Source organism: Balaenoptera musculus, chromosome X, assembly GCF_009873245.2.
Source record: "Balaenoptera musculus isolate JJ_BM4_2016_0621 chromosome X, mBalMus1.pri.v3, whole genome shotgun sequence".
Classification (NCBI taxonomy): domain Eukaryota; kingdom Metazoa; phylum Chordata; class Mammalia; order Artiodactyla; family Balaenopteridae; genus Balaenoptera; species Balaenoptera musculus.
Genome location: NC_045806.1, coordinates 45,172,759 through 45,242,000, shown reverse-complemented (window position 1 = coordinate 45,242,000; position 69,242 = coordinate 45,172,759). Strand labels below are relative to the sequence as shown.

General features: G+C 50.1%; 2 protein-coding genes across 18 annotated transcripts in view; both read left to right on the top strand.

Annotated features, from left to right (window-relative positions):
* Nucleotides 1-29,829, top strand: part of IQSEC2 (IQ motif and Sec7 domain ArfGEF 2) — a 76,174-nt gene extending 46,345 nt beyond the window's left edge. For 2 of the 3 annotated variants that reach the window (XM_036840481.1, XM_036840480.1), the window contains 13 exons: nucleotides 10,409-10,670; nucleotides 11,634-12,035; nucleotides 14,496-15,391; nucleotides 16,748-16,909; nucleotides 17,365-17,487; nucleotides 18,476-18,642; nucleotides 20,936-21,075; nucleotides 21,854-21,979; nucleotides 23,838-23,937; nucleotides 24,490-24,651; nucleotides 26,254-26,427; nucleotides 26,915-26,964; nucleotides 27,571-29,829. In XM_036840481.1, the coding sequence (XP_036696376.1) occupies nucleotides 10,409-10,670; nucleotides 11,634-12,035; nucleotides 14,496-15,391; nucleotides 16,748-16,909; nucleotides 17,365-17,487; nucleotides 18,476-18,642; nucleotides 20,936-21,075; nucleotides 21,854-21,979; nucleotides 23,838-23,937; nucleotides 24,490-24,651; nucleotides 26,254-26,427; nucleotides 26,915-26,964; nucleotides 27,571-28,536 (3,730 nt within the window). In that variant the 3' untranslated portion in view covers nucleotides 28,537-29,829. The remainder of the gene's footprint in view (nucleotides 1-10,408; nucleotides 10,671-11,633; nucleotides 12,036-14,495; nucleotides 15,392-16,747; nucleotides 16,910-17,364; nucleotides 17,488-18,475; nucleotides 18,643-20,935; nucleotides 21,076-21,853; nucleotides 21,980-23,837; nucleotides 23,938-24,489; nucleotides 24,652-26,253; nucleotides 26,428-26,914; nucleotides 26,965-27,570) is intronic. The other variant, XM_036840482.1, reaches the window with a different exon arrangement.
* A 6,959-nt stretch (nucleotides 29,830-36,788) lies between these two features.
* KDM5C (lysine demethylase 5C) lies at nucleotides 36,789-68,889 on the top strand. 15 transcript variants are annotated; one of them, XM_036839660.1, is made up of 26 exons: nucleotides 36,857-37,462; nucleotides 41,762-41,839; nucleotides 44,414-44,536; nucleotides 44,830-45,000; nucleotides 45,382-45,513; nucleotides 46,266-46,389; nucleotides 46,499-46,680; nucleotides 47,725-47,883; nucleotides 49,657-49,776; nucleotides 49,903-50,061; nucleotides 50,698-50,879; nucleotides 50,977-51,139; nucleotides 57,458-57,577; nucleotides 57,687-57,881; nucleotides 61,922-62,103; nucleotides 62,193-62,317; nucleotides 62,446-62,593; nucleotides 63,217-63,322; nucleotides 64,043-64,401; nucleotides 65,014-65,152; nucleotides 65,641-65,820; nucleotides 65,979-66,116; nucleotides 66,300-66,899; nucleotides 67,176-67,257; nucleotides 67,386-67,585; nucleotides 67,694-68,889. In XM_036839660.1, exons 1-26 carry the CDS (start codon nucleotides 37,313-37,315, stop codon nucleotides 68,051-68,053), a joined length of 4,677 nt encoding a protein of 1,558 aa, XP_036695555.1. In that variant the 5' UTR covers nucleotides 36,857-37,312; the 3' UTR covers nucleotides 68,054-68,889. The 15 variants fall into 15 exon arrangements, with proteins under 15 accessions (XP_036695565.1, XP_036695566.1, XP_036695555.1 ...); XM_036839662.1 differs by having other exon boundaries at nucleotides 36,858-37,462; nucleotides 67,179-67,257; XM_036839664.1 differs by having other exon boundaries at nucleotides 36,858-37,462; nucleotides 45,379-45,513; nucleotides 67,185-67,257.
* The last annotated feature ends 353 nt before the right edge of the window (nucleotides 68,890-69,242 follow it).

Sequence of the window (69,242 nt, the reverse complement as noted above, 5' to 3'; positions counted from 1 at the left end):
GCTTCTGTGTGGGTGCAAATGGCCACCTTGGTAATTAGGTTCAGTTCATGAGCAGTTAACAATAACCACCACCATGTTCCCATCACTCTTGTTTGCCAGGCACTTGACATGTATTTCAGTCCTTTCAACAATCCTGTGGGGTTGGCATCATAAGCCTCATTTTTACAGATGAGGAAACTGAAGCTCCAAGAGGGGCATTAACATGCCTGGGGCCGCAGCCTAGAAGCACTTGTAGAGCTGGCCTTGGAACCCAGGTCTGTTTGCTTCCAAAGCTGTGGACTTTCCACGCTCCATTTCTAAGCATCTCCTACATTCCCAACCCTGAAGCCTTCAGGAAATACAAATCTTTGTCCTTCAGGGGCACGGTGGATTTCTAGAGATAGTACCCAGTTCACCCAAAGGACCTGCTGGGAAGAGTCTGAGACTTGGAGCTCCAAGAACTTCCAGGTTTAAATCCTGACTACCGCTCACCCAGCTGTGTGACCTTGGGCAGACATCTAACCTCTCTGAGCTTCAATTCCCTCATCTTTAAAATGTTGCACAGTTGTTGCAGGGGTTAAATGAGATGACCCATGCAAAGTGCCAGCAGAGAGCTGGTTGCTACTATTTATGTTAAAATTAAGGTTGGGCACCTGTCAGGTCAGAAAGGGAGTTTACATACTCTGGGTGTAACCTTAAGCCTGAGCCCAGCCTGAGTGTGGGGGAGGGCCGTTTCAGGAGGGGGACCAGCAACAGGCTCCTTGGAGACTGAGATGGATGTGGCCCCATTGGTCACACTGGCCTCCCCATTCCAACCCCCATCCTAGCCCCACCTCCCTGGTTCCAGCCCTTCTTGTGTCTCCCCTGCTCTGCAAACTAATGCCTCTGCCTCTCTCTGTCACCCGCCGCCTGTGGCCTCTACCCTGCCCTTCCTGGCCCCAGGGAAGAGGAGGAGGAGGAGGAGACTGAGGAAGAGGAAGAGGAAGACGCTCATCAGTTCTGCTGTCCGGCCTCCGAGTGCAGTAGTCCCTCCTCTCGGTAACTGAGAGGACAAGGGTCATTTTCTATGCAGAAGCAAAAGCCTTAACCAGCCCCCTGCCCCCTGCCCCCTCGATCCCCCCTGGGACCCCATCCCTGCTTCAGGAACCAGATGGGCAGGCATCGTGCCCCGTCCTCACCCACCCCCTTCTTGGAATTCCCACCCTCACTGCTGTCTCCCCTGGACTCCAGCCCCCAAATTATAAAGGCTGGAGCCCTAGGTCTGACTAAAATGTGGGAGCAGCAGAGCTTGGAGCTTGAAGCTTGAAACCTGGACCCTCCCATACCCGCACCCCACTTCCCAGGCACCCTGGAGCCTGCCACTCCTGGAGAGGTCTCCAAATGACATCCCAAGGACCTACCTCTGTCCTCTGTGAGCACAAACAGAGATGCAGGGTGCCTAGGGCTTAGAGGACCAGACGGGGTCGGGACCCAGCCTGCTCATTCCCTCGCTGTGGCCATTGCTGCGATCTCTTCTACTGCTTGGAGGCCTTGTCCCGTGCCCCCCTGCCACTCCCATAGTGCTCTGTAAATATGATCAGGAGGAAAAGGCCTTTCAGAGTGCGTGTCGCTGTGTACAAAAGAATTTCCATCAATAAAAGCTGATCTCTTCTCTCTGTCTGATGTATGTTCCACCCCGCCCCACTTCCCTCTCCCCATCCCCACCAGGGTCTTACCTTCTTTCCTATCCAGGGCTGGGAACAGGGGCTGGGAGAGAGAGTAGGGTTTGATTTTATTGTCAACACCCAGAAGGCACTCAATAAATGAATGAACGATGTGGCGCTCTCACCATGGGCAAGCCTAGCGCCTTCTTCAGCCTGAGGTGGTGCGAGCTGGCCAACTTGGACACGTTGCTTGGCCTCCCTGCTACCCAGTTTCCCCGTATGTAAAAGGAGGAGGGAGGTTGGACCAGAGGATCTCCAAGGGCTCCTCCAGCTCTGACATTCTGTGAATCTGAGATGGTACAATTTTAAGAAACTATGATTACATGACTTTAAGAGAGGATAATTCAGTGACACATTCCATCCAATTCTCTGGTTTCTATTTCTATGATGCTGTGATTTGGGGATTCTACAATACTGTAGTTTTAAGATTTCATGATTCTACCATTTAGAAAAAATTCTGATGGTGTGATTTTAACATTCTGTGATGTTAATAGTCCTTGATTCTGTACTTTCAAGGTTCTGATTCTACAGCTTTAGGGATCTCTGAGTCTGAGGGGAAGCCACTGCCCCCAGATGCAATAACCCTAAATATTTCCTGCACCAAAAGCTAGTTCTAAGAATCCCCAGAGGCTGTTGGCAGGAAGGCAGAAGGCAGAAGGCGTCTTCTATGCGCTGTAGAACCCACACCTTCCATGATGAGTCTGTGTTAGGAGCAAAGCCAGGAGACTCCCAGGTGGGCTCATACCCCTGCTTTCCCTTTCTGAGCCTTTTTTTTTTTTTTTTTTGCATTAGACAAATCTGAATTTACCTTATGGTTCTGCCACTTACTCTCTGTATAACCTTGAACAAGTATTATCTTCTCCTTGAGCTTCATTTTCTTCCCGAGTACAGTGAGAATAGATCTACCTCTCTGCGTTGTCATGAAGATTAGCAAGAAAAAGCACAAGGAGCTCAGCATAGGGTCTAGTGCACAGTTGCCAAGTGTGCACTGATTGGCGGCTCTTGTTTTGATTAAGGCCCAGGTGAGAGTCCCTCCTCTCCTTTGTTTCCCCCCTCCCTTCAGCATCCCCATCACATGCCCTGGTAGTTTTCCAGAGGCTCACCTCACTCTTCACTCATTGCTTGACTCACTTAGGCACTCAACTCAGCTACTCACTCACTCATTCAAATTCTCATTTATTTCTCCCCTCCCTTCTTCCCTCCCTCTCTCTTCCTCTCTTCTTTATTTACTCTTCCAGAAGGCATTGCTCAAACACCTACTGTGTACAAGGTTTCAAGCTAAATACCATGAGGGACCGAAAGTAAGACAGTGGCTGTGTTCTCCATAAGTTCTCCATCTCCCAGGGGAGATGAGAATTCCTTTGGGAAAGTAGGCAGGGTGTGAAGGGCAGAAGTGATTGAGCAGATATGGCTTCATATGGCTTTCGTAATGAGCAAAATATGTTCCTGGCCCAAAGAGTAGGGAGACGTCAAGATGGGCTGGGGGTGGTGGTGTCCAAGGATTGCTGGAGGAAGAGGGGCAAGAGTAGACGGCTGGGAAGGGTTTGAATAGATGGTTTGAGAGGTGAGGCGTTAAGGAGTCAGAGACAGCATGGACCAAAACCTGGTGGAGAGCCCCAGGGGTTGTGTTGGGGAATGATACATAGATTGCTCTGTTCAAGCTGGGCGTGTGAGTCTAGGTGACCTGTGGCTGTGGAGGGGGAGACCATTCTACCCTTCATTTTATTGGAGATAGAAGGAAGTTAGGGGGCACAGGGGCTCAACTAAAGGTCAGATGGCCATTGTGGAAGCCATGGGGGTGTAGACTCCTGTGTAGGCAACTGAATTGGCTGAGGACCTGTGCTATGGGAAAGGGGAAGGTTTCTATCTGTTGTGAGGGAAACGTGTGTGCCTGTGCACAGGTGTGCGTGAGGCTGGCAGGTGAGAGAAGAGTGAGAGGCTGTGCACTGTTGTGTATCTGAGGGAATGTGATTGTGTGAGGCTGGGCGTGAGGGATTCTGAGTGTGTGAGGTTGATTGTGTGAGGCGGCAACTTTCTGTGCCTAGCAATCTCTCTGCATGTGCCTCGGTGGAGATAATCACAAGAATGTGTCAGTGGCTTTTGAGCATGTGGGGCTGTGGCTTTTAGGGTGACAGTTGTCAGACAGGATGGTCACACAGACACACATGACTGCCACCTGTGGTCTTAGGGGACCAAGGTGGCTGCTGGGCCCTGGCCTGGGCATAAGGATGGTCCACAGAGGTGAATTATACCAGGCCACTGCCCGTGGGAAACGGGAGTAGTGTAGGGAATGGACACTTCAAGAGAGAATGTCAAGTTAGCTGGTGATAAGGATGGCCTGTGACATGAGTGTGCACAAAACATAGAGGGGGGATAACTGACCCTGTCAGGTTCTGTGAGGGGTGGGAGTGAGTCAGAACCAACCTCCCAGGAGGCCTGGCTGGCTCAGGGTGCCCCAAGATTCAGAAAAGCTCAGCCAGACCGACAAAGGCTGCAGGTAGAGGGGAGAGGGAGGACATCCTGGGCAGAAGAAAGTAAGAGCCTGGGCACAGGCGTGGTGCTGTGGATCAGCTCGCCTTGCCTAGAAAGTACAAGGAGCCTGCTGCCACCAACATCTAGGAGCTTAAAGGTGCCGGGGGGTGGGGGTGGGGACTGGACGGATTCAGCTAAAAAGTTACGCTGGCCTGGAAGATAGGGGATTGGGGTTCTCGTCCTGTGTGACCCTGAGCAAGCACGTCACTTAGACGTTTTGAGTCTTAATTTGAATATGTGGAATTAGATGGTTCGAAAAGTCCATCCCGGTTCTGTGGATCTTCTACTCTTGGCCAGCCAAACCAATGAGTCATTGCTCTCAAAGTCAGGCACTTCTTCCATCTAACCTCAGTCTTTCCTGCTTCCTCCTGGATTGCTTCCTCACTCACACACTCCACAAATATTTACTCAGCATCTGGCCCTCTGTGTGCCACTGTGGGAAGGCACAGGGAGCTGGAGAATGCAAGGACTCGGGCTCAGAGGGGCTGCTCAGTGCTGGGCTGGTGGGTACAGGCATGAGCGATGATTCGACTCCTGGCTCCACCACTGCTGAGCATTGAGACTTTGGGCAAATTACTTCATCTCTCTGTACCTCAGTTTCTTCATCTGTGTTGTCCCCTTCAAGGGAAACAACCTAGACCTTGCAGAGTTGCTGGGCCTAGCTAAAAGTAGGTCCTCAGTAAATGACAACTATTATATTTAGGGCTGCAAAGGAAGCAGAGCCAGGATTCAAACCCTGATCTGTGTGCTCCCAAGCCTATGTTTGCCCGCTGGGTACCCAATCAGCCCCTCCGATGGCTTCCTCTTCCCCTGCCAGTCCCTGTGCCAAGCCGGGCTGGCCTCAGGATTGGAGTCTCTATGGCGCTGGGATTGGGCAGCAGAAACAGCTTGTTGAAAAGCTGTCGGGGGAGAGGGAGGTGACTGGAGTCCCTCTGCCCCTCTGCCCCCACCCCCCGCTGGGTCTGGTCTCCTTGCCCAGCCTTCCTCCAGAGCCCAATGCCCCTGGCCTCATCTACATGTGCTGACCTCCTTGTCTTGTTTTCTTGTCTCTCACTTCCGGTCCCCCCCGCACCCCCGCTTTCAGCCCAAGTTGTCATGGGGATAGTCCTCAGCATCCCTAGCTTCCTCTTGCCCTCATCTTATGGTATCCATAGCAACAGCCCCCATTCATTTCCATGGCAACTGCATCCTGATCCCATCCCCTGCTGGCTGCCTGGCTCTGGTCAGTGCCAATAAAGGGAAGGAGAGAGAGAGACCTCCCATTAATAGCAGCAGCCGGAGTGGGTCAGTGCCCCCGCCATGGGCAGGCCACCCCAAATCCCTACTGCCCGTTCTGCCCCGCTTCTCCCCATCATAATGCCTTGGCTCACAAGGTCCCTCACTCCTTCTCTCTACCAACTCCTCCTAGGCAAGGCCCTATTCAATAGCTCCCCCACCCCCCCACTGCCCCATGAAGCCTTCGAGGCAACAGGGGAACTAGCACAGGCTCTGGGCTTTGAATCCCTGTTCTGCCACTTGCTAGTCCTGAGACCTTTGGCATCACTTTCCCCCTCAGAGCCTTCTCCTCACCTGCAAAATCGGAATCCTAATTCTTCCTTCACATTTGCCATGCGGTTAAAATAATGTGCAGAAAATGCCTGACACAGGGAAGGTGCGCTGTAAGTGCGAGTTTATTTTTATTCCGCTCAGCACCCCTGCCCCCCCCAGCAGGAGAAATCTCTCCTGAGCTCTCCTAGCACTTCCTCCGTTCCCCAGCCCTGAGAACTTTCAGCTTTATACTGTGGTTAGTTGTGTAACGTGATTTATTCCCCCCGCTGCAGAGGATGCTCCCCAGTTTCCCTCACAGAATAGCCCAGCAGACAGCACACATGGGTGCACGTGTGCGCGCGTGTGTGTTTTCTTTGCTCCTGCTCCCGGCTGGGAGGAGTCCAGGAGAGGTAGGTCTCCCAGGCCCTTTCTGAAGTGCAGGAATCCAAAGAGGGAATTGCATTTTGAGCTCCACGCGGATGAGGAACTGAGGTGCATAGCGGTAAAGGGACACACCCAGGCTCACACAGTGGATAAATGGCTGTCAGGACCTGAACCTAGGTCTGCCCAGCTTCTTACTGCACAACCTGTTCTGTGTGTGTGTGTGTGTGTGTGTGTGTGTGTGTGTGAGAGAGAGAGAGAGAGAGAGAGAGAGAGAGAGAGAGAGAATGAATATGAGTCTACGTAAGATGTAAGAAAGAGAAGAGAGATTTTTCCGTGTGATCAGCATTTGCCACGCAGTTAAAATAATGTGCAGAAAATGCCTGACGCAGGGAAGGTGCGCTGTAAGTGCGCTGAGTGTTTGGGAGTTCTGAGTTAAGGGATCCCACGTCCCCAGGTCCCATTTCTTTAGCAGTGTGTATGATGCCCTCAAGCTCTATCCTTTTTGGGGGGCTGTGTTGACAGCCTGACCTCCCTGCCACTATTACCTTTGCAACCAAAACAGAAGGGAGAGGAGAACTGCCAAAGGGTAGAGAGCCAGGGGCAGCATGGGGCTAGAAGTGGGGATAGCCAACAAGATGTCATGAGAAGACGGGCATCATGGAGCTAGAAGTGGGGATAGGCAACAAGATGTCATGAGAAGACAGCCTAGGCCCTGGGTTTGCATCCTGACTTTCTCACTTAATAGCTGTGTGACCTTGAGCAAGTCTACATCACCTCTTGCCTCAGTGTCCTTCCTCATCTATAAAATGGGGCTAATGGTGCCTGCCTCAGTAAATTGTAAGGCTTCAATGAGCCAATTAATGCCCTTGCCCTAGGGATAGAGGTGACTCTAGGGCCCTATGGCAGCACAGAGGAGGGGCCTGTAAGCCATCCTGTGTGAAGGACTCAGGCAGGCATGGAAGGGAACACCCGAGCTAAATGTTGAAGGGTGAGCAGGAGGTAGCCAGGTTGGGGTAAAGGGGCAGAGGGTATATGAGGCAGAGGTCCGGTCAGGAGAACCATCCACAGCTATGGTAAGGAAGCTGGAGGTTATCCTATGGATGATGATTCCTGTAAAACCTAAGTAGATCACGCCCCTCCTCTGCTCATCTCAATCAGAGCAAAAGCCAAAGTCTTTATCGTGTGCTCAGTGCCCTTCACAATTTGGCCCCAATTACCTTTCTGATCTTATCTTCTATCACTCTCCCCTCGTTTACTCTGCTCCAGCTTCACTGACCTCCTGGCTGTTCCTCAAACATGCCAGGCACAGTTCTATCTCAGGGCCTTTGCACTGGCTCTACCCTCTGTCTGGACTGCTCTTGTGTCAGATAACCACACAGCTCACTCCCTCACTTCCATCAGGACTCTGATTATATGCCATTTATTCAAAAAGCCCTTCCCTGACCACCGCATCTAAAACAGCACCTTTAATCACCCTGCTGTATTTTCCTTCCTAGCACTTCTCGCTACCTGAAATGATAGTATATATTTATAGTCTTCTTCTCCCACTAGAATGTCACTTCCGTGAGGGAACAAATCTTACACGTCTTGCTCACGATTATATTTCCAGCACCTAGCACTGTGCCTGGCACGTAGAAAGGGCTCAGTTGTTGTTTGTTGAATGAGTTATGAGAAGCCATGGAAGGGTTTTAGTGGGGGAGCAAAACGGTCAGATTTCTACTTTGGAAAGCTCTCTCTGGCCACAGGATGGAGAACGGATTGGGAAGAGGAGACTGGAGGCTGAGGTCAAAGTTCCGGTGAGAGGATTTATTAGCGCAGCCACCAGAACTCATTCACTGACTTCCTCCCTCCAGAAGCTTTCATTGAGCACCTACTCTGTTCCAGGCCTTGTGCTCTGTGCTAGCAGAGAGATTACCAAATTCTCTTCCTGTGCTGGGATTCTGGGAGTCAGGAACACAAATAGCTGTCACGCTTTGCCAAAGCTAACCTGCTCCATAAAAAGAAGGACAGACATGTGCTGTGTGTGGGAGCCCTGAACAGGATCAGCAGTCATTTCTGGCTAGAGGCAGGCTTCGGGAGGGCTTCTTAGTGGTGGCATGTGACCTGAATCTTGATGGCGCTAGGGTGTGGGGGGATTCTCAGATTGCAGATGGCAGAAGATGATAGGGATGGCATTCCAGGTAGAAGGTACTGTATGAACAGTTTGGGAGGTGGAAAGGACAGGAGTATTGGGGAGAAACAGGATTTGGGCTGGCTGGAGAGAAGGGTGCATGGGGTGGGGGGCTGGCAGCCAACCCTGCAGTATGGCTTAATGTTTAAGACTGTGAGCTCTGGAGTCAGACTGCCTGGATTTGAATCCTGGCTCTATCATTAATAGCTGTGTGACCATAGATACGTTACAAACCTCTCTGGGCCTCAATTTCTTTATGTGTAAAATGAAGATGAATAACAATACCTACCTCGTAGGGTTGTTTTGAAGAGTAAACAAGTTATTAAATGTGAAGTGGTAAGAACAGTGCCTTACTAAACATTAGCTACTGTATCTTGGAGAAGCCTCAAATGCCAAAATAAGGAACTTGGGCTATCTCTTGTGGGCAGTGGGAACCATGGATGGTTCGTGAACAAAGGAGGCAGTTGATCAAAACTGGGAGCCATGTGCTGGGAGGGGAGAGGTTTGAGAGGTTGGTGGGCAGGATCCTGCAGTCCTGAAGGGGAGAAGAGGAGCATCTTAGATGCCTGGGGGGCGCTGGGCTCGGTCTGACCCCTGAAGGGGGACATCACAGGCCCCAGAGGACCAGAAGGAGAGAGCATTTGGGCAGGGCAGCCCCTCAGTCTGTTTCCGCCCTGCTCCTGACTGTGTAGCAGATTAACACTTGGGAGGGTAGAGGGTGAGCAGTGGGCGGGAGCCCCCACCAGGACAGAGCCAGCGCCAGTGCTGTAACCCACCGCACCCAGCCCCCAGACCAAAGTGCTCTTCTCTGCCAGGCTGGCAGGCCCGTTGTAGCTCAAGCTCCTGAAATGCTAGGGAGCCCCCCTCCACCCACCCCAGCTTGCCCCCGTTCTGGTTCTGCGCCCCGGGCCTCTGCAAGTAGGGGCTGGGGAATGGCCCCTTAACCCTTTCGCCAGCCAAGAGCCCCCTCACCCCCGTGCCTGCCCGAACCAGACCATTCTCTGGGCCTCAGCCACACCCATTCTCCCCACAACCCCCTCCACGCCTCCCCCCACCTGTCGCCCCCTCCCAACCCCCCTCCAGTGTTCCTGTCTCTGTGGCTCCTCACCGTGCCTGCCCGGCTCAGGGCGTCTGGGCTCTGTCGCCACCTGAGTTCCCTGGCAGCCTGGTTGCCATGGCACCGTGGGAGCAGGTCTGGCAGAACAACAGCTCCGGGTAACCAGGGCGGGCAAGACCCAGTGCCCAGCTCCTACCACTCTTCAGCCTTGAGACCCTTGTCCCCCTCCCCCAGCTGAACAGAGGAGGCCATGAGGAGAAAAAGGAAGTTGCCCCGCAGGGCAGCTCTTTACCTGTGAGGATGCTGGATGGGAGGTGCCTCCCACTGTCACTGAGCCCGTGTCCTGGCGGCCAGGGAACCCTGGGAACTGGCCAAGCCCGGAGTCCAGACCTCTGAGGGCAGAGGCAGGGCTGTAGGGGGCAGGGCTGGGCGAGCAGGGGAGAGCCTAGGTGTGCAGGATGTGGGAGTGGGCCTCAGGCCTGGGGACAGGGCTGATCTGGGATGGTGCTGGGGATAGGGCTGGGAGGGATGCATGTCTCGTCTCGTCTAGTCTTGGGGACAGAGCTGTGAGGGGAAGAGATCTGGGGGGGTAGAGATACAAGGGAATTGGTCCCTCAGGGGAGGAAGGGTTTGGGGATGGAGCTGTTAGGGGCTGAGATGATTAGAAAAAGGAACTTGAGGGGACAGGAGTGGGAGGAAACTGGTCTGAGGATAAGGCTGTGAGGGGACATGGCCACGAGGGGACCAGGCTGTGAGAGTAGAGTAGGACTGGGGACAAGACTGTGAGAAGACCTGGCTGGAGGGAAAGGAGTCTAAAAGGATGGAGCTGTGAGGGGACAGGGCTGAAGGGGCGAGGACAGGACTGTGAGGGCAGTGAGGAGACAACTTGGGGGGTAGGACTCCCCTCTGGCCTTTAGGTATTGGGGTCCCTGTATCTGTGAGGAGGCTGGGGAGGATGGGGTTGTGGGAAGGGATCTGGTCCACCCACTCTCAGTCTGGCCCAGCAGGCCTCTCTTCTGTTCCCACATCCTGGCTCATCTTATCTCATCCCCACAGTGTGGAGGGTGATGCCCCAGGCAGTGACCTGAGCACAGCGGTTGATAGTCCCGGGAGCCAACCCCCCTACCGGCTGAGCCAGCTGCCCCCCACCAGCAGCCACATGGGGGGCCCCCCTGCTGGGGTGGGCCTTCCCTGGGCTCAGCGGGCTCGCCTCCAGCCAGCCAGTGTTGCCCTGAGGAAGCAGGAAGAAGAGGAGATAAAGCGCTCCAAGGCCCTGTCGGACAGCTATGAACTCTCCACGGACCTGCAGGACAAGAAGGTGCCGACGAGATGGCTCTGGCCGGGAGTGGGAGTGGGAGTGGGGGTGGGGGTGTGAGAGGACCAAGGGAGGGATTGGAATGTGGCACTCGAAGGTGGTGTCCAGGGAGGGATAGTGAGACTAGAACAGGAGAAGACTTTCTCCAGAACCCTTCACCCTACTAGGGCCTCACTGACCCATTCACCATCCATCCACTGCGTCTTGTATTCACTCAGCAAACATTGCGTGAGCTCCATGCTGGGCACCGGAGATGTAAAGATGAAAGACCTGGACCTAGTCCTCAGAAATCTCAGTGTAAGGGGAGAAGCACACACATAAGCTGACAAGTTCAGAACAGTGTGTTACAAAATATCACATGTATCACACAAGGTATTGTTTGGCTAAAAAGGGGACACAAAATACTATGTACAAAAGAAAAAAAACTGGAAGGACATATCCCAAAATGTAATTGTGGTTATGCCCAGGTGTTGGGACTTTAGGTGAACCAAACTTCCTCCCTTCCTTCCTTCCTTCCTCCCTCCCTCCCTCCCTCCCTCCCGTCCCTCCCTTCCTCTCCCGCTGTCCTCCCCCCTTTCTTCCTCTCTCTTTCAATTTTCCTTCCTCCTTTCCTTTTTTCCTTCCTTTCTTCCCTCCCTCTCTTCCTCTCTCCTTCTCCTTCTTGCTTTCAATTTATGTCTTCCTTTCTTTCCTTTTTTGGCTTCTCTGTGTTTTTTTTTCTTTTCTTATTTTAAAATACTGAACATCTACTTCTTGTAAATAAAAAAAGAAAACCACAATTCAGTCCCGTGTGACATGTGCTATCTGAGATTAAAGTGAGAACACGACACTGAGAGCCCAGCCTGGCGCATCTAGGCAGCTGTAAGCAGTTAGCTGTGACTCGGGCGGTGGTGTGGTTGAGGCCCAGGGAGATGAGGAGGCTGTAGTGAGTTTCTGACCTTGTTCCCCTCCACCCTCCCCTGCCAGGTGGAAATGCTGGAGAGGAAGTATGGGGGCTCCTTCCTGAGCCGCAGGGCTGCCAGGACCATCCAGACGGCCTTCCGCCAGTACCGCATGAACAAGAACTTTGAGCGGCTCCGCAGCTCAGCTTCAGAGAGCCGCATGTCCCGCCGCATCATCCTTTCCAACATGCGGATGCAGTTCTCCTTTGAGGAATATGAGAAGGCACAGAACCCCGCGTACTTCGAGGGCAAGCCTGCCTCGCTGGACGAGGGTGCCATGGCTGGTGCCCGGAGCCACCGGCTTGAACGGGGGCTCCCATATGGAGGCTCCTGTGGAGGAGGCATCGATGGTGGGGGAAGCTCCGTCACCACATCTGGAGAGTTTTCTAATGACATCACAGAGCTTGAGGACTCCTTCTCCAAACAGGTCAGCATCCCTGAAAAGGGCCTTTCCTCCCCATCCCTGTGCTCTGGCTACTCCTACGACTTTTTACCTATACTTCAAACTGAAAGAAGTTGCCCAACAAGCTTTTGATAACAACAAATAGCTACCATCTGAGTAGGGACTGTGAGAATAACGAGAAAGGATTGGCAAGAGAAAAATTATATCGTTTAAACAAGCAAGTTAAAAATCTGGGTGTCTAGAACACATAAGAAAATTAAACTTCTCACTCTTTGGAACGTGAGCCACTATCAGATAAAGGCCTAACAGGTGATGAGCTCCTACTCTGTACCAGGTGCTGTATATGCCTCATAATGACCTTCCAGACCGGTGTTGTTATCCTGGTTTTACAGGGGAGGAGACTGAGGCTCTGAGGCCCTGAGAGGTGAAGTGACTTCCAAACTGGATTGGAACTCAGCTCTGACTGGTTCCAAAGGTTTCCCTTATACCATACGACCACGGACCAGGCTCTGTGCTGGGCGCCATGTGGGAGACAGATGAACCGGCCAGGGTTCTTTTTCTCAAGGATCTCCCCAAGCCAGTAGGAAATAGCAGACACATGTGCACAGGACTGTCTCCTGAAAGAATGTGCTCAGAGCCATGAGAAGGGATCACATATAGTACCATGGGAACCCAGAGGAGGGAGAGGAAACTTTCTTCTGGGAGGACCAGGCAGGCTTCTTTGAGGAAACAGCACTGGACCTGGGCCTTAGCAGACAGTTAAGAGTTAGCAAGTTAGAGATAGTCGGGAGGGTGTTGCTTGCATAGGCATTGCATCAGCAAAAGCAGGAAAGGGTGGGAATGTAACCGGCAGTGATAGTGGTAGGAGATCACTCTAGGCTTGTGGTGTGTCAGCATAGCTGATCAGCTGCAAATCCCAGTTTTGCTATTTCCGAGCTATGTGACCTTGGGCAAACTGTTTAACCCCACTGAAACATGATCAATAAAATGGAGATAAGACCTTCTTTTTAGAGCTGTTTGGAAGGTTCAGTTCAGCTAGGTAGTATATCTGAAAGCACGTAGTACATGGTAGCTGCTAAGTACGTTCGTTTCCTTCCTAAAACCAAAGAGGTATTTGGCAGAAATTGTTGAATGAATGAATGAAAGAAAGTTTATAAGAGAAGAAATCATTCTGCTCTAACCTCTGTGATCTGGCCCTGCCATAAACCTGGGCATGCTTCCCTGGAGGTGTGTTGGGGGCGGGGGGGGGGGGGGCAGGGGCGGGTAGAGGGAAGGAAAGAAGTATTAAAGGGAAGATCTAAATCAGTCATTTATTCATTCATACAGCACATTTAATTGAACATCTCTTCTGTGTCAAGCAATGTGTCGAGCTGAGCTAAAAAGAGAGAAACCTGGCCTGGACCCATCCCTCAAGGGGGTAATGGAGCATTGGGCTCACAGTCTGGCCTGGGCCCAACTCTCAGTGCTATTCAAGTCTGATGGGGAAGTGTATTCATTATCTATTGCTGCGTAACAAATGACCCCAAAATTTAGTAGCTTAAAACTGAATGTAAAGACTGAGCTTAAACAACAAATAGTTTTTGAGGGCCAGGAATCTCAGAGTGGCTTGACTGGTGGTTCTGGTTCAGGGTCTCTCATGAAGCTGTGATCAAGCTGTAGGGCAGGACTGTAGTCTCTGAAGACTTGACTGGGGCTGATGGGTCTGCTTCCAAGCTCACTTTCTTGGCTGTTGGCAGGAGGATTCAGGGCCTTACCACGTGGGCCCTGTCTCTATAGGACTGCTCACGGTGTGGCTTTCCCCAGAGTGAGGGGTCTAACAGAGGGAGCACAAGTGAGCAAGAGTGCTCAGGATGGAAGCTGCAGTCTTTCATAACCTAATCTCAGAAGTGACATCCCATCACTTCTGCCGGATGCTGTCAGTCCCATAGACCAACCCTGGGACACTATGGTACACGAGGGTGTGAATACCAGGAGGCAGGGATCATTAGGGGCCAGTTTGGAGACTGAAAACCATAGTGAGGCAGAGTTACTAGCAATGGTCCAGATTCTCGAGGCTAAATATTATGTATTTCCTAAGAGAGAACCAGACAGAGGGCTCTGGGAGCCCAGAGGCAGCTGGGATTTTGGTTTACCCTAAGGGAAGGCAGAGGCAGGAATGTGGCTTGGATCAGGGAAGAGGTGGCATTTGGCTTGGGTCTACATGGACATGAAGGAGGTATTGGGATATCTGAGAAGGGAACTTGTGGGCATTAGTTCCAGCTCCTGTGAGCTCACAGTGGCTCCCTGGGAGTTATTTTATATGCTGCAGAGAATCTGTGGAGGTCAGGGAGGGGAAGCCCTCTTTTTGGCTGCCCCACCAGGAAGATTCCCCCCTTTTTCTTTCCCTCCCTCCCTCATTCCCACCCTTCCACCATCCCACCATCCCACCATCCCACCATCCTTCATCTTTCCTCCCTTTCCCTCCTCCCCTTTTCTCCCATACAGGTAAAGTCTCTGGCTGAATCCATTGACGAGGCCTTGAACTGCCACCCATCGGGGCCCATGTCTGAGGAGCCAGGGTCAGCCCAGCTGGAGAAGCGAGAGTCGAAGGAACAGCAAGAGGACAGCTCGGCCACATCCTTCAGTGACCTTCCCCTCTACTTGGATGACCCAGTTCCCCCACCATCCCCTGAGCGACTGCCCAGCACAGAGCCCCCACCCCAGGGCCGGCCTGAGTTCTGGGCACCCGCCCCTCTCCCACCAGTTCCTCCACCAGTGCCACCAGGGACCCGGGAAGATGGTAGCCGTGAGGAAGGCACTCGCAGGGGTCCTGGGTGCTTGGAATGTCGGGATTTCCGGCTGCGAGCTGCCCACCTTCCCCTGCTTACTATTGAGCCTCCTAGTGACAGCTCCGTGGACCTGAGTGACCGCTCAGATCGCGGCTCTGTCCACCGTCAGCTCGTGTATGAGGCTGATGGCTGCAGCCCCCATGGGACCCTGAAGCACAAGGGGCCACCAGGCAGGGCCCCGATCCCACACCGCCACTACCCAGCCCCGGAGGGCCCAGCCCCAGCCCCGCCAGGGCCCCTGCCACCAGCCCCCAACAGTGGCACTGGGCCCAGTGGTGTGGCTGGGGGTCGGAGGTTGGGGAAGTGCGAGGCAGCAGGCGAAAACTCTGATGGTGGAGATAACGAGAGCCTTGAGAGCTCCAGCAATTCCAACGAGACCATCAACTGCAGCTCTGGCTCCTCTTCGCGGGACAGCCTGAGGGAGCCTCCAGCCACCGGCCTGTGCAAGCAGACTTACCAGCGGGAGACCAGGCACAGCTGGGACTCGCCAGCCTTCAACAACGACGTGGTGCAGAGGCGGCACTACCGAATCGGCCTCAACCTCTTCAATAAGTACGTGCTCTCGTTCCCACTCCCTCGCCCCTTCCTACCGTGCTGCGGACACTTTGACCCCTGGAGGCAGTGATCCTGCTGCCACCATCCTCTCATTTTGTGGATGGTGTTTCTCTTCAGCTGTTCAGGGAAAAGAATTGGCAACAGGGTGACAACAGTAGAAAGCTGCCCTCACCCCCATGAGAGGCAGTTCTGGTCCTAGTTCCGCTTCTGACTGGCTGTGTCATCTTGGGTGAGATGCTTCCCTCTCTGGGCCCTAGTTCTCTGTCTATAGGATGGATTCTGAACTTTGGGTCGCCCACCTTCCCTTTTTGGTAGGGAGGTGATGTGGTGTATGAAGAACCCTGTTCTCAGAAACGGGAGACTTGGGCCAGACTCACTGGGTAGCCCTGGGCAAGGTGTGTCCCTTCCTTGGGCTTCAGTGTTTCTATCTATTAACTAGCAGGGTGTGGATATTTGAGGTGTTGGGGGCAGGGTGCTGTGTTGGACTAGTCAGTGACCAGGACCGAGCTCTTTCTAGGTACCTGGTCTTGTGCCAGGTGCTTAGCAGTGGAATGGGAGTGTGACGTTTGATTAGAAAATAATTAGAAAACAAATGCCTTACGTCTTCATAGCCTATGAGACATGGCCGTCTATATTTAGTTCTCAGGATAACTCAGGAAGGTTGGTAGTCGTGTCCCTATTTTATAGAGAAGGAACTGAGGCTTGGAGAAGTAAAGGGAATTGTCCCAAGTCATGCGTAGTAAGTGATGGATCTGAGACTCCTGTGGCACCAAAGTCTTCCAAATTCTAGCCTCGTAGGACCCTAAGGCTCTGGGGTTCTGAATATGGGATAGCTCAGACCCAGATATGGCCTAGTGGAAAATAGGGAGCAGCTTGTCTATAGAAACACTCACAGAGGCTGGGTGATACCTGTCTGAGTGGGGTGTGGGATGCGGACAAAGTAATCTTTTCACTTCTCTCCTACTCTGAGGGTCTGTGACTCAGGGAGAAGGACTTAGCCTGGAACTCAGGCTTTCTCCCAGGACTCTCAGTGCCTCTGAGGAATATCAGAGGTCCTGGCACACAGCAGGCTCTCATTAGATCTTAATTTTCTTTCAATTGTAGTGTGGCTCCAGTGCAGGAGGAAGTTGGGTTGAGGATACCTTGGAATTTTGAAGCACTGTGAAATGGGAAACTGTCTTCTTCTCCTTGGTCCTCAGTTTTCTCACCTGTACCATGAAGGGAGTGGACCAAGTTATATATTCGACTTCCTTAGTTCTCTGAGGACACGGTTGGGCCCAAAATTAGTTCAAGAAATGGGACGGGGGCAGAGTTCCAGGAGGACAATCTCATCTACCTCCCCTCTTTCTGCAGGAAGCCAGAGAAGGGTATCCAGTATCTGATCGAGCGGGGCTTCCTGTCAGACACGCCGGTGGGAGTGGCTCACTTCATCCTGGAACGGAAAGGCCTGAGCCGGCAGATGATAGGGGAATTCCTAGGGAACCGGCAGAAGCAGTTCAACAGAGACGTGTTGGAGTGAGGACCCCAGGCTGGGGCAGACTGGGCCAGGGGTTCCTGGAAAAGGAGGGCAGGAGGGAGATAAACTTTGCAAAACAGGATGAATAGACCTTCCTGCTCCCATACCTCTCTGCCGCAAAGAGATCTGATCTCTCTTGGAACTAGTCCTAGAGTCTTCTGGGTGGCCCTAGGCAAGGCATGCTTGTCCTTTGGCCTGCTTTGAGCCTCAGTTTTCCCATCCCTGATATGAGTGGGTTGACGGAACAGACCGTTAGTAACCATGTGTCTGGCCTGGACTTTTTGCGATGGATTCCGTTTCAGACGTTCTATCCTCATAAGTACTTGCTTAGGACACAGGTCCAGATTTTGGAAGTCTATCAGTGGGGGTGTTGGTTCATTGGAGCAGGTCAAGGTGGGTCAGAGGTTTTCTGCAGGGAAATTGAGAGTGCCACACACCCTTCTCTGCTCCTCAGCTGTGTGGTGGATGAGATGGACTTCTCCTCCATGGATCTGGATGACGCACTCCGGAAGTTCCAATCCCATATCCGGGTTCAGGGTGAGGCCCAGAAGGTGGAACGACTCATCGAAGCCTTCAGGTGTGCCCACTTCCCACTCCTGAAGCTGCCCTTCCCTACTTTGGGGGGCAGTGTAGGATGTGTCTACAAGTCACCTCTCTGAGCCTTATACTTTCTTAACCAGAAAATGGAAGTTATAAATCCTATCTTGCAAGGCAGTTGTGAGGATCAGAGGTAATGTGCCTAAAGTATCCAGCTCAGCATCTGGGACATGGGCATCCAACAAATGACAACAGCATCAGCAACAACAGCTCGTATTCATTGAGCTGATACTGTACTCACCAGATATTGGGTACTGAGCTGGACACTTTACATGATTATTTCAGTGAATACTCACAACAGCCTGGTGAGGTAGGTGCTTCTCTTATTATTCCCATTTTGCAGATGAGAAATAGGAAGTTTAGAGAAGGTAAGTAACTAGCCCAGAGTCATGTGGTGAATAAGCAGTGGAACCAGGATTTGAACTCATGTGTCTGACTCCATGACCCATGCCCTTAACTCTTATCTTCCTCTGTGAATGCTTCGGGGATCAGGCATCAGACCTGGGTATAAATCCTGGCTCCACTACTTTGAGGTATTTAGAGGAGAAACAGAAGAGTTACTGAGAGCTTGTTTCCCAACATGGGAGAAGGATTTGCTTTGTAGTCAGAAAGATCTGCATTTTCATCCTGGTTTCACCATTTATCAGCTCTGCTGCCTTGGGCAAGTTGCCTTACCACTTTGGACCTCAGTCACTTCATCTGTAAAATGGGGCTGCTACCAGCTACCTTGCAGGACTGTGATAGGATTACATGAGATGATGTACATAAATCCCCTGGCAAAGCTCCATGAAAGGTAGCGGTTGTGATTTTTACGTGTAGTCTTGAGGAAACCCTGCAGAAAGACAGGAGACCCAAAGGGTTTGGGAGTATGTCTTGGAGGAAGGAGTTGGTGGTGCCAGATGGGAGGATAGTGGGTAGGTGGAGATTACTGGTGCCTGACCCTGGCCCTGACCCCTCCTGTCCTGCAGCCAGCGGTACTGTGTGTGTAACCCAGCTCTCGTGCGCCAGTTCCGGAATCCAGACACCATTTTCATCCTTGCTTTTGCCATCATCCTTCTCAATACCGATATGTACAGTCCCAGCGTCAAGGCTGAACGCAAGATGAAACTAGATGACTTCATCAAGAACCTGAGAGGTGACCCCAGACCTCCCCATCAGCTTTCCCTGTCTTTTACCTGGGAAGGGAAAGTGGGCTGGGTGGCAGGGGTGGGGAAGGAAGAGGGAGATCACATCTGCTCCCTGGAAATTAATCTGAATTTCTGCCAAGGCTGGATGTGCCCACAGCATTTACTTGTTAATTCACTCAAATAGTCATTTGTCCATCCATTCATTCCCACACTGAATACTGACTGAACAGGAGGTGCAAGCCCTGGCTCTTACGGAACTTAACACTGATTCACTCACACGTCTGTTTACTCATCACTCGCTCTTTCCCTCCCTTGTTTATTTATGCCCATAAAGACTCGTTTATTTTAGGTACCCTTTCCTCCACTTATGCATTCATTTATTCACTCCACCAACCAGCCAGGCAGTTGACACTGGGTGCCTCATGTGTACCAGTCCCTGTGGTGGGCGCTAAGGACCGGGGAGGGGCATCTGCCACAGTCCCTGCCCTAAGAGGGCTCCCGGTTTGTGGGAGAGATACCCAGCACAAGACAGGAAGTGAACTGTGATGTCAGACAGGCCAAAAGTACAGTCAGAGCTCAGGGGAGAGAGAGCCTACCTCCAACATGCTTCCTGGAGGAAGCAGTATTTTCATTTTCAGGTGGTTCTTGAAGGCACAGATAATGTGATGGAACAGTGATAGAGGAGGCTTACCTAGCAGTAAGAATAACAAAGGCACAGAGGTAGGAAAACATAAAGTTGTTTGGAGAACAATCAAGAGGGGGTGGACAATCCAGTTGGTAAGGTCAGTTGGAACCAGTATACAGCAGCCTTGAGTGCCAGATGAAAGGTGTCACCTTGACCTTTTTTCTCGGTTTATTGTATCGATGTCAACCCCTGCCTCTCACCAAAGAGCAGCCTACTAAAAATGGCACAGATGTTAGGATTATTTAAACAGAAATGAAAGAAGGAAGTATAATTGAGGGAAAACAAACAGACAAGACAAATTTGCTGACTGTCGCGGTTTGCACGATTGGGCTCTAAGCTCTCTGGCAGCTGAGGTAAAAAGGCGGTGTGATGAAGGCTGTTCCTTTAGCACCTGGTGTCCAAGGAGGAGGTGTGGCATTTCCAAAGGAGAAAACATTTTCTTTAGCAGAAGGTTTAGAGAGAAGAGTGAGTGTGTTTCGCTCAGCAGACAATCAGAAGGATGGTAGACTTGAGAGGAGGGAATTAGACAGATCAGAGGCCATCTGGAGCTGTCTCCCAGAATCCTGCCATTCGTCATTCGTTCGTTCCTTCATTCATTTCATCCATTCTCCCTTCCCCCCTCCCTGTCTCTCTCTCTATCTCTCTCTCTTTCTCTCTTTCTCTTTGTGTGTGTGTGTGTGTGTGTGTATATGTGTGTATATGTATGTGTGTATACATATATACATATACACACATATACATATTTTATATATGTGTGTATATGTGTATATATTTCCCCCTCCAATTATTAAATAAATAAGCAAACAAACAAATGAAATAAATACCTGCTCATTCTGGAAATTTTAGAAATATAGCAAGTTATTAAAAATTTTAACCATCCAAAATTCTGCCCCCTAGAGGCAACCATGGTTGATATTTTGGTGTATTCTAGTCTTTTTTTCCTGTGCATATGTACCTTTTTATACAGTTAAGATCAGGCTGTACATGCAATTTATTATCTTGCTCTTTTCACTTAACTTGCTACAGGAATTTTCTCATGCTTTTTTGATAGACATCAAATTTTTAATAGCTGTAAGTTATTTTATGAAACAGGTATACTCAACTTTACTTAAGTATTCTTCTGCTGTTAGAACTTAGGTTGTTTCAAATTTTTCCCATAAGTTGTACTTATACATATATCTTTGCACATATTTCTGAGTAATTCCTTAGAGTAGGTTCCTAGAAGAGGAATCACTGAATACTTAGGCTTGCCAAATTGCCTTCCAAAATAGTTACGTTAGTATATCTGCCTGCTTCCCTGAACTCTTACTAACACTGGATATTATCATTTAACATTATTTTTGCTAGTTAGAAAGGCCAAAAAAAGGGCCTGATTGTTTTAGTCACACTGTACTCTGAGTTGTTTAGACAAAATCCCCACCCTGGGGAAGAAAGCAACTGACTATCTTGAAGGGCGCCTTTCTTGGCCCGATCCTGACCAAGGGACCGAGGGTGCCCACTCCCTTCAGTCTTGGCCATTGTTATGGCCCACGCTTGGGTGTGGGGTGTTGTGGAGAATCCCTGCCACCCACTGCCCACATGTATACTATATATTCCTGTGTATTCCCTTCACCCAGGGGTTGACAACGGTGAAGACATCCCCCGAGACCTCCTGGTGGGTATTTACCAGCGCATCCAGGGGCGCGAGCTGCGGACCAACGATGACCACGTGTCCCAGGTGCAGGCTGTGGAGCGCATGATTGTGGGCAAGAAACCGGTAAGCGCCTTGGGAGACTGCAGAAGGGACAGGGTTTGGGAGGTGAGTCCATGCCCCTCTCTGAGCCCCAGGCTCCCCTCAACTGCCGAATGGAGTGGGTGGTGATGCATTCCTCAGGGGTGGTGGGGCGGGTTGAGTGAGATGCTCTATGGGAATGCATCTGGCACATGGCAAGGCACATCATGGGTGTGTATAAACATTAGCATCCTTCACACCTCTGGTTTTGCCTGTCCATCCCAAGTGAGCAGCCAAGATAATAATTAGCTGATGACCAAAGCCAAGAACACACTCTAGTCTTTTAGTCAACAAACATTTACAGATGCCTTTCCACTGAGCCCAGCATTTCGATTGGCACTGGGGACACAGATATGAATAAGATGTGGTCTCTGTCCTTGGAAGCACTCACAGACTGGGTGGGGAGGTGTCAGACAAAGGCACAATACCTTCACCTTATAGTTAGGTTAATTTAGGGGAGTACACGGGAGGGAGAGGTCATTTTCAGCCCAGGGAGATCAGGAATGGCTTCTTGGAAAAGAGAACCCTGGAACTGGGGTTTGGAGGAGGGGTGGAATGTGGCCATAGGGAGCTGGGCAAGAAAGGCATTCCAGACACAGGGAGCTGCAGGGACAAAGATAAGCCGAGGCTTAGTTGCTTAGACTCCTTGTGTCAGAGTGACAGTGATATGTACCAGAGGTGAACTTCCTCTTGCAGTTAATGTTAAGATGCCTGAAGCTGGTGGGCTGGCCTTGTGGACACCTATTTCTTCATGCCTATCTAGGTCCTGTCTCTTCCTCACCGTCGACTGGTTTGCTGCTGCCAGCTCTATGAGGTGCCAGATCCAAACCGCCCACAGAGGCTAGGGTTGCATCAGCGAGAGGTCTTCCTCTTCAACGATCTCCTTGTGGTATGAGCACTGAGGGGAGAAGGAGGGAAGGTGGTGAGCTTGGACCCCGGGTCTGGTGTGAACCATATTAACATTGGTGGGTGGAGGCGTGGCAGGTAAGGAGCTCTGCCATGTGATCTGAGTGGCTCTGCCCCTCCTTTACTTCACCATTTGGAGGATCCATTTGGAGGTAGTGACAGCCACATGGGGGCAGAAAATGTGAGGACCAGGGCAGATGACAGGCGTACAATCTGGGAAGTGGTAGAAAAAGTCCCTGCCTACCTCAATAGCCCAGTGGGTTGGCTGGAGGAAGTGAACCTGTGACCCTGGGGTCAGTCTGAAACCTTCTGGTGGTCGGGCTGCTTGAAGTGATTCTTAAAACCGAGCTCATCACCAGTGTAGACGTGTGTCTTTTAGAACTAGGGCTCTTAGGACTCTGCAGGTGGGAAGGGAAGTTCAGGGTCTCCTGTCCAACCTCTTACCCCATGGAAGAGCCAGCTTCCTGCATGGCTTTCTGCTTGCATGAGTGCAGGCACAGAAGGCTGCCTTCCTCCAAGGCAGCCAGTTTCCCGTTCAGACAGCTCTGACTGCTAGAATCTGTCTCCCAGTGGGTTTCCTTCAATAATCTTCACTCAACCCTTGGGATCACAGAGAACAAGTGTTCTCCCTCTGCTCTGAGACAGCTCCTCAGGGGTTTGAGGACAGTGACCTGTCCTCCCTTGGTCTTCTCTCCTTTAGAGCAGGTCTCACAACCTCGGCACTATTGACATTTGGGGCAGATGTGGGATACTTTGTTGTGAGAGCTGTCCTGTGCATTGTAGCATGTTTAACGGCATCCCTGGTCTCTACCTACTAGATAGCAGTAGTACTCCTCAACTAACAATGTCTCCAGACATTGATAAATGTCCTCTGGAGGGCAAAGTCACCTGTAGTTGAGAATTGCTGCTTTAGATGAAGCTCCTCCAGTGCCCTCTCTGAGCCTTTATTTCCTCCTCTGTGAAGTGGAGCTAATCCCTATCTCAGGGTTGTCATGGGGATGAAATAAGAGGTTAGATGCGGACTAGCCTAACCCAGAGGAGGACCTGGCCACGCAGGTATTGAGTAAATGTTTCACCATCCATCATGTGCTGACACCTGTGGGTGCCCAACCCCATGCTAGGCACTGGGTTCCCAGAGATGAGGGAGACTCGGTCCTCGTTCTCGGGAAACTCACAGTCTGAAGGGCTAAAAAGATGCTTCGCATAACTGTGCACTGTAACCATCCTGAAATCAAATCATGTGCTTTTAAGCGCCATTTGCAGGTGGTCTGAGGTGTTTACAACCTATGTTAGCTCAGCCCAGAGTGCCCAAGTACTTGATAAAGACCTTGGGTTGTTGAGAAGGAGACTCGTTAACTCTATACATTGCTTTACTGAAGATTGCTAATGTGCCCCGGGTCTGGTCCAGGTGGACAAGATACATGAAAACCAGACTCCTCTTGGCGTTCCCAGTCCAGCAATCACACACTCAGAGCACTCTCCTAAAGCCTAGCGGTGAAAGGCACTGAACCAGCACTCTGGAAGCTGAGAAAATGGCGGGAAATCTATGTGAGGTGTTAGAACAGGCTTCCTGGAGGGAGCAGCATTCAGTTAGTTCCTGTAAAAATTGAAAGTGCCTGTTGTGCGTCATCATTACATCAGGAACTTGCATTTTTCTCCCGTCTTTCCTGTTCCGCTCCACAAGCTTCAGTTCTCCCCAGCTTGTGGGTATGTGTGTTTGTGTGTATATGTCTGTTAGTGGCGGTGGGGGAGAGGGGAGGGCAGCTGCAAGCAATAGGTGCCATGTGGAAATTCCCCACCCCAAACCCTGCCTCTTGTCTTTTTCCCCACCCCTGCCGAAGGTCACCAAAATTTTCCAGAAGAAGAAGATCTTGGTGACGTACAGCTTCCGTCAGTCCTTTCCCCTCGTGGAAATGCACATGCAGCTCTTCCAGAATTCATGTGAGTCCCTTCTTGGATCCCAGCACCCCAAGAGTCTTTGCCATGGCCCTCATGCTCATCCTTCCTCCACACCAACCTCCAGTTTTTGGACTCCTTTACAACTGGGCTAAGGTCTCCAAAGCACCTACTTGGTCCCAGGCTGTAAGACAGGCCAGGGTGGAGTATGACTTGTGCCCTGGGGAGCTCATGGTCTGGCAGAGAACTGCAGCATGTATGTTTTTTGGTGGGCCAGAGAGATGGCGCTCATGGTATGCATTGAAGGACTAAGCCAGAGGAGCTTTGACGGGTGGCCTTCTGGGCAGCAGAAGCAATGTGAGTAGAGGTAGAGGCATGAGAAAAGGGGTTCTAGAGAGCAGCCAGAGTTCAGTCTGCCTTTACAACCAGGGCCGTGACTACCAGGAGTTTGGGGGCTTTGGAGCAAAGGGGAGCTGCTGCTGCTGCTCACGCAGAGAAGAGGCTGGGTCAGAGTTGGACATTAGAAAAACTTATTTCACATATGAGCCACCTTGCTTCAGTCCTGACAGAGGTGCCTGACCTCCTCCCTCCCCACAGATTACCAGTTTGGGATCAAGTTGCTGTCTGCAGTACCTGGCGGGGAGCGCAAAGTCCTCATCATCTTCAACGCCCCCAGCCTCCAGGACCGGCTGCGCTTCACATCCGACCTGCGAGAATCCATCGCTGAGGTGCAGGAGATGGAGAAATACCGCGTGGAGTGTGAGTAGCCCAGCCACGTCTCCTTCCCCGTCTCCTGATACAGTGCCTTGCGAACACTAAGAATCCTGTCCTCTGAGAAGCTCAGAGTTGAGGGTTAGCTTGTCCAACCTTCCTACCCTCATTCCAGGAACCCTTCAGCCTCTGCTTGAATAGCTTCAGTGACAAGGGGCTCATTAACCTCTCAGCCTCAGATTATTATTCCAAGCCCTAATTATGAGCCAACTCTTCCTTCTATTGAAAGGCAGCAAGGAAAAGAATCAGGGTATTGGAGGTAGGACTCTAGTTTCAGATGCCAGGTATGCTACTTATTATCTGGGTAAACTGGGGCAAGGTGCCTGACTCTCTGAGCCCCAATTTCTTCATACATGAAAGTGGGGTGGTGAAATCTCCTTCGCAGAGTTGTGGAGATTCAATGAGATAAGGTGGAATGTGTGTCCTACATGTTCGTAGGACATGAGTGTTGAACATCCTGGGTGTCCGACAAATGTTACCCCCCTTCCCAGCCTCTCCTTTCCTCTCCCCACATTCTAGTTCCCGAGCTGAGTCCTGGTGACCCATCCTCCCAGCCTCCAGGGGACATATCAAGTCATTTTGATCATATATGATGGAAAATAGTGATTACATCTCATTCCTCCCAATGCCCTCTAAGTTTTCTCTTCTCCAGGCTAAGCAGTCACAGTAAAGTAACATGGTGTTAAGGAGAAAGAGGCAGGCAGAGAAAGAGAGAGACAGAGACAGAGACAGAGGCGGCGGACAGCTCCTCAGTGAGGCCTTCACAGTTCCAGGGTCTGCTGTGCTCCTCAGCAAGGCAGGGTCACTCATTCAGCTCACCAGATCCTTGAGACCCTGGGGACATTCAGAGAGAGGGTGAGCATGCCAGGATGAGGGGAGGGTGATAGACAGAAGTCTCCGTGACCTCCGCAAGGAGGCAGGAGTGTAAGGCTGAGAGTACGGGCTCTGGACTCAGGCAGACCTGCTTCCAGAATGTCGGCTCCCCCACTTCCAGCTGTATGACCCTGGGCAAGCTCTGTGACTTCTCGGATTCTCAGTTTCTTCCTCTGAAAACTGGCTACTAATACTTACCTCTGAACTGGTGTAAGGATTGAGAGAGATCGAGTACACATAGCACCCAGCATACTGCTGGCACATAATAGATGATTTGATTCCCTTTGGTTTCCTGCTCCTGTCCTTCCAGGAGCCCTCTGCTCTGGAGCAAGGTATCTGAGAATGGAGAGGGCTCTGGAATGAGTGCCCTTCGCCATAGGCTCGAAGGGCCTTCCTGCCCCTCCTGGGAACAAAGCAGCCAATGTAAAGCTCAGTTTTGAAAGGTAGGGGTGGTCTGGGAGACCAGGCAGGGAAGGGGAGAGGAGCCGGAGGAGCAGACACTGAGAGGGACAAGGGAAGACTGAGCCAGAGGAGATGGCGCGAGACGGGCAGTGCTTAGGAGATGTAGCTGAGGTTTGGCTGTCCAGGGGGCGAAGCAGGAGGCCTGAGGACAGAGAAGGTGAGGAGGGGGAAGGCCCACGGAGGGCTGGGGTCAGTCAGGTGGCCTCTCACTCCTGTCCCTGACCTTCGCTCCCTGTCTCCCCACCTGCCACCCAGCGGAGCTGGAGAAGCAGAAAGGTATGATGCGGCCTAACGCCTCACAGCCCGGAGGGGCCAAGGACTCGGTGAACGGCACGCTGGCCCGAAGCAGCCTGGAGGACACGTATGGGGCAGGCGATGGGCTCAAACGGGGAGCGCTCAGCAGTTCCCTGCGAGACCTCTCTGATGCAGGCAAGTCTCCCAGGGCCCCTGCCCAGGCTGGGGAGCCGTGGGACCGGGTGTCCTCTTCGCCTCCTATCACTGACTGCCAGCCTTCCTTGCACCCGCCACACGTGCACGCACCCTGCCTTCATCCAGAGCCCTGGGTGCTGCGCCGCAGGGGGCCTGGGAGCCGGGTCAGAACAGGCGGATCCCAGGGTTTGGGCCAGGGAGCGCGAATGGGGCCACAGTCTTAGCCCCTCTCTCTCGCCGCTCCACCTCTCCTCTCTTTCCTCTTCTGTCTGTCCAGCACCACCTCTCCTCCTCCTCCATCTTTTCCTCCTCTCGCTCCTCCTTCTCCACCTCTCCTCCTCCCCACCTCCCCCTCTTCAGCGGGGGAAAGGGAATAGGGGTGTCTGTCCCCGGGAGGGGCCCAGACCTGGTGCCCAGCTCTGGAGCCCAGCAGGGTGGGGAGGGGGGGTTGCTGCTCTGACGCTGGGCTCCTTGCTTGTGGGTGCAGGGAAGCGGGGGCGGCGTAACAGCGTGGGATCGCTGGACAGCACCATCGAAGTAAGTGCCAGCTCCTGCCCCACTTGTCCTCTGCATGAGCCCTGCCCTGCCGCCCGTGGAGCCCCAGAAGAGGAGGGGACCTGTTGCTTCCCCCTCTTCCCTGCCGGGAACCCTGCGGCTACCTCTCCCAGCCAACCACTCTCTCAATCTGTCCTCAACTCTGTCTGTCCTCACTCTGCCTGTCTCTCAGTCTATCTTCCACTCTCCCAAGCCCCCTCTCAACCCCAGGGCCGACTCCAAGTAGTAATGCCCTTGGAGTTGGGCCCAGAGAAGCTCTTACCTCCAAGTCCTGCTCTCTGACCCTGAGCAAGTCACTCTGTCTCTCTGGGCCTAACATGCTCCCTGTCTGCAAAATGGGGATGAGGAGGAGGTACTGCTAACTCTTCCTCTCCCAGCTGAGGCTCAGATGAGATAGTGGATGTGACAGCAGAGCTCTGCAAGCTGGGGGCGCTCCATGTACAAGTACAGGACTGTGACTTGGTTTTCATTATGCCGTGGGGGGGGGTCCTGTCTCCCCAGCTCCAGCCCTCAGGGACCGGGTGGAGTTTAGGGTTGGGGGTTTAGGACATCTAGACCGGCCTGACTTCCACCCCTCCCCCCTTCCAGGGGTCTGTTATTAGCAGTCCACGCCCTCACCAGAGGATGCCACCTCCGCCCCCACCCCCGCCGCCAGAGGAGTACAAGAGCCAGAGGCCCGTCTCCAACTCCTCATCCTTCCTGGGCTCCCTATTTGGAAGCAAGCGGGGCAAGGGGCCCTTCCAGATGCCACCACCGCCAACAGGCCAGGCCTCTGCCTCCTCTTCATCTGCTTCTTCCACCCACCACCACCACCACCACCACCACCACGGTCACAGCCACGGCGGCCTGGGGGTGCTGCCTGATGGGCAGTCCAAGCTCCAGGCCCTGCATGCCCAGTATTGCCAAGGACCGGGCCCGGCCCCGCCCCCCTACCTCCCACCCCAGCAGCCCCCTCTCCCTCCACCTCCTCAGCAGCCCCCGCCCCTGCCGCAGCTGGGCTCCATTCCACCGCCTCCTGCCTCAGCTCCTCCTGTGGGGCCGCATCGCCACTTCCATGCCCATGGCCCAGTCCCAGGCCCCCAGCACTATACCTTGGGCCGGCCAGGCAGAGCTCCCAGACGGGGGGCCGGAGGACACCCTCAGTTTGCTCCACATGGCCGCCACCCCCTGCACCAGCCCACCTCCCCCTTGCCCCTGTACAGTCCTGCCCCCCAGCACCCTCCAGCCCACAAACAGGGCCCCAAGCACTTCATCTTCAGCCACCACCCACAGATGATGCCAGCAGCGGGGGCCGCTGGGGGCCCTGGATCCCGGCCACCAGGGGGTTCCTACTCCCACCCCCACCACCCCCAGTCACCATTGTCACCGCACTCACCCATCCCACCCCACCCCTCCTACCCACCCCTGCCCCCACCCTCACCCCACACCCCACACTCGCCCCTGCCGCCCACCTCCCCCCATGGCCCACTGCACGCCTCTGGGCCCCCTGGCACGGCCAACCCACCCACTGCAAACCCCAAGGCCAAGCCAAGCCGGATCAGCACCGTGGTCTGATGAACGGAGAGTGTGAGCTGGGGACTAGGGAGGTCTGGGGAATCTGCAGGAGAGGGGCCTCACACCCTCTCTGCTTCCTCAGTTTTTCCAAAACATATATACACATAGACATGTCCTCCTCCCCACTGCCTCCCTGCCTTGGGACCCCTCCTCTAACCCCCAACAGTCTCCATGGGATTTCCTTCCAGATTCGAGACTCCTTGCCACTTGAAGCCTATACGCAAGGCTCTCAAGCTCTGGGGAGTGGTGAGGACCTTTCAGAGATCCTCGTCCTCTTTCCTCTCTTCACCCTCCCCCCTCCCTTTCCCTGGAGGTCTAGTTGGGTGGCCTCAGACCTCCGGGCCAGTGTGAGCTCCCTGTCAGCTCTGGCTGGTAGGGAAGGGCAGGTGTCGGGAACAATGAGGGTGAAGGCTTCCCCAGGGCACCTCTGGCCGCGTAGGGCCAGGAGGGAGCTCTGTAGAGTTGTGGCCAAACCTCAGCTGGCTCGGCCCTCTCTCTGACCTCAGGGCCTGGCCACGCACCTCCATGTGTCTATCTACCTGCTGGAGGACATGGAGTGTCAGTGCACGCGGTGGGTGGGCCCCCACTTATGCTGGTCCCCAGGTGGGGCAGTGCTTCCTCTTTGGAGCCAATCTCTGCCCTCTCTCCAGTGGGCCCCAGCCCAGACCTCTTCAGCTTCAGGACCTTGCCTCTCCTTGCAACGTTCTTATCCTGATCAAAGTCCAGACAGGTTTGGGGCGGGGGGGGCTCAGGTCTGGGATGAGAAGGGCGCTGCCCTCCCTCACCCATATTGCATGCCCCCCATTCCCTCACACCTACCCCACCTACAGCTGAAGACAATGCACTTTATAGATATTGCCCACACACACCTTGCTGGGGCAGGGCACCCAGCATCAGCCCTGGGGAGAGGGGCTCCCAGAGAGCCACCGTGAGCCTGAGATGTCCTTCCTGAGGCAGAGATTGGAGCCATCAAAGTGGGGGCTGGGAGCCAGGATGCCTGAGTCCTTCTGTCCGTCAAACTCTCCGCTGCCTCTCCAGCCCTTTTACAGCCCTGTTTATTTATTATAAATATATTTTTTACAAGCCCCAGCTCCTCTTCTTGCCCCGCATATCCAGCTCCTTTCTCAGCTCCTGCCTCCCTCTCCCCTCTCCACCATGGGCTGCAGTACAGACAGACAGATAGACCCTGGCTGTATGAAGGGCCAGGGACCCCAGGGCTTGGGGGTGGGGAAGGGCAGCAGTGGGAGGGGCTGTATGGAGAGGAGCTGGGGTTTAGGCATTGTCTTTTTTCCTCCTTGTATATAAGAATGTATATTTGATGCCTCATAAAAGACCTTGTGCTCACCTCCCGCCTCTGCCTCCTACTTGTGCCCCCTCCCCCACAGTGGAGCCCCGGGAGAGAGGCCTTAGCCCAGGGAGGTGAGGCGCTGATGGTAGAAGCTCAGGCAACTGGGTGGGTGAGATGCTTTGGTTGGGTGGGAGGTGGGGGTGAGGGAGGTTTTCCTGTCTCGTTTCATTAACGATCTGCATGACAGAGCAGAGCGGCAAGGGTCTGGGCTTTGGAGTTGATCCAGTTCAAATCCTGGGGTTTTCCCTTCCTAGTGCCCTCGGGAAACTGAGTCTCTGTTTCCTCAGTTGAAAACTTGGGGTGATAAGCCATTGCCACGTGGGATTGTGATGAAGGCATGAGGTAACGAATGTCCAGCAGCCAGCGTGGAGTAGGTGCTCAGCAAGTTAGTTCCCTTCTCTTCCTTTCACAGGTTGGATACTTCCTCTACTCTTGTGGCATCTATTCTCACCCTTCCTGTGACTGGCCAGGCTTTGCCCTGGAGCCCTCTCTCCTTCCCCACAGCTGGCCACATTTGTGTCCTTAAGGGTGTGTGTGTGGGGGGGGGATGGTGACCTGGGCCAGGAAGTGGGGGCTAGATACATCCGTTTTAAGAGCTCTGTGTATGTACTTGGGATGTTAGATAACAAATAGCTGAGCTCCCTTTAGTTTACAGAGGAGGGGTCAGGCCCAGAGAATGGAAGGGTCTTTCCCAAGGTCACACAGCAAGTCAGGATGGGGCGTTCCTGACTTCTAGTCCAGGCCCTTTTCCAGTGCCCAAAACTGCCTCCCTATAAAATGGACATGTTTCCAGCACCACTAATCATGTCCTGGGTCTCGGCAGAGCCTAGGAGGAATGGGGGACACTGGTTCTTGGTTAGGGTCAGCAGGGTCCCCAGAAGCAGCAGTCAGTAAATATTTGGAGGGCCTTCTTAGAGTGTGGAATGGCCTCTAAGAGGGAGCAGTTTGGATGGCCCCACTCTTAAGCAGCTGGGATCAATGTCTTTGTTTTCTTCCTCTTACGCACATTTAAGCAAAAGCAGCAGTTGGGGCCATCTAAGCATTTGGTCCAGAATCAAGTCCAGTCAGCAGTTTTTTTGTTTCTTCCCTGGTGGACCAAGCTGGACTGCCTTTGGTTGTTCCCACTTCTCCCACCTTCAGCTTGATGCTCGTTTTGTCTTCCCAAAGCTCAGCTTTTAGTACTCAGTCAGACTTGACTGTTGCCTTTGGCAAGTCACCTTGTCCCTCAGAGCCTGGTCTTTCACCTGTAACATAGGGATAATAGTCTTGCAGGGCAGTTGTTAATAGATGCATGTGAAATGCCTACCTCCTGCCAGACACACAGTCAGCTGTTCTCGGCCACCTACAGAAACAAGTACAAACTCCTTTGCCTTGACGTTGGAAGTCCTCCACCACGTGGCCCCGGCCGATCTCTGTAATCCTCTCATTTCTCGCCTACACTTTGGCCATCCACTCACCACTCCCTGAAAAGATCTGTGTGTAATTTCCAAACTCAGTATTTTACCTGTGCCTTCCCCGCTGCCAGATGTGCTCCCCTAACATCCCTGATGAAGGTTTTCTCACTCTTATGAGCTGGCCTTAAAGGACCCATCCCTCACAAAGTGCCCTTGATCACATGCTCTGAGATCCCTCACATCATTATCTATCTTCCCCACTAGGCCATAGCTGGCACAGGCATGACACTGGTCTGGATCACCTCTGTCCAGAGTATTGCCCAGCACAGTGCTTGGCACAGCACAGATGACACTAAAATGTTTGTTGATTTGAATGAATGAATAGTTCTTTCTAAGCTAAATCTTAAAGTATCTTGGCATTGGTTGATTTATTGATTGATGCAAACTGCAAGCTTTCAGGCCCCTCTGGAACCTCCTCATGCTTCTCTCAGCTCTCTCCTACCTTCTCCTCCTCCTCCCTTCCTCACTGCAGTCCCAGCACTGGGCCATCCCTGCTCCACCCTCCCCCTCTCCCTGGAGGCTCACCATCCAGACTGTGGAGGGGTGTTCGGCTCCTCACCTCCCCATTTCCCTGAGGACCTGAAGACAAGGAGTTCGCTGGCTGTCCTCAAACGTTCTACTGCCAATCTCTTTGGCAATGTGGATGAGGAGGGATGACACACAACAAACGACAAAGGTCCTAGAATCTCACGGAGTTCTTATCTTTATCTAGACCAGTGCTGTCCTATTATGTCTTTCTGTGATGATGGAAATGTCCTATACCTGTGCTGTCCAATATGGTAACCCCTAGCCATATGTGGCTATTGAGCACTTGAAATGTGGCTGGTTGCAACTGAGGAACTGAATTTTAAAATTTAAATTTAAATAGCCACATGTGGGTACTGGCTACCATATTGGACAATGCAGGACAAGACTTTCAGAAGTAGACAGCCTGGGGGGATGATGTCAATACAATATAGTAATAAGTGCAGACCCAGAAGGAAGCACAGCATGTGTGGGAGCACAAAGAAAGGGAAAACCCAACTTGGGGCAGGGGTCAGGTAAGCGTTTCTGGAACCGCTCCTTTAGCTGAGTCTTGAACGGTGAGTAGGAATTAGCCCAGTAAAGGAGGGCATTTGTCAGAGGGAGCAGCACGTGCAAAAGCCTGGAGGTGTGCGAGTATGTAATGTTAGCGGAATTATGAGAAAGGAATGCGAGAGGGCAGCCCAGGTGGTGGGCATGGCACATCCCAAAGCAGAGGTGAGCAGTCCTCATAGCCTCGTTCCTCTGTTGCCAACAGGTTTTCTCACCCAGGCCGTAGAAGCTAAAGAAAGACCAGGTGACACATTGGGCTACGTAGTGTCTCTGTTGTAAAGCTATTATTTTTCCCTCTGTAATTAATGAGTATCTTGAGGGGAGATGCATTGACATTATGTAACTGTCTTGTTACTCCTCAAACTTTCACTCACCAGTTTTAGCATTTGCTGATGATTCTTGAGGTTGCCAAATGGTGACTGTCCAATGCCATCATTCTTTTGACATGGATTAGTTGGCTCTCCAGTGTAAAGGAGAGCTTTCCCTTCTCCTATGTTTATGTATTTATATTCTCATGGACCATGCTTGTCTATCATTTTCAGTGAGTTATAACACATTAATGTCATTCTTTATTTCGATGTTCAAAATGTCCCAGATTTGGCCAGCAAGAGGCCCTCCAAGCTGGCTCCTGTGTCCTTTTGGCAGGTCTCCATCTTTCCTTGAGCACTTCCTTGTTTTCTGGCACCACAAGATGCTCCAGGCTCATCTTGTACTTTCCCTGCCCCAGCCCTGGAGTCAACCATTTTTTCCAAGGAGACCTGGAAATGCCTGGTTGACGATGGCATCTAGGAACCAAGATTTGGGCACCAAGTGTTATAGCTACGTTTTCGGGGTTTGCTTTTTTATTTGGAAAAAGTTTGAGCATCTATTGATGATTTTCTAACTCCATCATTCTTTGAAGGAAGAGCTTTCCCTTTTCCCTCATTTTATTTATTTCTATCAGTGTGGAGTCATGGATTTTTATTTTACTCAATGAGTTATAATCCACTACTATCATAATTCATTTGGAATTATCATTATTTTGAATATATCATTTTATTGTTATGCATATGTATTAAGCACATAATATGCATCTATATTTCTCTCTCTCTCTCTCTCTCTCTCTCTATATATATATATATATATATATATCTCCATAAATTCACATAGAGCCCTTGATATCTTGAGGAGGCTCTTTTAATAATCTAGGCTAGAGATAGTAAATGGCTCTCATGGGGAGCAGAAGATTAGAAAAAGGCATGGGGAGGAGGGGGTAAATTTCAGAGCTATTTAGGAGTTAGAACTCACAGCCCATACCTACTTCAGAATTGGAAGGGACCCTATTTTACAAATCAAGAAAGTGAGGCACAAAGTCACTATACAGTTCATCCAGAAAACATGGATGGAGTGAGTGTGGTCGAGAGCACAGCTGAGGGTTCCAATCACTGCTCCGTACCAGTTCCATGCCAGACCCTCTCTTCCAGGTGGGTGGGTGAGGCCAACTGAACCCCCAGTCCAGGGTGAGCTCCCTGCTGCTTCCCAGTTTTTAACCCTGCAGTGCCCAGACTCAGGCAGGTCTCCAGCAAGATCCAAGGATTGAGAAAGGATTCCATTTCCTGAGCACCTGTGGTTTGGAGCGGGGAGGGGGCACCATCTGAGATTTTTACAGGCAGAATTGTACAGCAGTCAGACAGACCTAGGTTTGAACTCTGCCACTTACTAGCCATGTGACTTGGTTAAGTTTATACTTCTCTGAACTTCAGTCTCCTCATCTGTAAAACAGGGATAACAATACCTATTTCATAGCACCTGGCCTTTGATGAATGGTAGTTATCATGATCTTTAATCTTCATAACTACCCTGTGAGGAAGGGTTTACATAGTCTCATTGGATAAATGAGAAAATCAAGGTTCATGCAGGTGAGGTACTTGGTAGATATCAGTGGGTGAATGTCAGCTGCAAGAAAGCAGGGACCATGTCTGTCTTGGTCACCATTATATTCCCAGGGCCCAGAAAAGTGCCTGGTGCATAGTAGGAATTTGATAAATGTTTATGAATGAATGAATTGGATCTGACTGGCTTCAAAGACTCTATGCAATTTCCATTTGCCCTTCCAGGATGGTGGGGGTGGTGTCCCAGCTAAGGACCTCAGAGAAGGCTTTGGGAAGGCTAGGCTGAGCTGAGACCCCAAACCTGGTCTCCTGACTCCTAATTCATGCTCTTTGCCCTTCACTGAGCTGCCTCAAGATGGAAAGGTCAAACTTCCTTCAACCTAGGATTTGGCATATTCTTTTATCTTCTTTGTTCTCCTCACCCTTCTCCTGCCTAGTTCTATCACTGGTAGGAGCAAATGACAGGAAGAGCATTTGACCCCGAGTCAGCAACTTCCCGTGTAACAGTGGGCAAGTTGTTTAATCTGTCTGGAACTTGGTTCCTCATCTACAGAATGGGTAAATAGACCTACATCATTCCCAAGACTGTTGCAAAGATTAAGGGAAATAATTGGTATGAAAGAGCTATGTGGGCTGTTAAATGCTTACACATGTGAGAGGCTAGTGATTTTTTTTTTTTCTTTTTTCTTTTTTTTTTTTTTTACTGTTGTTAGCATCACCTCATCTAGCTTTCTGTTTCCTGTCCAGACAGTTGTTCAGTTGGGTCATTCACCTGTGTTTCAGGTGGAGAAGGGTTGAGGTTTCCCCTGACACCTAGAAAACTAGAAAGGAGTTGTCACTTACTATATGTATTACTTGGGACAAGTTTCCTCACAAGACAAGTAGGGATAAAGATTCCAAACATTCAAGGCAATCTAAGGGTTCAGGTGATAAAAAAAAAATCTGAAATCACTAGGCACAATGCCTGACACAAAGGAGATTCTTAATGAGTTTTGACACATTGTTGTTGACTCTCAGAAGTAAAAATAACAGTTAACAGACACTGAGGGCCTTCTATATGCCAGTTACTGTACAACAATCCTGCAAGGTAGGGATTATCATCTCCGCACAACATCATTCAGTTTCATAAGTTGGGACTTACCCAAGGGTACATAACTAGAAAACGGCAGAGCTGGTGGGACTAGAAATCAGGCCTCTCTGACTCCAGGGTGTGAGCTCCTACCAGTGTTCCCCACTCCCTCAGAGTGGATGCCCTTAGCTCAGTCCTGAAGTAGGCAGAATGATATACCTAACTGGGACATGGTATGTGATTAGAAACAGTTAACTGAATGAAGGAATGACACTCTCCATCACCTTCAAACATATTCAAGCTTACAGCAGATGCTTAATATATCCAGGAAATGTTTGCAAAGAGTATATATTATTTTTAGTCAATATATACTAAGGCTGCTCAAAAATATTCATCTTTCTTTTGTTTACTCAACATTAATGTACCGCTTACCATGCCAAGTGCTAAGGATGTATAAGGTCACAAGGTCCCTGCCCTTAAAGAATTCACAATCTGATGGGGGAACATAAAATAAGCACTTAATCAGCACATACGTAACTAATATGTGCACAGTAGGTGTTCGAACTACATGTGGTAGGCCCACAACTGATGAATAACTTAGAGCTCCTCAAATGCAGTAGATGTCTGACATATGGGCAAAGTACTGGTTTGATACTCAAAGTAGATGCAATAAACCTATTCAGAAACTGCTCACAAACATGCACACAATAGGAGCAGATGTACACATAGTAGGTACTCAAATGCAAGACAGAGGCTATACACAATACATACAATCCACGTACACAAATATTTGATAAGTACACTGTAGGCTCACAAATGGGCAAACAGTAGGTGCTTCAAACGGTGGGCACTGGTAGGATACACTCAGGCTTATTTTGTAGGTGTACATGCCACAAATGTGGACACGATAAAAGTGCAAACATAACAGTTGAAAGTGTTCATTAAAATGCTGACTGACAGTGACTCTTTGGGGTTAAGAATGGAAGCCCCATCTCTGAGAGGCCTCTACACGCAAACTTGGACAAAATAAATATTTTCTTCCTCTCCTCGGGACCCAGGATTCAAAAAATCCGCAATCCCCGGGGAGGGAGCAGCATCCCGACTTCCTTCGTTCAAAGCCCCAGAGGTATCAGCGCCTAGAGCTGGGAGCTGTGTACGCCTCTCTTAATCTGCGGGCCTGCATAAGGGTCCCTTGCAATCAGGCACCCGAAGCCGCCTTCTGTAGCCCACACCGGAAAGACCCGGGAGAAAGAGAGCGTGTTGGGGCGGGGCTCGCGCCAGGGCTGAGGTCATCGAGGGGGTGCCAGTTCGGACCCACCACCCACCAACGCCAACTCCTCTTCCGGTCTGTCTCCATAATGCGCATGCGCAACACTGGCCTTTAAACGTGCACCGCCGGTCCATCCGGAAAGAGGATCCGGCAGTTAATTACAACTTTGTTCCTCCGCCGCTGAGGCGGACTATTTGCTCTCAGTCTGGGAAGCACTTTTGAGTTCCTGCTTCCTGATAGGAAACCCACGCCTGCCGATTCAGCTCAGTCTCCACGGGATGAAGGCTCCCTAGGGCTTGGCCTCACGCACGTTATACGAGGCTCGGAAGGGACACCCTGCGGAGGGATCTGGTTTGTTGTGGTGAAGGGAGGGGGGGAGACGCTGACAAACCAAGATGGCGGCGGCGGCGATGAAGGCCGCGGTGGTTGGGAGGTAACTGTGGTGTTGAAGGCTGCGGTAGTTGGGAGGCAGCGGCAGAGTTTGGAAGGAACGGAGCAGGACGAAGAGGTGGTAGCAGTAACGTCAGCCTGAGCCTCTCAGAGCACGGCAGCTACACGCCCCCTGGGCCCTCGGCGGGCGGCGGCCGCCCTGCTTAGGGCCTAGTCCCCGAGCAGTGCCTCGGCTTCATACAGCGGCGTCCGCCATGAGTCCTTAAGGGCCGTCCGAGCCCTCCAGTCCTAGGGCCCACCATGGAGCCGGGGTCTGACGACTTCCTACCGCCGCCGGAGTGCCCGGTGTTCGAGCCTAGCTGGGCGGAGTTCCGAGATCCTCTCGGCTACATTGCGAAAATCAGGCCCATCGCCGAGAAGTCGGGCATTTGCAAGATCCGCCCACCCGCGGTAAGGCCCTGGGCTGGTGGTCGCCGGCGACCAGGCCGGGGATGATGGACTAGGGTAGCGGGCGGAGAAGTCTGGAGCGGAGGGCAGCTCGAGGTGTGGGGAGATGGAGTGGCTGGGACCGTTGTGGATGCGACGCGGGTCGGAGAAAGGGTGCTGGGGCCAGGGGTCCTTTCGTGGTGTGAGGGCCCTAAGTCGGAGACCCACCCCCACCCCCCAACTCCCACCCCGCCCTTCAGAACTACTCCTAGTAAGGTTCAAGACAGGGATGCCTAGTGGCCCCGGGGAGAGTTCACGGAGAGGCACCCCGCACATCTCTTGGTTACCCCAAACCACCTAGGTCAAGGCTGCCCTAAATAAGGCTTTTTTCCCATTTACTGGCATCACTTCTCTTCAGGCAGGCAGTGTGGTGTAATGGAAAGATCACAGCTCTGAAGGGAGATAGACTTTAGTTCAAAACTCCACTCGGCAGCTTACCAGCTGTGTGACCTTGGACAAGTAACGTAATCTCTCTGAGCCTGTGAAATGGGTCCCTTGAATGGTTATTTCGAGAATTGGATTAAACTAGGTAGCGTCTGTGTGTAGTAGGCACTAGATAAGTGGTAATTATTGTGACTGCAAAGGTGTTTGATGTGGTCATTGGTTTGCTCCTATGTGGGTTGACTCATATTTACTCACACCCTGCCAGGCCAGTCCATTTATGATAATATTCTGGGCTGGTAAACCAGTCAGGAAATCAGTCTCACAGGCTCTATCTGGCTCCCCTGAGATGGGTTCAGGGAATTGTTCCCTTCTTTTCCTAGTCGAAGGCAATATCTGGGCCTTTCCTGCACATCACCGCCCAGGCTTGACTTCTGTGGAGAGTCTTGGACCAGTCAGTTTGGGGTGGGGTATATGAGTCCTTCCCAGAAGATTTCTACTCTGACCTGTCCCAGGATGTCAGAGGTCCCAGAGGATAGGATATTCTTGGACTCCCAGAAACAGAATGGACGGATGGAAGTCTGCCTCCTTTGGAACCCTTGATTCCCAGATGTCAGCAACAAAGGGCATATCTTTGCTCCTAGGCCTGGCTTCAGGCCAGGAGAAGTCCCCCAAGGGCTAGGATAGGCTGCCACCTTGCTAGCATGGAGGGGAAATGATGATATGCGTTGTTCAGTCACCACTTGGGATTCCAAGGGCAGGAATTGAGTTTGTCTGGAACAGGGTATTTTTGAGTAGGTGTCTCCTGGCTGAAACCAAATGGGAAACCCTGCTGCCACCTGAGGAGGGCACCATAGGCCTCCTTATTCAACTTGGTGCTTTCTGGTGTTCAGCCATACATCTAGGCTGGTTTCAGATGGATCCTCTGGGAGGTGTTGGGTAAGCTAATTTCTTCCTTGTTGGAGCTTGGCCACAGATCTCTGAGGTATCCTTGTCCATGGTGAGGAAGTGGCAGTGGGTAGTGAGAGGTCGGGAAGGCCAGCAGAAAGGAGAGGCTGGAGTCCTGGGCAGCATCAAGGAGGCACTCCCTGAAGTGGCCCGGCAGGCCTGTGGGAAAGAGGCATATCTGACAAAAGGGGTAGTTGAGGCTTGAATTTTCTATCCCATTTTTCTATCTTGGACTTCTTGGGGCAGCCTGGCCTTGTGCAGGTATTGTTCCCCTTCTTTGGGGGTCCAGGGGTGGGATAGGTGACATGACCCTGGGGTGTGTGTGTGTGTGTGTGTGTGTGTGTGTCTGTCCTGCAGGGGGCCGTCCTTTGTTATGCTTCTCTTCTCTACCCCAACACTGTACTTCCCTCTAATCCAGGAGACCTGGCTCTCTCTGGTTTTTGTTGTGTTTTCCCTTCCGGTAGGGCTGCTCCTAGGCCTCCTTTAGGCAGCCTGGACTTCTGGCTGGAATTTAAAGCACTCACCCAAGTGGTGCTTGGACCCAGAGTGGGAACCTTTGTATGGGTGGGTGCTTGGAAATTGAAGGTTTGCCTGAAGGGCCATTTGGATTCTGAATTGCTAGGCAGGTGACTGCTACTCTTGGGGAAGATGGGTGCGAGGAGAGTGTTGGTATACTGGAGTAGACGCAGGGGAGCTTGGAAGGGCCTTGCTTCCTGCATCAGGTAGCCCACCTTTTTATCACCATCATGACGTAGTGAGTATTTGGCACATGGGAGTATGGGACTGAAGGCAGGATGAGGGAGCTTGTAGGTCCCAGGGAGAGCCAGGCAGGGAGATTTGCTGAACCTTTCCCAGCTATCTGTTGCATGCACAGCTCCTGCTCTAGGATTTCAGTTCTGCCATTTCCTGTCAGGTTGCTTGATGTTGCACTTATTCTTATCTAGAACTTGATTCAGCAGGAAAGAAAGGTGCCTGGAGTTTGGGGTTTGAGCACCTTTCTGCCTGGGTTACCTGCGCTGAGGGGAGTGCCCTACTGATGGGAAGCAAGAGGGCATGGGGAGCTTGTCTGGGCTTGAGCCATATCATTTTAGTTTGAGGGTTTTTTGTCGTTGTTGGGTTTGTTTGTTTGTTTTTGCCCCTGCTTCACTGAGTCCCATGTGTTTGCTACCTGCTTTGGCGGGGGGAATATGTGTGCATGCAAGTATGAGTCCTCTGGCTCCTTTCTGTATTTTTCTTTTTTTAAAAAAATTATTTTATTTTTGGCTGCATTGGGTCTTCGTTGCTACTCACGGGCTTTCTCTAGTTGTGGTAGCAGGGGCTACTCTTCATTCCAGTGCACGGGCTTCTCATTGCAGTGGCTTCTCTTGTTGCGGAGCATGGGCTCTAGGGCACGCGGACTTCAGTAGTTGTGGCACGCGGGCTCAGTAGTTGTGGCCCGTGGGCTGTAGAGCACAGGCTCAGTAGTTGCGATGCACAGGCTTAGTTGCGCCGCGGCATGTGGGATTTTCCCGGACCAGGGCTCGAACCATTCCCCTGCATTGACAGGTGGATTCTTAACCACTGCACCATCAGGGAAGTCCCTGGCCCCTTTTCTCAAAATGTGTGTACAGAAGAGGCCAACAGCTTTTTCTTCTCTTTTACTGTCCTCCTCCCCTGCTTCCATATGTATGCACGTGTGCGTGAACAGTCGTAGCCTGGTGTAGTGCAAAGAGCCTTGGACCGGAGGTCAGAAGACAGGGGTTCTAGTCTTGGCTCTACCACTAACTCAGCATGTGATTCTGGAGAAATCATATTTCTTCTCTGGGCCTGACTTTCTCCATCATTAAATGAGGGCACTGGTCTAGGTTACTCGAGGTTCTTCTCACCACTCAAGCAGGAGCCAGGGTTCTGAGGAGGAAAGGACTGCATGGGGGGCGGGGGGGGGCAGGCGGGCATTGGGGAGGAGGCTCTTCACAGCTGCCCTTTGGGCAGGACACAACAAGCTCCGACTTGGCAGGACAGAGTCTCCCCCACTTTCATTATCTTTCCCTGACTTCCCTCCTTCTCCCCAAATCCTCCCAATCTTTGCTACCACAGTCAGTGGTGCATCCCAGCACTTAGGACACCCCTCCCCACTTCCTCCCCTGCCTCTTCCTGTACTGGGCAGGTGTTTGAGAGAGGACCCACAGGAAGCCTTTCTGACCAGGTGAGTATTGCAAATTCTTGCTCCTTGTTCCTTGCTCTTCCCTGCAGTGTCTATCTCAGGCCTTTCAAACTGAGAGAACAGACACTAAAGGCCCAAACCTTTAAATCCTGCCCAAATTGGAGATGAGCTACTCTGCATATGTATTGGGTAGTGAGGTCAGCCTTAGATTTCAAATCTTAATGATGATTCCTTTGAATAACATTTTCATTTGAAAACCAGTTTAATTTTCATATCAGTCTTATGAGGAAGCCAGGGCAGAAGTTCATATTCCCACCTTACAGTTGAGAAAACAGGTTCAGAAAGGTAAAATCCCTTAGCTAGTAAGTAGTGGAGCTAAAACATGAACCCAGGTTTTCTGACTCCAGATCCTGTGTGCTTTCCAGTACTTCCAGACTGTGTGTCCTATGCCTAGGGGATGAGGAGTTAATATGGGCATAGGGAGAGTTTGCAGTCAGCTGTTTTGGGCCCCATCTCTCTATTTCTTAAAATCCTAACTCTGTACTGTTGCAGGGACTCTGAAGACATTTCCCAGGGTATGTGCATGGGGTGTTGGGTGTGGACTTGAGGGGCTTCTAAAGCCCTGTAGTGAGTTGTGTGTGTATGGGTTGGGTGTTTGCCAGGTTAAAAGGTCTGACGTGGCTAGAGGTCTGGGAAGGCATGAATGGGGTGCTGAGCTGCTTTTGGTGCACCTCTGGTCTTGCACTATGCTGGAATAACCCAACTCCCTTTTCTCCTCTGTACCCACTCAGGACTGGCAGCCACCCTTTGCTGTAGAAGTGGACAACTTCAGGTTTACTCCCCGAATCCAGAGGCTGAATGAACTAGAGGTAAGATGACTAGCAACTGGTGGTGGGGTTGGGAGAATGGATACCTGAGCTCTGATCCCACTTCCCTCCTACCTTCTCTGTCTAAGGTACTTTACCTAACTAGGCCTTTGTTCTCTCTTCTGTGAAATTGCCTGGAGGGCATGGAGGAAGCTTTTGAGCTCTGAATAATATAACCAAGAGCAGGAGCATTTAGCATCCCAAATCTGATAGCCCCAAGGCTGGGGATGGCCCTTTTCCACAAAGGTTTGCTACTTCTGAAGCTCCCCTGTCAACTAACCCACCCTGCTTGGGTCAACAAAAGAGAAATATGGGGCTGGTTGAGACCCTTTCTTGCTTGGCCAGCTGAATGTGTCCTCATCTATCCAATTCATCTACAGCCCTGTGCTTCCTACCTTTCTTCCATGGTGCTTGGTAAGGTGGGAGATGAGGTGGATGGGCAGGAACAATGCAAGAACTGGTCTGTGAGGAAGCTGGAATGGTTACAGACTTGGACAGAGGGTCAGGCAGGTAGGCTTTTCCCTCTCCTTTATATTCCATACAGGAAATCTAGGCCCTTTGCATGGGTAAGGTGAGGTTCTCCACTAAGGACTTGAGAATGCCCCAGGGCAATGAGAGTAGATGCCCTCAAGCCAGTTCCAGGTAAAGTTCTGGAGTTTCCCATGGAAGGTGTAGGGTAGAGGTATGCTACCACTCCTCTCCCTCATTATTATGTATCCTCAAGCCTTACTAGATGTCTGGGGGTGTGGGGGTGACTATTAGGCCCAACCGAATACCCATAACCTAAAAGCGTACTTGTCTTCTAGACCACAGTTCCTCAACCTTGGCACTGTTGACATTTTGGGCCAGGTAATTTTTTGTCGTGGAGGGCTGTCCTGTGCATTGTAGGATGTCTGTCAGCATCCCTGGCCTCTACCCACATAGTACCCTCTCCCGGTTATGGCAACCAAAAATGTCTCTAGGCATTACTTAAATGTCCCCTAGAGGGCAAAATTGCCCCTCATTGAGAATCACTGTTCTAGAGTCGGTCTAGGTGCTGTTCTGGTCAGGGCAAAAATCATCTCTTGTATGGGGTACAAGGTCCTTAGAGAAATGGATCTGACCAGGTCTGCTGGGGTATAGCTAGGACAAGGTGTGTAGCCTACCATGGGACAGGGACAGGTTTTCTAGAGAGAGAGAGTGCTGGCTAATGAGGGGGAGGGGCAGGGATGGGCCAAGGTTGGAAAGCTAAGGCGTTGAGGTGGAGGGAGTAGGGTTCCTGGCCCCTTAGGGATTCTCATAGCAAAGGAGCCATAGGATGTTCCTTCCCACAAATAGACCTTACTTTTCCTCATCTGTGAAAGAACTGTCCCTGTTTCCCCCTAATGGGATCAGAGCAAGGTAATGAATGATAATGACTTACCCAGTTCTCCCTAGAACTAGGCCTTCTGATTAGGGTGAGGTGGTTATAGACTTGGGGCCTTGGGGAGCCCTTCTTGGGTCACTGAGATTTCAGGAAAGCATGGTACATGCCTTGTTCCTAGAATCTTTGGCCCACATTGGTTCCTGGGTGGGCCAGGTGCCAGTGCTGCTTTGGTACACCATCTCAGTTCTTTAGGCCATTCTATCTTTAGCATGCACTCTCACCCTTCAGCCACCATGGAACAAATTTCATGGTGCATGTGAAGAGGTGAATGTTTTCTTTTGGAGCCTGCATTCTCTGAAACATGCCTAGAGCTTAGATTTAATTCCAGAGTTCCAGAGGGCATTCACTGTTCCTCTCATAAGTCTACCCTTCTGGGGTGAGTGGACTGGGCAGTTTTTTATTTCCCTCATAATCAGAAAACGGGTCCAGAGAATAGAACTGATTTACTCAAGACTATACAGCAAATTATTAGCAGAGGAAAAGCAAAAACTTACGTTATTTGACACTCAAATCTCGTGGTACCTGCTGTGTGACTTGAGGAAGCAGGGACTCTCTGTAAAAGAGATGACAAGGGCTCCCCTGGTGGCACAGTGGTTGAGAATCTGCCTGCCAATGCAGGGGACACAGGTTCGAGCCCTGGTCTGGGAAGATCCCACATGCCGCGGAGCGACTAGGCCCGTGAGCCAAAATTGCTGAGCCTGCGCGTCTGGAGCCTCTGCTCCACAACAAGAGAGGCCGCCATAGTGAGAGGCCCGTGCACCGCGATGAAGAGTGGCCCGTGCTTGCTGCAACTGGAGAAAGCCCTCACACAGAAACGAAGACCCAACACAACCATAAATAAATAAAAATTAAAAAAAAAAAAAAAAAAAAAAAAAAGAGATGACAATACTTCTACAGCCCTGTCAGGGAGATTGAGAAAGAGTATATGTAAAGCTTTGGCTGTTATGACTCGACCTGCTCTGTTTTGGGACCTTGGGCTTCTCCTGTTGCCTGGAAGGTGGCAAAGATAAGAGAGGTGGGCGAGGTGCTACCTAGAGTTGGGGATCCAGTTCACTGGGAGAGGCCCTGGGTAGTGGGCTGCTCTGCATCCCTTCTCCTCCCCTAAGATTAGGCCAGAAGATAGGGGTCAGGTAGAGGGGGAGGCCAGCCTCTCTGAGCCATTTTTTCTCCAGGCCCAGACGAGAGTGAAACTGAACTACTTGGATCAGATTGCCAAATTCTGGGAAATCCAGGGCTCCTCCTTAAAGATTCCCAATGTAGAACGGCGGATCTTGGACCTCTACAGCCTCAGCAAAGTAAGAACAGGTTTTTCTCAAACCCCTCCCCACCCCACACCTTAATATCCTTGGTACTCTGGGGGCCACCTTGGTTTGGATATTGGATCTCTAGGCTACAGTGGAAGGGGCACAGCCTGGTAGCACACAAGCTGTCATCAGAACTTCTCAGCATCTCTTGGCTGCAATTTGAGTCTGAGTGGTGGAGGTAGGAGGGGGTAGCCTCCAGTGAAGTGAGGGGCTGGAGTTGTCCTCGTTGTCCTTTCTGTACATACACACAGCACATCCACGTCCCTTCCTGCTTGTCCTTACAGATCGTGGTGGAGGAAGGTGGCTACGAAGCCATCTGCAAGGACCGTCGATGGGCTCGGGTGGCCCAGCGCCTCAACTACCCACCAGGCAAAAACATTGGCTCCCTGCTACGCTCCCACTATGAACGCATCGTTTACCCCTATGAGATGTACCAGTCTGGAGCCAACCTGGTGGTAAGGATGCCGAGCCGGGGTGGAGTAGGCTTTCCCTTGCCAGATGCAGATTTCCACACTTGCTCTTAATGGAACTGGTTCAGTGGAGTGGACTGGAGACCTGGAGAGGTCTGGGAAGAGATGGAGTTTGGTTTAGTTGGGGAGATGGTTGCGGGGAGATGGTTGGAAGGAGGGATGGCATAAGCAGAGGCATGAGAAGAATTCCCAAAGTGTGTGCTGGTGTCAGTGGCCAGTTGAGCAGGGCCTATTGGGTGGGTGGCGGGGGGCGTGGTACATGAAACCACGGCTTTGGTTGCCATTGGGTGAGGGTAAAGGGAAGTCCTTGCTGTTGGGAGCTGGGGCCCCATGCCCTGACCCTTACCCCTCACCTGTCCCCAGCAGTGCAACACACGTCCATTTGATAATGAGGAGAAGGACAAGGAATACAAACCCCACAGTATCCCCCTTCGACAGTCTGTGCAGCCCTCCAAGTTCAACAGCTATGGCCGGCGAGCCAAGAGACTGCAGCCTGATGTGAGTACTTCCCTTCTTCTAACTTGGAGCTTTGGTGGTGAAGAGAGTCCTCTTCCTTCCCTCTGACCAAGGTTCTCTTCCCTGTTCCACTCTCCCTTCTCTTGGTTCTCTGAGTTCTGAGCAGTAGTGTGCCTCTTTCTGGCTTCACTCTTGCTCTTCCTCTACTCTCAGCTGAGCTTCTGAGCTGGGTTTTGATCTGTTTGTATAATATCTTTCCTATGTCTGGTGTTCTTGCCTGCCTTGTTCCTTTCCTGACTCACTCTGCTCATAGGGGAAGAACTCTTCTTTTTCTCCTTATAACTATATCTTAGCCTCAGGAAGAAGCTTATGTGCCGGCATTCTTCTGGGCATTGGGGATACAGCAGAGAACAAGATAGACACTGTCCCTGGGCTCACTGAAGCATGTAATTTACCAGATCATATTAGTCACTGCCATTTATTGGTAGATGCAGATACTTAGATTTCTTTATATATGTTTTCCTCAAACCCCCTTGTAACTGTGAGGTAGGAGTTAATATTCTCATTTTACAGTTGGAAAACTGAGATCCCATCTTAATTCCATTCCAAGAGAGGAATGAGGAGGGAGTTCACTTACCCTCAGTCTCCAAAAAGCAATCTGAATTCTTGCCTGGGCCCACCTATGCCTCCACCCTGGCATGAACTCACGTGATAGAGTCCAAGCTGTCGTTCTTTTAGGATGGGGCAGTCTGCCCAAGATAGCAGTCTTGATTCATTTCCTTCTTTCCTCCCAGCCGGAACCCACAGAGGAAGACATTGAAAAGAATCCTGAGCTGAAGAAGCTTCAGATCTATGGGGCAGGCCCCAAGATGATGGGCCTGGGCCTCATGGCCAAGGATAAGACTCTGCGGAAAAAAGGTGAGGCCTGACAGGCTGGGGCAGTGTGAAGAATGGCCTCACCAGGGGAGAGGAGCCTGGGCCGCGACTGTTCAGACTTGTACCTTAGAGCCGTTCTTCTCTCTCCCAGATAAGGAAGGGCCCGAGTGCCCCCCGACCATAGTGGTGAAGGAGGAGTCAGGTGGGGACGTGAAGGTGGAGTCACCCTCACCCAAGACCTTCCTGGAGAGCAAGGAGGAGCTGAGTCACAGCCCAGAGCCCTGCACCAAGATGACCATGAGGCTGCGGAGGAACCACAGCAATGCCCAGTTTGTAAGGACCTAGCCCTGACTTCCTAATGCTCTGCTTCTCATCCCTTCAACGAGCATTTCCCCAGCATGGCACTGGACCAGGTGGCATTAAGCAGAAAAGTGGGCCTGGTGGGCCCTGCCCTCAGGTAGCTCACTTAATTGGGGAAACAAGGCCAACTCACATGGAACAAAGAACAAGAAAGGGTGATCAAGTGCTGTCAACATGAAGTGCTGGAAGGGTGCAGAGGAGGAGACTCCCTCTCCATTGCTTCAGGATAAAGGCTAAGCTCCTCATTATCATGCATGATCCAGTCCCTGCAGACCTCTAGCCTCATTCCCCAGCACTGCCCACCTTACTCCTTCTGCTATAGCCACACTGAACTACTTGTAGGTATGTTTGTTTTTTTCCCGAGATGTGCCATGCTTTCTTTCCCCATCCTTTGTACATGCTGTTTCTTCTGCCTGGAAGAGTTTTCCCCTGTGCTCTGCCCCATTGCCAAATTCCAGTTTGCCTTCAGGTCTCAGTCAGTTTCAAGTGTCACCGTTTCAGTGAAGTTCTTCTCAAGGCTGTCCCTCCTTATCTCCAGCTGATTCGAGTGCTTCCTCCTTTAGGTTTCCATAGTACCCTTTTACGGGCTGCTATTGGCAGTTTCTACACTGCCCTTTAATTTTTATGAACTTGTGCCTCTGGAGTACTGTATGCCTTTAGAAGGCAGATGCCATGTCTTATTTATTGCTGTACTGAAGAGTTCAGCATAATGTTGAACACATAAGTGTTCAGTAAGTATTTATTGAATGAATGAAAACGGGGGATTCAGGACTGAATGGTAAAGACTCTGCTGTCACAGCTCTACAGTTAGTTTATTTGGGGAGGTGGTACGTGCATGCAGTTAAATTCCAGGCCTAGCATGACTAACCTGTACAGGGCCGTGAATGATCCAGCCAGCAGGCAAGGTGGGTTTCTAATGGAGATCTTTGTGGACTAGGGTGCTGTCTGGAGGAGTCTGATGTTTGAAAGGCTGGACAGGGCTTAGGTTAATGAACTGTTACCTCCCTCCCCTGGCAGATTGAGTCATATGTATGCCGAATGTGTTCCCGAGGGGATGAGGATGACAAGCTCCTGCTGTGTGATGGCTGTGATGACAACTACCACATCTTCTGCTTGCTGCCTCCTTTGCCTGAGATTCCCAAGGGTGTCTGGCGGTGCCCAAAGTGTGTCATGGCGGTAAGGACTTCCCAGCCCCAGTCTATGTCTGCCTCATAGGCTATCCTTGCCTTCCTTCATCCGGTCTTATTGAAAGCAGCCTCCTAGTTCAGCCACAGTCTTGTGTTTTGGGTCCCTGGGGTGGGGCTAGGTTGGGCAGAACTTTGGGAGAAAGAAAAGGAGGACACTCAACCTGTGTTCTCTGGGAGCTCTCAGACCACCTGGGGAGGTGAGAGTCATGATTAGACAGATCATATGTGATGACATATAATCAAATGTTAAATTGTGTGTTAGAAATTCAGATGTAGAAGTTCAGAGGACAGGAAAGTGACTAAGGGTAGTAATCAGGGAAGGTGTCAGCAATGAGATTTGGAGGACAGGAATATGAAAAAAAATGTTCTTTTGATTTCCAAGTTTTTTATTCTTTGTTTCTTTTAGAAAGCTTGGAAAATAGACAAATTACCTATCATCTCACCACCTAGAGACAACCATTGTTAATAGTCTGGTATATTTTCTTCTCATCTTTTCGTTGTTGCGTATATATAACTATCTTTAACAAGTTTGGGATCTTACTGTATATTTTCATTTGTTACTTTATAATCATTTTTCTGTATTATTAAATTTATTCATGGGTATGATTTTTTTTTTCCTTGTAGGGGGTCCATCATGTGGGTATAATATTTATTTAGGTATTTTCCTTCTGTTGTGATAATTAGGTTGGTTTGCGGTGTTGTAGATTTTAACTACAAGAGGTGGGCAGGCTTTCTAGACTGGGGGATGGAGGAGTGCAGGAGTAAGGATACATGGGGATAATGTACCTAGTGCAAGAGAGGCAGTGAGGAGAGCAGCTGAAGCAGCAGTGAGGGCTAAGAGGCCTGGGAAGTCTTCCAGTTCCATTTCATGAGCCTCCTACCTTGATCCAAATTCTGGGTGCTTGTCTACATCTCTCCCTGGGTTTCTGGAGAGTAGACACTGACAGTTTCTTGCCCTGTCAACTGTGGTCATAGAGACCAGGTGTGCACATGCACACACACTAGACACACACAAATGAGGAAAGAGACCAGGGCAGTGCATAATGGCCTTGGTAGTGGTGGGGATTCCTTTAGGGAGGAGTTTGGATACCAAAAGTATCATAGACAAAGACTGTCAGGTCTACTTGGCTCTCTTCTCTAAGTGGTTGTGGGCCAGTGGACCAGATTGACATTTAGTTTTCAGACATGAGCAGAAGGTGTGTCTGACTGGGGTACATACATCTCTCATCTAAAACCACGAACATAGATACAAAGTGAGTTAGACACACGTCCTGTCTTCTGAGACAGTGTAAAGAACAGGAATAGTGTGGGGTTTGACACTAGGAGTTGGTGCCTTCGTTTCCCATCCTCCAAGCTACTAGAATATTCAGTGTCATTTTCCCAGGTCTGTAGTTCCAGTCTGGGCATAAAACTTCTCTAAGCATCCTGTATAAACTCACATTTTATCTTGAGAGAAAAAATAGTGGCAGAAGAGCATGGGGTAGCATATTTAAGGCAGAGCCCATGGTTTAGATAGTAAAGTCCTAAAGGAAGAGAAGAGCAAGAGCATGGTAGAAGTGCATGTGGGGAATGAAGAGACTAACTGTGCTCAAGTGCTAGGAGGAAAAGGTAGAGCTGTGATGTGAGACCTGCCTCAGGGGCCTTCAGTACAGACCTAGGGCTGTTCTCCCTCCTGACTCCTACCCCATATTCCAGCTCCGCTTTTGAGGATTCTCCACCTCTTTGCCTCTGCCTTGGTGACATGTTCTCCTTTGGGTTTCAGGAGTGTAAGCGCCCCCCCGAAGCCTTTGGCTTTGAGCAGGCTACCCGGGAATACACTCTGCAGAGCTTTGGCGAGATGGCTGACTCCTTTAAAGCCGATTACTTCAACATGCCCGTACACGTAGGTGATGGAGGGCTGGGGTAGTGTCAGGGCTAGGGTCATAGGTGCCTGATGGTCTGTAGCTCTCCTGGGTCAGTGGGGCCAGGATATGATGGGCCACGGTCATCTGCTACCCCTGTTCCTTAGATGGTGCCCACAGAACTCGTGGAGAAGGAATTCTGGCGGCTGGTGAATAGCATCGAGGAAGATGTGACTGTTGAGTATGGGGCTGACATCCATTCCAAAGAATTTGGTAGCGGTTTCCCCGTCAGTGACAGTAAGCGGCACCTAACCCCTGAGGAGGAGGTGAGTAGGTGATTCATGGTTATGTCAGCTGTGTGACTTAAGCGAGTCGTTTAGTATCTGAAAGACTCAGTATCTCTATAGGATGGGGACTATTATGCCTACCTTATATGGTTGCTGTGAGATGTAGATGGGATGATATGTGTAAAGAACACAGCCTAGTATCTGGCATGGCATCTCCAGTCATGAGATTGGCTGTTTTTTTGTCTGTAGAATGGGGATAGTATCCATTTTACAAATTTTATAAGAATTAAGTGAGAAGGTATATGAAGTACCTGGCAGGGTGCCTGGCTCATTCATAAGAAGTGTTCAGGGACTGGGATTGTAAGTGCAGGAAATAATGAGGCCCTAGGCCTGTATCAAGGGAAGGGTGCGTTTTGGTCCAGAGCAGGGGCTTTTAACTTGCAGATATTTTGGTGGGTGGGCACATCTATAAACCTCCCTAAAATTGAAGTAAAGTGAAGTGAATTGAAATTTTGTGTGTATGCATTTGACAGAGGCAGGGGGAAGAACACCTATATTATTTCTTAGATGTTTCAGAAAGGTCTGTGACCTCAAAATTAAGGTTCCCTGGGCTAAAGATCTCCCCGCTCCTTAGCAAAACTCTCATCCCTTTTCCACAAATACCTGACCTGACAGGAGTATGCTACTAGTGGTTGGAACCTGAATGTGATGCCGGTGTTGGAGCAGTCCGTACTGTGCCACATCAATGCAGATATCTCCGGCATGAAGGTGCCCTGGCTCTATGTGGGCATGGTCTTCTCAGCCTTTTGCTGGCATATTGAGGATCACTGGAGTTACTCCATTAACTACCTCCACTGGTGAGTGGGGTCCTGGAGAGCCAGGGAAGCAGTCAGGGTGGGCTCCTTCAGTACCATAGGTGTGTCCACTCTACATGTCTCCTTTCTGCTTGGCCAGGGGTGAGCCGAAGACCTGGTATGGGGTACCCTCACTTGCAGCAGAACATTTGGAAGAGGTGATGAAGAAGCTGACACCTGAGCTCTTTGATAGCCAGCCTGACCTTCTGCACCAACTTGTCACCCTCATGAATCCCAACACCCTCATGTCCCATGGTGTGCCGGTGAGTGTCCAGGAAATAGGGGCAAGGTGTAGGAATGAGTTAGTGGTGTCCTTTGTGATGGTGGTGGTGGTGGTGGTGGTGGTGGTGATTGTCTGGAATCTACCCCTGCCCCTTTCTCAGTCCTATTCTATCTTAATCAGGCTATAGGTTTGACAAATAATAGTGGTTAGAGATACAGTGTGATGGTGAGCCCTCTGGGCCTGATGTTTGAGGGCAACACCTTAGGGATGGCTTCCACCAGTGGAAAAGGGAAATAGAGGAAGGACTGGGCAAGACAAGTCTCCTTACTCTTAAGGGCACACATCATTTCCATTCACCTCCGGTTAGTCACAGCTTAGTCACATGGCCACATCTAGCTGTGAGGAAAACTGGAAAATCTGATTTTTATTAAGGATGGTCATGTACCAGCTACAAATTGGAGGTCATGTTATTAAGAAAGAGGGTGAGAATGAATATAGGGGGACAACTAGCAGTCTCTGCTATACTTTCCATATTGTGACCCTTCTTGGAGCAGTGGGTAGGTCTGTTTACTTATTTAACAGGTCAGAGTTCTATGGTGGTAATTAGTTTGCAATATATAAGTGTACCAAATCCACATGTTGTACACCAACATGTTATATGTCAACTATATCTCAATAAAGCTGGGACGGGGTGGGGGGAAGTAACCTAAAAAAAAAGAAGTGCCAATATCTTTCAGCATTTAAAAAAAAAAGCTGAACCCAGAGTCCTGACTTGTCCTATTCTCCTTCTCTGTGGACTTCTCTCCCACCCTGGGTATACATCCTGGCTTACCTATAAGGGGCTTTATATTCCTAGGAATTTCTAACGTTGATTAGTATCAGCCAGTTTTCTGGTGTGGATCTTAAAATAACCTGATCAGCAGTCCTGTAGAAACAGGAATGAGTACATCTTCCACCTCTGCTTTGAGTCTTATTCATTCTGTGCTGCTACTCCTCCCCACTCCTTTCAACCCCGTCCCCCCAAAACCATCCTTGGCTACCCTGCTGCTTAGTCTAGTGCGTGGGACATGGTAGGCAGTCAGTACATATTGAATTAATATCTCCTTGAAATCCCTGGTCATCTGTACAGTAGGTCAGTGGTTCTCACCTGAATTTCTTCTTGCCTTCAGCTTGTTTTGCTATACTATATAACCTATGAGTAATACTTTTTATTATGCATTTTAGTGATACTTAACCAAGGTTTGAGATATCTAGGGAATTAGAGGAAACGCATTCCTTTTCCCTCTCTGCATCACCCCGTTTAAGAATTAGTGGGCTCAAGATATAGAAATGACCAAGGGCCCTTGAAGTTATGCTCTTCACAAGTAGACATTGGGTCTGACCTTTCCTCAGACTCCTTTCTTCCTGACCCACAGCATCAGTTCTTTCCCACAGTGTCAAGGAGAATTGTAAGAGTAGAAGAGGATTCTCCTTAAGGATTCAGACAGCTAAGATTCATATATACATACATACATACATACATATATATATATATATATATATATTCATTCAATTCTAATCTCTTTTTAAAAAAACTTTTATCACAGACTTTTTTGCTACCACCTCCACAGCATTTCTCCTGCTCATGGCTCCCCAGCTTCTCTGGCCAGCTGCTGCTTCACCACCCCACCCTCTGTCTGCCAGGCCCTTCCTATAGGTAGTTCCCAGCATCTCCAGGCTCTTTGGACTTGGCAGTATCCCCTCAATCCAGGACATCTGATTTTCATATTCACATGTTGGCAGGCTGCAGTTTAGCCAGCTGGAGGTCCCTCAGAGCTATCTTTGGCCACGCCCCCCCCCCCACCTCACCCATCTTCCCCTTTGGTGAGAGAAGGCCATTTCTTTTTATAGATAGAGATATATAGTATAAGTATTTTCATTATAAAAGAAACATCCCCCCTTTCCAAAAAATGGCAGTAGAGAGGTCATCTCTATTTCCTCCACATTTTGTTACGTTTCCATCTGTTTTTTATATAAGTTTTGACATGACAGTAATCAGTGTATGGATTTTATAATCTCTTTTGTTAAGTTTGGTCATCTAGAATGGCATTGTCCAATTTGGTAGCCACTAGCCACATGTGGCTGTTGAGCACTTGAAACAAGACTAGTCCCAACTGAAATGTACTGAAAGTATAAAACATATGTTGGATTTCAAGACATTGTATGAAAAACAGAGAATGTGAAATATCTCACTAATACTTTTGTATACCAATTACACATTAAAATGATAATATTGTGGATATATTAAATAAAATACATTGAAGTTAATTTCACCTGTTTCTTTTTAGTTTTTTAATGTGGTGGCTACTAGAGAATTTAAAAAGTACATATGTGGCTGGCATTATATTACTATTGGACAGTGCTGGTCTAGAATGATTTTTTACTTCCTCACCATGAACTATTTATAACCATCTTTTTTGAAAAACGGCTTTATTGCAGTATAATTTACATACCATAAAAATCACGCATTTTAAATGCACCATTCAGTGAATTTACAGAGTTGTGCTACCATCACCACAATCCAGTTTTAGAGCATTTCCATCACCCCAAAAGGATCCCTTGTGCACTTTTGCAGTCACTCTCCATTCCAGCCCCTAGTCCCAGGCAACCACTGATCTGCTAACTAAAAATTTGCTTTTTCTAGATAGTTCATATAAATGGAATAATATGTGGTCTTTTGTGTCTGGCTTTTCACTTAGCATAATATTTTTGAGGTTCATCTATGTTATAGCTTGCTTCAGAACTTCATTCCTTTTTGTGGTGGAATAATATTATGTTGTATGGATATACTACATTTTGTTTGTCCATTCACCAGTTGATGGACTTTTGGGTCATTTTTTAATAGCTGCAGAATGTGAAGAGAGCTTTCTAAAAAAAACTGCATAGGAAACAGTAAAGTGACATTGCCAAAATGAGGGTGCATTAGGTTCTATTTCTGGCTCTGCTACTTGAGGCTTCTGTGGGACTCAGTGTTCACATCTATAAAATTAAGGCTGGGACTAGATCATTCAGCAAATCCTGCTAGAACTCCCTCTGTGTGCAAGGCCTCTGGTCAGCACCCTTAAAGCAAATAAACTAATCCCTGCCTTTAGTCATGTGCAGTTGAGTAGAGGACAAAGGTGAGTAAACAACTGGAATAAAATATTAGAGGTGCTACAAAAGAACAACAGACTGGGTCATTAGGAAGTGGGGGCGGGGGGGGAGGTCAGGGAAGCATTTGTAGAAGTGGTGACACTTGAAGGAAGAGTAAGAGTTTGCCTGTTGGGGCCGTGGCTTTATCATGTAGATACGGGGATTCAAGTGAGGGGTTCTCAACACGGACATTACATAATCAGGTTTGCATTTTGGTTGGGGAAGACAATTCTAGTGGTTGGTAATGGGGGCCAGTGCAGTAGTACAAGCAGTAAATACTGATGTTGCCTCTAAGTAGGGATAGATTTGAGAAGAAAATGTACTGGAGGTGGGAACTGATACATGACCTGAATAAATGTGGAGATTCAGTATTGTTAGGATGCTAATTCTCTTCTCATTAGTCTAGAACCCTAGCAGATGAATTGTTGGGTTGAAAGCTATAAACATTTTAGGTTCTTGGTTATGAATCAGCAATTTTGCTTTCCAGAGAGAAGTTATTGGTCCCCATACCAGCACTGTACTTATTTCACTGTGTCTTCATCAGCATGGAATGTTCATTTTAAAAAACTTTGCAAGACTTCTTGGTAAAGACAGTTAATTAAACATACACATGGCTACTTCCATTCCTTACTGAAACTTCACAAAATGGCACAAAGTGATTTTTTTTTAAGGTAAAAAAAAAAATCACAGAGATGGGGAAAACAAGAAAAGAGACAATGATAAACAAAATTCTTGAAACTAGGAAACAAATAAGAAAACAATCTTAAGCCAGTTCTGGAACATCTGAGAACCAATCTGATTTATACTTCAGTACCCCCCAAAGGTTCAGTAGTTGGTTGCAGCAGACATTCTGGGAGTAAAGACGAATGGGGTAAAAATGAAGATTGGTTCATATTTATATAAGAAGCTATGGGAGGGACTTCCCTGGTGGCACAGTGGTTAAGAATCCACCTGCCAGTGCAGGAGACATGGGTTCGAGCCCTGGTCCGGGAAGATCCCACATGCTGCAGAGCAACTAAGCCCGTGTGCCACAACTACTGAAGCCCACGCGCCTAAAGCCTGTGCTCCGCAACAAGAGAAGCCACCGCAATAAGAAGCCCAAGCACCGCAACAAAGAGCAGCCCCCGCTTGCTGCGACTGGAGAAAGCCCACGTGCAGCAACGAAGACCCAAAGCAGCCAAAAATAAATAAATAAATTAATTAAAAAAAAAAAAAAAGCAGCAGCTATGGGATCCCCACCCACACTGGGCATCTGGAAATGTGACCCTCCCTCACTCTAGCAAAACACTGTGAGATTTACTTTCAAAGAGGTTGAAATAGATCTCTGGATTGAGGTCTTCTAGGTACAGTTGAGAGCAGAAGTATAGTGAAACTAGTAGGATTCATTGTATACTTACTGAATGCTGAGGTTCCCAGCCATCTTCCTCCACTTGGCTCTTAGAACAATAGCAGCCAGACCTTTTTCCTTCAGGCAAAAAAATAGGAGAGTTTTCTCTGGGGAATCTGACTGGCCCAAAAGGAAAGACCTGGAGTTTCCCAAACTAAGTGGCTTCACTCTACAGTGGCTCACAGTTGACAAACTTCACCTCTGTACTCAGAACTTCCATTCAGCCTTTTCATTTCTTACTCTTGAGTATAACTAGATAGCCACAGATTAACAGACAACTGAGAAAACTCTAGAATAAACAAAGTAGAGCCAAATGGTAAAAAAGCAGCTTGGACAAACAGAGCCTAGGCAGGAAGAAGTAAACTTCAAAAAGAAAAGGAAAAGAAACCTTATTAATACGTTAAGAGATGAGCATATATTGCAAACATAAAATAAGAACAGGATGCTATTTTAAAAGAACATGCTGAGAACGAAAATTAAAATTAAGATAGCAAAAGTAGAAGACGAAAAAGAAAATAAAAAGCTTAGAAGATAAACAGTTAAGGAAATCTCCCAGAAAATAGAATAGAAAGATAAAGATGGAAAAAGGTAGAGAAAGTTAGAGAATTTGTTCTGGGGGTTCAATAGTCAAATAATTCTCTCTGAAAAGAGAATAGATGAAAACTGAAAGGATCAAATTGTTAAGAAATTGTTCAAAAAAATTTCCCTGAACTGAACGACAGTTTCCAGAATCAGAGGGCCTACCCAGTACATGAATGCAAATAGATCCACGCCAAGGTATATCTGGTGAATTTTCATATCAAACAGTGGGACCAGAAAACTACAAGCTTTCTGAGAGAGAAAACAGGTTTCATTCAAAACATTAGGAATCAGAACAGCTTTAGACTTTTCAAAAGCAACACTGGAATCTAGAAGACTAGAGCCGTGCCTTCAAAATTATTTTTTCTTTCTTTTTTTTTTTTCAAAATGATTTTCAACTTAGAATTTTATGTGCAGTCAGATTATCAAGGTTGAGAGTAGAATAGAGGCATTTTTTTTAAAAGTTCTTCCCACTGTTTCTCAGGAAGCTGTTGGACGATGTGCTTAAGCACAGCAAAGGAACAAACCAAGAAAGAGGAAGACATGGGATCTAGGAAACAGGAGATCTGTCATGGGAGAGTGACAATCCAGGGAGGGCAGCTGGTCCCAATTGAAACAGATCATAAGGCTCCATGAGAGACTGCTACAGAAAGGTGAAAAGTGATAGGAGAGAGGAGAGTTGGACACTTGTCCAAAAGGTTGGGATTAAATTACTAATACATGCACAGAAAACTAAGCAAATTGAGACATAGGAGGCTATTTTTAATATAGTCTAGAGGCATGTTATTTAGGATTGTTAAGGTGAATGCCAAAATAATCAGAAGAGGTGAAAATGAATGGCTCTGGGGAATGGAGAATGGCAGGGTCTGCTGATTTTGTAACAAATCTTGTAGAACCACTTGGCTCTTGAAACTGCTTACATGACTGGTAACAAAAATTAATGAAAAAACATGTCCAGCTTAATGAAAAGTGATGTTTTGAATTTTTAAAAAATTATTAGGGAAGTTAAAATATTTTGGTATGTACATTTCCTGCTTTTGACTCAGATTTTCCTGTCATCACAAATCAAAACCTTGAGAGCAGAGACCAATGGTCCTTTCTTTCGGAGTTGGAGGGTCTGGGAATCTGTTGTCAGACTGTGTTCCCTGAGACTTTCCTTCCTCTCCTTAAGGACCCTGCACTTAGATCTCTGTCTCAATGACCTTGGCTTTTCTTCCTCAGGTTGTCCGCACAAACCAGTGTGCAGGAGAATTTGTCATTACCTTCCCTCGTGCTTACCACAGTGGCTTTAACCAAGGCTACAACTTTGCTGAGGCTGTCAACTTTTGCACTGCTGACTGGGTGAGTCTGGAGTGTGATGGGATGGCAGGGAGAAGCAGGAGGGTTGTGGGGAGGCTGAGGCACCATCGCCTCCAGACTTGGCCATACTCAACCTTGAACCTGTCCACAGCTGCCGGCTGGGCGCCAGTGCATTGAGCACTACCGCCGGCTCCGAAGATATTGTGTCTTCTCCCATGAGGAACTCATCTGCAAGATGGCTGCCTGTCCAGAGAAGCTGGACCTGAACCTGGCAGCAGCTGTGCATAAGGAGATGTTCATCATGGTGCAGGAGGAGCGGCGTCTACGAAAGGCCCTGCTAGAGAAGGTGGGTGGTGGGGAGAGTGCCCTGGATTGGGTACCCTATTGTGGCAGAGGTGGGGGGGAGGAAGAAGTAGAAGATGTAGCCTCTCCTCTTGGGGAGTAGTGAAAAGAACTAGACACATCTGGATTGGAAACTACAATTCCATTCTCTACCATTTACTAATAACTGTTAGTAAGTTAATTTACTTCACTGAGCATCAGTATCCCCATCTGAAAAAAAATGGGGATGATAATAGTGCTTATCTTTTGGGATAGTTGAGTGGATTTAAGATGTTTGTTAAGTAAGTGACCCATAGCAGGTGCTGTTATTGCTAATGATGTTATTGCATCATTATTTAAATAACCCAGGACCAACTGACATATGAAACCCCCACTTGCTGGTAAGCTGGATAACCTTTTCAAGTTACTTAACCTCTCATAGTCTCACTTTCCCACTCTGTAAAATGGAAATAAATACCTAACTTGCAGGGTGGTTGTAAAGCTTGAGTAAGGTGATTTATGTCAAAGCATCTATTGCTCCACTTGCAGTGTAGCAGTTGCTATTGTAATATTAGTACATGAAGAAAATGATAGAAATATGGAACATTTCTTAAGAAATGCCATTTTATTACACTCATATAGTTCAGTAGCTCAAACTAGGTTAATATTACTGAGTAGAAGGCAGTCTTCCTTTAATAGATTTCTCATAGCATGCCAGTTTTGTTTGTAGATGAGTGGGACCGCTGTTCATGTAGTTCAGCTGCCTTCTTAAAGCTCCAAACTTGCCCAGTTAGGGAGTTGACTTAGTGAGAGTCCTCCATAGGATTACAAAGGAATGCTGGTCCTGAGGAATCCCTTGCTGGATCCCTTTTCTTAAAATAAGAAAATTTAGGGTAATACTTTCTTATTTTAAAGCTCATTTATAACTTTCCTATGAGCATGGGTTGTAAGGAGAATTGCAGCTATGGTAAGTGTTGGAAGTCTGGGGCCTGTCAGTTTGTGGTATTAGTTGGTGAGCCCCTGGGCTTTTCTAGGCATCATTTGCTCTCTCTGTTCAGTGCTGTTGTTGAATGATCACTCTGGGGCTGTGCTACACTACAGAAGGAGTCAAAGCAAGGTGGGAAAAGATGTTTCCATCCTAACACTCAGAATTCTCTACGCTTGGCCCTTACCTAAGGAGAAGGGTTCTGGACCCCGTAAATTCTGTAAAAGATTGTGTGTGTGTGTTTGAGTCCTTTTCTGGGGAGAGGGCTCATAGCTTGCATCCAGTTCTCAAAGGAGTCCATGATCCAAGAATACCTAGGGGCTTCATCCTTTGAGCAGCATTCTCTGGCTTCAGAATCAAAATAAGCTGCAGTCAGATTCTCACTTTGGGCAAGTTACTCTCTCTGAGACTTAGTTTCCTCCTTAGCAAAATGAGACAAGCCTGTGAAATAGGTATCCTTATCTGAAGATTAGAGCCAATATCAGTAAATATTTGTTGAGCACCTATTCTTATTTCCCCTCCTATAGTCATCATGTTGTACATTGGATCCCCCAAACTTATTTATCTTCTCACTGGAAGTTTGTATCCTTTGAGCAGCGTCTCCATATTTTCCCTACCTCCCTAGCCCTTGGCCACCACCATGCTACTGTTTCTTTCTTTTTTTTTTTTTCTTTCTGGCTGCATTGCAAGCCGGCTTGCAGGATCTGTTCCCTGACCAGGGATTGAACCCAGGCCTCAGCAGTGAAAGCCCGGAATCCTAACCACTAGGCCACCAGGGAACTCCCACTACTCTGTTTCTATGAGTTTGGCTTTTTTAGAGTCCATATATAAGTGATATCCTATAATACTTGTCTTTTTTTGTCTGATTTGTTTGACTTAGTATAATGTCCTCAAGGTCCATCCATGTTGTCACAATGGCAGGATTTATGTCTTATGGCTGAATAATATTCCATTTATATGTGTATGTATGTATACACACACAGACACCCCCCACATCTTTATCCATTCATCCACTAATGGACTCTTAGGTTATTTCCATATTTTGGCTATTGTGAATAATGCTGCAGTCAACATGGGAGTGCAGATATCTCCTTGAGATCCTAGTTTCATTTCCTTTGGATAAATACCCAGAAGAGGGATTGCTGGATCATATGGTAGTTCTATTTTTAATTTTTTGAGGAGCCTTCATACTGTTTTCCAAAGCGGCTGCACCAATTCGCATTCTCACCACAGTGCACAAAGGTTCCTTTGTCTCCACATTCTCTCCAACACTTGTTATCTCTTGTCTTTTTGATAATAAGCCATTCTGACAGGTGTGAGGTGATAGTTATGGTTTTGATTTGCATTCCCTGATGATTAATGATGTTGTACATCTTTTCATGTACCTATTGGCCATTTGTATGTCTTCTTTGGAAAAACATCTATTCAGGTCCTTTGCCCAATTCTTATTCGGGTTGTTTGGTTTTTTGCTGTTGAGTTGTATGATTCCTTTATATATTTTGGATATTAACCGTTTAGCAGATAGATGGTTTGCGGATATTTTCTCCCATTCCATGGGTTGCCTTTTCATTTTGTTGATAGTTTCTTTTGCTGTGCAGATGCTTTTTAGTTTGATGTAGTCCCACTTATTTATTTTTGCTTTTGTTGCTTGTGCTTTTTAGGTATCATGTACAAGAAATCATTGCTAAGACCAATGTCCAGGAGCATTTTCCCTATATTTCCTTCTAGGAGTTTTATGGTTTCAGGTCTTATGTTTAAGTCTTTAATCCATTTCAAGTTAATTTTTGTGAGTGATATAAGATAAAGGTCCAGTTTCATTCTTCCACATATGATTATCCAGTTTTCCCAGGACCAGTTATCAAAGAGACTATCCTTTCTCCATTGAGTATTCTTGGCTTCCTTGTCAAATATTAGTTAACTGTATATACGAGAGTTTATTTTTGGGCTTAATTCTGTTCCATTGGTCTGTTTTTATGCCATTACCATACTGTTTTGATTACTATAGCTTTGTAATATAGTTTGAAATCAGGAAACTTCATACCTCCAGCTTTGTTTTTCTTTCTCAAGATTACTTTGGCTCTTCAGGGCCTTTTGTAGTTCCACTATTCTAAGTGCTAAGATACTTTTCTAAGTCCTTAGTCACTTTACCTTTGTTAATCCTCATAACAACCCAATGAGGATAGTACTGTTGTCTCCATTTTACAAAGTAGGGAAACTGAAACACAGAGAGGTTTAAATAATTTACTCAATATCAATGCAGCTAGGTTTGTAATGTGCAGTGGACTCATCTTATGAGCAGGATTTGTAATGTGCAGAGCGCATTTGTGGCAGAGCAGGATTTGTAATGTACAATGGACTTATGCAGAAGTTAGGTTGGTATAGAAGACAAAAACGTTAGAATCAAAATTTCCCTCTAAAATCCCTAAAATTGCCCATAATGTATAGCATTATATTGTCTTTCAGTTACTCCAAGATAGCTGGCTTTTTCCTCCATTTTTGGAAGGGATTGCTTTTTCTTCATCTAATCAACAGATAAAGTCATTGGCTTAGGTTTGGAGGCCATGTTTTTTTTGGGGGGGGAAAATTGTATCTTTAAACACTGAACACAAGCACGTAGAGTTTATTTCTCTAAGTTATAGATGTGTGTGCAGTGTGCTGATAAAGCAGCCAGCACAGTGCCTGGAACACAGTGGGCACTGAGTGCCTGGAAGCTAGCATTATTCCCCAGTACATGGCACTTCTCTTGGCCACTTCCACGTATTGCCATCTCTCTGGTGCCTTGGTCCACCACTTTCCTCACCTTCTCTCACCCCGAAGGTCCTTTCTGCTGATCTGAATCTTACCTGATTTTTCTCCCTCTCAGCCCACACTGATCTTAGCCTGCTTCATGTGATTCCCCCAGCTTTGAGAGTTTGGACTTCACAAAGACAGTGTGCTCTGTGGAGTTTTGTCTCCCCCACAGCTCTTAGCACAGATTTGAGTCTACTGTGGGGCTCAGTGAGTCTACTGTGGGGCTCAGTGGTGGCTGAGTTAGGGGTTTCTGCGGCCCTCTTCTTGTTCTATATAATGAACACCCCCAGGGCATCACGGAAGCTGAGCGAGAGGCTTTTGAGCTGCTCCCGGATGATGAGCGCCAGTGCATCAAGTGCAAGACCACGTGCTTTCTATCAGCCCTAGCCTGCTATGACTGCCCAGACGGCCTTGTCTGCCTTTCCCACATCAATGACCTCTGCAAGTGCTCCAGTAGCCGGCAGTACCTGCGGTGAGCAGGGGGCCTACCTGGAGGAAGTGGGCTGAGGAGGGGGATGCAGAACTGGGCCAGATGTGCTCTTCTGTGACCTCTTCCTCCAGATATCGGTACACCTTGGATGAGCTCCCTGCCATGCTCCATAAGCTGAAGGTCCGGGCTGAGTCCTTTGACACCTGGGCCAACAAAGTGCGAGTGGCCCTGGAGGTGGAGGATGGGCGGAAGCGCAGTGAGTGATGGGGGGACGGAGGGACTCCACAGGCAAGTTCTATTCCCTTTTCTTCTGTACTCCCCCACCCCCTTCCTCTGCCTTTACTCAATACTGCCTACTCCTTGCTGCTCTCATTCTCTCTCCAGGCCTTGAAGAGCTGAGGGCACTAGAGTCTGAGGCCCGTGAGCGGAGATTTCCTAACAGTGAGCTGCTGCAGCGACTAAAGAACTGCCTGAGCGAGGCAGAGGCTTGCGTGTCCCGGGCTCTGGGGCTGGTCAGCGGCCAGGAAGCTGGGTATGGCAGCTTGAGGCGTTGGGCACAGGTAGCCTGCTGAGGAGCCAGCACCTAGGAGAAGGACTATGGCGGGGGGAGGGGTGGACTCTGAGTACCATTAGGCAGATGACATCAGCAGGAAGCTGATAAGCACTGCAGTTGGAGGCGTTGGGGAGGGCAAGGAGGCCAGGCAACTGGAGTGGAGGGGAGCGCCTCAGTGCTAAGAAAACTAGGAATGTTTCTTTTTATCAGTACCTGAAGGTACTGATTTCAGACAGGCCGAGGGATTTTGTGGGCAGGGAGGTGTTGTGGGAGGTTTAGGGACAAGAAAAGGACACAGAAGCATAAACTGATCATAGAGTTCACAGTAGAAGATGGATTAAAATTGTCCAGCTTCTGTTACCATCAATTTCTAAGCTTCCCCCACCAAATATATACTATATTCCTCTCTTCTAATTCTTTCCCCCCATCATATGAACTTGCACGTATCTTAAAACCCTCCCTCTAACCTGGGCATTTGTGGGGAACTGTGAAGTATGAGAGGTCAAGGTGGGCAGGGATGAGGAAAGGTGTTGGGCCTTAGCACAGAGATGGAGGGAGGGGACTGGGTTTGGACTTGAAACCCTACATGTGAAACTCCATAGCCCCTACAGGGTGGCTGGTCTACAGATGACCCTGGCTGAGCTCCGGGCCTTTCTGGACCAGATGAACAACTTGCCTTGTGCCATGCACCAGATTGGGGATGTCAAGGTGAGGAAGGGTGGACTTGAAGTGCTGCTGAGGGATCGGGGGGGATTGGGGGACCTGAGCAGCAGGCCATTCTTGGCTTCTTTCGGAAGTTGCAAGTATTTGGGCAAGACAGGATGCACGTGTGAGAATAACGGGAGGTAGGAGGCAACAGGTTTTTAGCAAATTGCCTCTTAGAAATGGGATTTGAGGGACAGGTGACAAGGGTACAGGTACAGGATGCATAGTCAAGGGAAGGTTTCCTGGTGGAGGTGGAAGAGGAGAAAGGAAGTAACAAGGATGTTTGTGGGCCTGGAAAGCTGAGTCAAGTTCAGAAAGGTAGAGAAGTGGGATGGAGAGGGCAGTGGACACCAGTATGAGTGTAGAGATTGTGAGAAGGCCAAGCACAGCAGAGCATTTTTAGGACAGAGGGTCTCCTGATGCTATACATCAAAATCCTCTGGGGACTTAAATAAAGCACAGGCTCCTGACCAACCCCTATTAAGAATCTCAAGGAGAGGACCCAGAGATCTGCATTTTAACAGATGCCACAGGGTATTCTATCGGGCAGTGAGTGTTGGGAACCACTGCTTAGGGCCTGGCAAAGGAAGAGAGCCCAGCCCGTGCTAGGCTCTCCTCGCAAATACTGGGGGGGTAAGAAGGTAGGTAGGGCAGGGGTATGTGGTGGTGGGACTTCTGTGTGAGCCCTGCTGAGGAGTTTGTTCTTTATCTGTGTCCTGGTAGGGTATTCTGGAACAGGTGGAAGCCTACCAGGTTGAAGCCCGTGAGGCCCTGGCCTCATTGCCCTCCAGTCCAGGGCTCCTGCAGTCCCTGCTGGAGAGAGGGCGGCAGCTGGGGGTGGAGGTACCTGAGGCCCAGCAGCTCCAGCGGCAGGTGGAACAGGCGCGATGGCTGGATGAGATGAAACGCACACTGGCCCCCTCAGCCCGAAGGGGCACCCTGGCTGTCATGCGGGGACTGTTGGTCGCGGGTGCCAGTGTAGCCCCTAGCCCTGCTGTGGACAAGGCCCGAGCTGAACTGCAGGAGCTACTGACCATTGCTGAACGCTGGGAGGAGAAGGCCCATCTCTGCCTGGAGGCCAGGTGGGTCTAGCTTCTTCCCCTCCCTGCTCTACCGCAACCTTCAAAGTTTAGCAGAGAAGCTGAAGATGATTCCCATGGGTGGCCTTCGGCACCAGACTCCTGTGTTGGTGTATTGACTATCCTTGCCTTTTTTGTTTCCTATCTTTTTTTTTTTTTTAAACTCCATATTACACGTAGAGGCAGAGATAGTCTTACGGAGAAGCAGAGATGGACAGATACAGAGCTATATAGAGGACTAGCTCCACAGGCTGACGTGTGCACACACTCACAAGCACAAGTACCAAAAGGCAGATGGACAGGTGTCAGTAGAAAGACACCATGCATGGGACAATCTGACAAACTGCAGCACCAGGTTAATACTGCAGGTTGTGTGTGTAGGCACTGCCAACAGGCTGACAGACTGGTGGACAAGCAGAGGCATGGAGGTATGGCAGAAGTTGGGTGCGTGCAATCTGGAGCAAGCAGGGACTGACAGCCACGCGTAGGCGAAATACAAGCAAATAGGCCCAAGCGGCAGCCCCAGGGGCTCATACCGCTGTATCTGGAAGTCAGGCTGGGCTTCTGGTCAGGCAGACCACCCCACACTGAGGCCTCTCTTTTCCCTACCTTTAGGCAGAAGCATCCACCAGCCACGCTTGAGGCCATAATTCATGAGGCAGAAAACATCCCTGTTCACCTGCCCAACATCCAGGCTCTCAAGGAGGCTCTTGCTAAGGCCCGGGCCTGGATTGCTGATGTGGACGAGATCCAAGTGAGGACCCTGTTGCCCTCCTCCCCCCGCTTCACCCGACACCTTCAGTCCAGCTGGGAGAGATGGCATACATTGCGTTGTGCTGGGTTGAGTTGGGTTGGCTAGAGAGAGGAAGGGGTCACAGCACATCGTGAGGAGGCAAAACGTGCTTGGTGAGCAGTGTGAAGAAGGGTTGCAAGGCTGGCCTGAGGGAAGATAGGATGCTGGTTAGGATGAGAATGGTGGGGGGCAGGGAGGATAGAAGAGGCAAACCACAACAAAATAACTAGTCTGCTGGTCCTGGGGACTGACTGGATATCCAGAGGCTGAGCCAATGGATGTACGAGTTGTAAGAGAGAGCCAGGTGGGTGTGCCTGCCTTAGGATGATCCCTGTTTTTTCTGCCTCAAGACTGTGATTCCAGTCTGTCTTCCCAGCTCAGGGCCAGGCACAGAGTAGCATCTTAGATGTTGGCAAGTTGAACTGAGCTTTCTCTTGCCCCTGTCCCAGAATGGTGATCACTACCCCTGCCTGGATGACTTGGAGGGCCTGGTGGCTGTTGGCCGGGACCTACCTGTGGGGTTGGAGGAGCTGAGACAGCTAGAGCTGCAGGTACTGACGGCGCACTCCTGGAGAGAGAAGGCTTCCAAGACCTTTCTCAAGAAGAATTCTTGCTACACTCTGCTGGAGGTGAGTGAGGCCTAGGATCCTGACCCACAGCCTCTCCTGCCTCTGGCCCAGCTGTTGTGAGACAGCTCATATGAGTGGGGCTTTGGGGGTGCTGGGCAGGGGAGGGAGGGGGTGGGAGTGAGGGGAAGCCTGGACATTCCTCTGTCTGCTTGCCTCAGGTGCTCTGCCCGTGTGCAGACGCCGGCTCAGACAGCACCAAGCGCAGCCGGTGGATGGAGAAGGAGCTGGGGTTGTACAAATCTGACACAGAGTTGCTGGGGCTGTCTGCGCAGGACCTCAGGGACCCAGGCTCTGTGGTAAGGAGCTTGGGCCCAGATGGGGAGAAGAGCTTGGTGACGATAGTGTCTGAGCCAGGTGGCCATGAGCAGACCACTTGCTCCCTGGGCCTCAGTTCTCCTGGTTTGGGAGTGGGGTATTCATGGTGCCAGAGAAGGAGGGTTGGGGTGCTGACCTCTCCTCCCCTGTCCTGGGCACGGCAGATCGTGGCCTTCAAGGAGGGGGAACAGAAGGAGAAGGAGGGAATTCTGCAGCTGCGTCGCACCAACTCCGCCAAGCCCAGTCCACTGGCATCATCGACCACAGCTTCCTCTGCATCCTCCATCTGTGTGTGTGGGCAGGTGCCATCCGGGGTGGGAGCTCTACAGTGTGACCTGTGTCAGGACTGGTTCCATGGGCGATGTGTGTCGGTACCCCGCCTCCTCAGTTCCCCAAGGCTCAGTCCCACCTCATCCCCACTGCTGGCCTGGTGGGAGTGGGACACCAAATTCTTGTGTCCGCTGTGCATGCGCTCACGGCGCCCACGCCTGGAGACCATCCTGGCACTGCTGGTAGCGCTGCAGAGACTGCCTGTGCGGCTGCCTGAGGGTGAGGCCCTGCAGTGCCTCACAGAGAGGGCCATCAGCTGGCAAGGCCGTGCCAGGCAGGCTCTGGCCTCTGAGGATGTGACTGCTCTGTTGGGACGGCTGGCCGAGCTTCGCCAGCGGCTGCAGGCTGAACCCAGGCCCGAGGAGCCCCCTACCTACCCTTCAGCCCCTGCCTCTGACCCTCTCAGAGAAGGCAGTGGCAAGGATATGCCTAAGGTGAGCTGCACAGCCCAGCTCTTTCGCCCTCAAATTCCTGTCTCCTAGCCCTTGCCCTTACTTAGGCTCCAGCCCTGTCCCTGCTCTCTGACTTTTGGTCTCCTTTGGCCTGGCCTCCCTGCCCCGTTCTGCCTCCTCTCCAGATCCCTGCAATGCTCCATGCCGGCAGCCTGTGTCTGTCCTCCTCCCGGAGGTGGAGGGTCCCAAGTCTGAGGTTGTGGGGGAGCAATCGGGCCTGGTTCTTCAGTTACCGCTACCTGTCCTTGCTCTCTTCGGCAGGTGCAGGGGTTGCTGGAGAATGGAGACAGCATGACCAGTCCTGAGAAGGTAGCCCCGGGGGAGGGCTCAGGTAAGAGAGGTAGGTTTAGGTGTGGGTAGGCTGTTTATTGGATCTCACCAGAGTGACCGACGTGGTCCTCGTCTCTGTCGTGGTGGGGGTACGACCGGGAGTAGCCTCTAACCCAGCTTGTCCCCGCAACCCCTCAGACCTGGAGCTGCTGTCCTCGCTGTTGCCACAGTTGACTGGCCCTGTGTTGGAGCTGCCTGAGGCAACCCGGGCCCCCCTGGAGGAGCTCATGTTGGAGGGGGATCTGCTTGAGGTGACCCTGGATGAGAACCACAGCATCTGGCAGCTGCTGCAGGCTGGGCAGCCTCCAAACCTGGAGCGGATCCGCACACTTCTGGAGGTGAGGAGAGGAGGGATCATGGGCAGGGGTGGGAGGTCAGGCCAAGCAGGCAGGGAGCCCAGGCCTGACCACTGTCCCGCATCTCTTTTTGCCCGTTGGTGATCACAGCTGGAGAAGGCAGAGCGCCATGGGAGCCGAGCACGGGGCCGGGCGCTGGAGAGGCGGCGGCGGCGGAAGGTGGATCGGGGTGGGGAGGGCGATGACCCAGCCCGAGAGGAGCTAGAGCCAAAGAGGGTACGGAGCTCAGGGCCAGAGGCCGAGGAGGCCCAGGAGGAGGAGGAGCTGGAGGAGGAGACTGGGGGTGAGGGCCCACCCCTGCCCACCACTGACAGCCCCGGCACCCAGGAGAACCAGAATGGCTTGGAGCCGGCGCTAGGGGCCAGTTCAGGCTCCTCGGCCCCTTTCTCCACTTTGACTCCCCGGCTGCACGTGCCCTGTCCGCAGCAGCCGCCTCAGCAACAATTGTGACAGTGGCTGAGCCTAGCACAGACCCCAACAGAGACCCCTTGGCCTCAAGGATCCTCTTTCTGACCATCAGGCCTGCTTCTTGGGAGGTGGGCGAGTAGGGGGGATGGCCACCCCCCCACCCCAGCCCATCCCCGAGTCCCTTGACTTTTATATTCTGACTCCAAGGTATTGTTCAGACCTCAGCTCCTGGGGGCCGGCCCCTGGAGTCCCCCTCCCTGGTAGCCTCTAACCAGCATTCCCAGACACCTGAGGCAGATAGACAGATGGGCAGGTGGGCAGGGGGGTGGCTGGGGCTGGGCCGGCACCATTCCAGAGACACGGCCAGTGCATATGCAAACTGGGGGAATCTCCTCTCCCTTCTCTCCCCAGTTGTGGCCCTCGCCAGGCCATGCTACACTAACCTCACCTCCCCCTCTCACTCTTTCTCCTCCTTCCCCCCTTCTTCTGCCTCCCTCCTCACTCCTACCTTTGCCTCCTTCTCCTCCCTTCCCCTGACTGTTCCACCCAGGAGGAGGAAACTTCACATAGCTGTGCTCACAGTTTTTTATTTTAAGTGAGTTTGGTTGGGGAGCAGAGCAGGGCTCCCTGTGATCTGAAGAAAGCTTTTGGTGCTTGTCCTCACTACCACCTTGATCTTCCCTCCATGTCCTGCCCTGTCTCCTTTCCTCCTCCTGGGTTCATGTTGTAATAAAAGAAGATTGTTGGTGTGTAATTAATTTGTTCAAAAGAAAAAAAAAGCAAAACAAGAAACTTGGTTCCAACTGAAGCCTATTTTAATTTTATTTTATTATTTTCCTCTTGTTAGAAATAAAACCCTTAGCAACATTTTTTGGAAACATGTTTCTGAAGTGCATTTCTCTTTGGTGGGGGAGAACAGTGTCTCCATTACCTGTCAGTGGAGGAGCTGCCGTGCTGGTGGGAGCATGAGGGCTGAAGCCAGGGAGCTCTGGGTTCTGAAACTGAGTTCTACCAGGTTCTCCTTAACCATGGGCAAGACATCCCAAGTCTCCTCCCACTCTACCCCTGAGCCAGTTTTCCCCATCTCCCAACAGATAGGCCCTGGCACCTCTCACTAAACTCCTGCCGTAGCCTCCTCCAACTTTATGCCTTCCAGTCTATCCTCTTCAAGCCTCCAGAGGGGTTTTTTGTTTTCTTTCTCGGCTTGATTGAGGTATAATTTATACACCGT

Bases quoted from the DNA above. Each gene is read 5' to 3' on its own strand.
- KDM5C (XM_036839658.1), top strand. From the start codon at position 37,313: ATGGAGCCGGGGTCTGACGACTTCCTACCGCCGCCGGAGTGCCCGGTG. The intron at 49,777-49,902 runs GTAGGTGATGGA...CCTGTTCCTTAG, and splicing joins ACTTCAACATGCCCGTACAC to ATGGTGCCCACAGAACTCGT. The intron at 67,258-67,385 runs GTAGGTTTAGGT...GCAACCCCTCAG, and splicing joins GGAGGGCTCAGGTAAGAGAG to ACCTGGAGCTGCTGTCCTCG.